Here is a 65608-nt window from a genome sequence, read left to right on the forward strand (position 1 = left end):
ATTTCATTTCTAAAGTCATATAAAGAGGAAATATAGCTTTATCAAAAGAATTATAGCAGTTAACTTGGTTAAACGATAATCTAGCGCGAAATCCGTCCAAAGAATTTGCATAAAAGATATTTTCCCATCCAGTGTCAGACAGCACTCCGTTTAGCATGCGAATCATCTCGTTGCGTGCTTCATTTGACAATTTACCGTCAATCATATTGTGTGTAGGTATGAAATAGTTTGGTATATAGTTAATTGTTATCCAGTAACATAAACGTTTAACACAAGCCAGAAAGCAATGAATTAAATTTTCTGGTGTCCATTTTGATCCATCTGTTTCCTCCAGTATCCAGAACAGTAATGTTTTCATATAGTATGAACACAAAAGTTTAGACAAAGTCTTTTTACTATTAACGATTTCTTTCAGATAAATCTTCAATAAGGCATAGCACATAAGCTGCACGTAATTGAAAGAATGAATAAGTACCTTTTCTGACAGAGAAAATGACATTCGCCATTCCAAATCGTTGACTTCATTCGATGAACTCTTGCTACCGACTGGAACTAATAACACACCTTGTTCGGTTATGTTTTCCATTACCTCTTGAGGAGGCCATTCGATTGATTTGTTTCTGAGCAGCCAATCTTTGGCTGCAAACGGCCATGTGTTGCACTGTAAACAGTAAACCCTATCCAAATCTACTTCATTATGACAAACACTTGGACCATGAATACTGAAAGCCCCATTATATAAACGGGATTTAACCGTGAGTAAATCTCTCATTTTTCTACTTGATAGTAGGTACCCATTGTCAGTCTTAGGAAACAGATCTGGGCAACATTTGCCTATGTTTTCCGGAACTTTTAATAGAGCAAATCCTGGTTGAGCATTGTTTGTATCAATGGTTATAACAAAACCTGAACTGTCTATATTCTCATAGACCTTGAATAATTTTTGTAAAGTCATCAAGTCAAAATCACTACCATGAAGGTCTAAACCTTCCGATTTACTCCCACTACTGATTAATTCAAAGCCACGTTGTGTATTCCATGTTTCGTCAAATAATTTAAAAAACAATCGTCTATATCTTACTATTTTCTCCGATCCTACCAGTGCATTGCACATATATTGGTATAATTCTATAGAAGCAGTTTCTAATTCTTCATTTCTAGTTTCCATAGTAGTTTGGTATAACTATGTTTCAAAAATACACCAAGACGCTGTTGGTTACATCCAAATCGTTCAGGTAATTAAAGAGTCCAACTTTTCAGTAGTTAGGTTGATTTTTCAATCATAAGGACTTTGTAAATTAGACGCCCATACACCAATCAGAGTAAACGTTGAAGTGTATGCATGAACTTCGATCACTACTAAACTGAGTTAAGAGAATGAGACAGTGAATACAAATAGATGACAACTCGGAAAAGGAAATACTTATAATCTTCGAAAAATAACTCCTTATGACTCAGATCTGATTAGAAAAATGTCCTTGTTTCAGTATTGCACACAGCTAGTTTTGTAATCATTCATTGACTATTCTTGGAATATGACAATCACTTAAGCACTTGTTTGTCCTGAATGTCAATTTCTAGATTTAGTCAAGATATCAGACAGACTTAATTATCAAAGGTACCAGGATTATAATTGCATACGCCAGTCGAACGTTTCGTCTACATAAGACGCATCAGTGACGCTCAAATCAAAATAGTTATAAAGCCAAACCAGTACAAAGTTGAAGAGCATTGAGGATCCAACATTTCAAATTAGTTGTGCCAAATACGGCTAAGGTAATCTATGTCTCTGTTGTATCCTTTATGTAAAGTAATATGGTAAAGATGAGTCACCGAATTATAAAGCATCATCCACACAGCAGGAAGTTCAGTTATAGGATACTTCTAACTTTTTTTCGTTTTTTTTAGAAGGTTCTGTTTGAAGTTAGCCTTATGTGAAAAAGAAATATGTCGACAAGAAGAGGAGCACAGTTGGTTCCCATTAGAAAACCGATTGGTTGTTGAAAAACACGTCCTTCAAACGTACCAAATATGTTGTCAATTAAGACATCAAGCATCTTGATATACTGAAATGCAGTCGACTTTAGCGTTTGATAGTTCATTGATAACATTCTGGCGTATCACAAACAAACAACTTGTTACGTCTCATTTCATTGGCCGAAAGATTTAAATACAACAACAATGTAATAAGTGTGCACGTGAATTGACACAGGTGACCGACAATGGAATTTACTATGTTACTACGAACGTAAAAACAATGATTTGTATAGTTAACAAACCTTTGGTCAAAATAAATGTTTTATTAACTTCAAATAGTGGGGTCGAAATAATATACTGATAGTTTGTTTTAAGTAATATTCTAAGTTCTTTGCATGCAGCAACTCAATTATCTTGTACTCGGCATGATGAGAAATATAAGGATAAAATAAAATACATGTGCCGCTTTTATACGGATGAATATATGAACCACTTTTAATTTCTTTCATACTGACGATAGGTTATAATCCTAACAATGTCGTAGTCACTTATAATAAGTATCTCATAATACTGATCCATTGCAATCATTAATCAGTGGTTGCACTGACATTCCTCTTTTATTATTTTCATGCTATAAAACATACACACAGTACAAAAATGTAGCTATAAGCGTACCATAAACGGAGGAAATTGTCCCACAAAGATAGAAACAAAATAACTTTAATCGTATCATTGGTGCACCTGAATGAATTCAGTGAAGGCATGTTGTTGTAATAAATTGAAATGTTACATCGGCGAAGATTATTTCTTATGCATGTGTGGAACTAAATAATAAATTAATACTTGTGAGAAATCGTAGTTTATAAGGAACAATTCTCTTGTTTGAATTCGGGGCCTTTTATAGCTGACTATGCGGTATGGGCTTTGCTCATTATTGAAAGCCGTAAGGTGACCTATAGTTGTTAATTTCTGTGTCATTTTGGTCTCTTGTGGATAGTTGTCTCATTGGCAATCATACCACATCTTCTTTTTTTAAATATAAATGTACTGTTTTCGATTTTAAATGGATGAACATTCATCTTTCAATTTTATACTGTAAGAATAGAGCTGCATAACATTGTTGAACTATCCGCTAAAGTACATGTAGTATGTATTCGTATTTAAAATGAAATACAAAACGAAACGTGTATGATAAACTCCATCTACTCATCTTCATTCTCAAATTCACCACATGTCATCTACTCAAGGAAAGGTACAGATAAACACATCTACTGATAAAAATGTACCAGAGCATATCACAAATTCTTATTCTTATGTTCCTGATGTCTTAAGTAACAGTTCTACAGGAGATAGTAAAAACAGTTTTGCTGTCAGAAAAGGAAATGAAATGAAAGCAAACCTGAATGTTCCTTCACAAAGTGGTCATCCTAGAGATTCACCAAAACCATATGTTTACCCTGAAAATCCTGATCCCAATACCATATTAAATTCCTCAAACTCAAATAGTAAAAACTGTTTTGCTGTTGAACAAAGGAGTGAAACAATGATACCAGAAAATTGTTCTGTCACAGTAGGATTGCCACCAAACAAGAATGTTCAACACATATACAATCCTTTTTTTGACAAAGGTCAAACATTCCTCCTGGACCCAGATATAGCAGCCCCTGTGACAAGAATGATATAACCTTAGGAAAATCAAGTCCGCTCCGAATTGTCTCTTTCAACATTAAAGGCTTTAATTCCAATAAAAACTACTTTGATGAAATTCTTGATAAACATGATATTGTACTGATACAAGAACATTGGCTTTTTAATTATGAAAAAGAATTATTGAAACAGCATCATTCAGATTTTATAACTTTCTCGAGACAAATTGATGATAATGAACCCTTATCTCCAATCAGTAGACCAAGAGGCCATGGAGGTATTGCAATTTTGTATAGAAAGTCCATGTCAACTATGTTTTCACAACTTCCTGATGGAGATAACAGAATCCAGGCTATCGAAATTTCAACCACAAAAGACCCAATATGTCTTATAAATGTATATCTCCCCTCAAGAGGTACCGACAAAGGTCATGATGCTTATAGAGCAGCTTTGGACATCTTAAAAGAATTACTACTGAAATATCAAAGAACTCATTCAATTATTATCGCCGACGATTTTAATGCTTCATTCCATAGACAATACAAGGACACCCAAGACGAACTATTTAAAAACTTTTGTAAGGAAAATCAAATAGAGCTACCATCTAACTACCCTATAGACCATACATACCATCAAGGTGATTCAAAATCACAGATAGACTACATTCTAACAAAATCTAGAGAGAATGATGACGAGTCAACTGAGTATATGCAGGTAAAAATCTTAAGAGAAGGCCACAACACATCAGACCATTATCCCGTCTCCGCTGAATTTTCTGTTAGATTACAGACCGCTCAAAAACAACTGAATGGAGATATTGTGACTAAGATTAATTGGGAAAAGGTTGACAAAACAAGATATGAACAAAATTTGAAGGAGGAACTAAAAGATAGAAAGTATCTGAACATGAGAACACCTTACGGTATTGAACAAGCTACAAACCAGCTAATTTCTGGTCTTACTAACGCTTTAAATTTGAGCTATCCCCGTAGGAAATCCAAATTTAGTAGAAAAAAGAAGATCAGCTGGTCTCCACAACTTGCTAAAGCTGTGGGTCTGTCAAAAAAGGCATTTTATTTGTGGAAAAAGGTTGGTTCACCTCCTTCGAAAAATAATATTTACAACTTGAAGAGACTAGAGACGAAACGTTCCGTCAGATCAATACAAAGGCAACACACTGCTGACAAAAGAATTAAACTACATGAAGAAATTATGATGGCTTCAGATAGGGACAAGGATCTGTTTTTTCGACTTATTAAAACTGAACGGTCTTCTTCTTCTCAGTTCACGCACACCCTTAGAACTGAAGAAAAAGAAGCATCAACTCCATACGAGATAAATAACGTCTTCAAAGATCACTTTGAAAAATTAGCCAAAACCAATTCAAATCCTAACTTCAACTTTGGTCATGATAATCTTGTCAAGCTAGACATGGAAACCATTGTCAACATTTGTGAAAACCAAGAAATAACAATTCAACCTGTTACCTCAACAGAAATCACCAGGCGTATTTCATTATTAAAAAGAAAAAGGCTGGGGATGTAGAAGGTTTAACTGCAGAACATCTAATTTATGGTGGAACAGAGTTGACTGAATTCCTACTTACCTTAATTAACAATATATTCTATACAAAGCATGTTCCTGAAGTCATCAAAAAAGGTCTGCTGACCCCTGTCCACAAAAAAAAGACAAAGACCCTACTATTCCATCCAACTATAGAGGCATCACAGTATTTCCATCATTTGTAAGATTTTGGAGCTTTGTATTAGAGCTAGAATCGAGGGTACACTAAATAAACATCAAAACAAGCTTCAGAAAGGTTTCACTAAAGGTGCATCCTCTATTAATATTGGTCTTCTCATCTCTGAAGCAATTAACGAAGCCAAAGATAAAAACGAGTGTCTCATTCTAATAACTCTGGATGCAGAAAAAGCATTTGACGTGGTAGACCATATACACCTATTTTGGAAATTATATCATCAAGGAATTAATGGAGCTTCATGGTTACTAATTAAGGAACTATATAACAAAACAACTACACAAGTTAAATCACAAGGATATATCTCGGAAACATTTGTAAATGAGCAGGGAGTCAAACAAGGTGGAATTCTCTCTGCCAATTTTTACAAGGCCTATAATAAGAATATCCTTGATACTCTTGAATCCACAAACATAGGAATTAAAATTGGAACCAATTATGTGGGTTGCCCAACGTGCGCAGATGACATAATGCTATGTGCTGGCTCAGAACATGATGCCTCAACCCAACTCCGCATCATTGAAAACTGTACCAAAAACGATCGGGTAAAGATAAACAGCAAAAAGACTGAAATTCTAATGATAAACAAGAAGAATAAAGATATAAATCTTCAACTTTTTAATGAAAAAATAGACGAAAAGCAAAACATTAAACATTTAGGAATTGAAAGACAAGAGAAAAATAATCCAAATGTAGAGAATAGAATTTCTGTAGCAAGAGCTACAATGTATTCCCTATTAGGAGCTGGATTACATGGAATAAATGGTATAAATCCACGTATAAAATATGGCGGACTTATGTTATACCAAGAATGCTCTATGGAATTGAAATTCTCAACATTACTAAAACTGATATCCAAAAATTAGAAGCTTTTCAGAAAAAAACTTTTAAACAAATTCTATCCTTACCACAAAGAACCGCAGATGCTGCTATCTATATCTTACTCGGAGCCGAATCTATTGAGCAACTCGTACATAAAGCTGTCATTTCCCTATTTCTAAGAATATCAAAAGATCCCAACTCAATTGAGTGTAAAATTGGAATTAGACAGCTAGCTACAAAAGATGATAAATCAAATAGTTGGTACATAAATGTGGACAAAACTCTCAAATCTTATGATCTTCCATCCGCACATGAGATTATACTAAATCCAGAGAAAAATTGGAAACGATTGACTCATGATGTTATAGACAAAACCTGGAAAAACAGATGGACCGAATCTGCTAGAAGCAAATCAACACTCAAATATATGGAAGTAAACAACTGGAACTTTAAAAAACCAAACTTCTGTTGGAGCAGTGTCAGAGATAATAAAAGAGATGTTAGCAAAGGGATAATAAAATCCAGGATACTTACAGGAACTTACAAAACCCAAAGTATTACCAACCGATTTGACGGAACAAAATCTGCAGAATGCAAATTGTGCATGGTAGGACCTGAGGATTATAAACATTTCCTAATCAACTGTGAAAGTCTGAATTGTGTAAGAAAAATTCATCAAGATAGACTAAAATCCCTACTAGAGGATAATCATATCCACTATTGCAGTGTAATTGATTCTGATGAGGATCTTCTAGAATTTTTGGTTGACTGTTCTAGGAACGACCTTATAACTATGCCTCAGCAGAGAGACTTAGAACGAATCTGCAAAGACTGGATCTATGCATTGCATGCTAAAAGAACCCAACTTTTAGAAAACAAATGAACAATCAGTTGAGTTCTGAGCTTAAACTACAAGTGGCTGTCAGTCGTGGGAATGTAACGTATAACAAGTATTATACTACTTTGTCTATATACTTAATTAATACTAGGTGATGTAGCTAAGTAATTCATAGTTAAACCATAACTAGAGCATATGAATTAATTACCCCTGTAAATAATCTTATAGACCCAGATTCTATTGACAAACTCTACTGGTTTACTTAAAACTAATTTTTACAAGTTTCTTGTTTTATTCGTATCCCTTACCATTTTATCTATTAATTACATATATTTAAACTTATTAAGAAACCATACTAGTCCATAAATTTAACCAATTACTAGTACAGATTAGTAGTTCCTTTCACTTTCCTTTGCTAAGAGAATTTAAACAACTGATAAGATATTACTTTTATCCATTTTATAATTTTAAATGTATAGTGTACATACAAGTTCCTGTTTTAACTAATTTTTAGTTTTATCCTATTCTAACTCTGTTAATATTATTTTAAATTTTAACCAGTAGATAGAATTTTAAATAACGCAATTTTAAAAATAAACAAAATTTTTAAATGCGGTGACCCTGCAGATAGGGTGGACTTCCAGAAGAAGAAGAAGAAGAAGATAAACTGATAAACAAAATATCAAGAAATTAAGGATGACTAAATGCATGCACAAAAAGAAACTCACCTTTCTATCGATACATTTGAATGATTTAATGAATAAACACTTTTTTAAAAACTGTTTGTGTCTTTTTACATAGATATAGGAGGATGTGGTGTGAGTGCCAATGAGACAACTCCCCATCCAAATAGCAATTGATAAAAGTAAACCATGATAGGTCAATGTACGGCCTTCAACACGGAGCCACTGAACAACAAGCTATAAAAGTCCCCAAAATTACTAGTGTAAAACCATCTAAACGGGAAAACCAACGGTCTATAAATATTTACAATATATAATTTACGTTCGTTTTTCAACCGAGAATAGCAAAACATAATGAAGTATATCGTTGGAGTTTATAAACTACATTTAATCATCCCCTGTGCCATGATTGGCCATCTCCGTTTTTTCTTAACAAAGCATGGTGTTATGAATTTACTTACAATTTCGGGATTTTTTTTCTTCAAGTAAACGGAATCAGAAAAAAAATCGCTATCCTATGTCGAATACATAAAACTTGGAAAAGAATATGAAGTGTTTGTAGAATAGTACGGTTTCATTTTTCAAGTACAGCGTTAATTCATCGAGTCCATTGAGTAAAAGAAAATGTAGGATAAGCAAGGGTGGGGGGGGGGGGGAATAAATGAAAAAAATATGTGAATTGAGTTTTTTTTATCCTACATTGAACTTTTGATGTCGTCCCTTGATCTAGAGGAGACATTTAAATTGAATATTTAGATGTGAAAACTGTTAAGATTTTAAAGTTTAAACTTTACTTCCAATTGCAGAAAACTATAAAACCAATGAATTTCACATGCACATTTATAAAAGCTAGAATTGTGATTGGAATCATGTATGAGAATATGTCGATGGAAGCTTTAAACGACCTTGACCAGATACGTGAATATTAATCAGTCCATTCAACGTTATAGTATGTGTGTTCTATTTTCGAAGGTGTGAGGTCGAAGGTTTGAATTGACCAATGGAAACGATCGTTCCTTAGAGAGTTCATCTAATAAAGTTTGTTTGACTGATTACGTCGCACTACATTTCGCTAAGCTAAGCCGCATATGAGTGTAGTGTTAGTTTCAGAAAAAAATATCATTTGAATCAGAGTGATTTTTACAAAGTACGAACAATCCTTTCGAAGATGATCCTCGTATTTCAAATAAAGGCAACAGTAGTATACCGCTGTTCGAAACTCATAAGTCGACTGAGAAAAGACAAACAAATCCGGGTTACAAACCAAAACTGAGGGAAACACATCAAATATAAGAGAACACAACACTAAAATGCAACACACAAACCTTGAAAGCCATGATGTATGAAAACCGAAGCATTTGAAGAGCAATGTAACCGAACCGCGCTTCATACAAAATGAACTTCGGTCAACGCTTTTACCACAGGCACTTGTCTCAGAATTTTTTTTCCCTATATACCTTAATATAACATATAGAATTTAGTTAAGTACCTTGTGTTATATTAAGGTATATAGGAAATTTTTTTCTGAGACAAGTGCCTGTGGCTTTTACACCCCAATGAAGTTACAAAAAGAAGCATTCAATTCTTACATAAGCACGTGTACTGGGATTATATTTATTTTTCTAGGTCTTTCAATTCATAGATTAAACATATGTTCAAAAAATATTTTGTTCGTTGATAAGGAACCAGTTATGGGTTGAGTCAATCATCGAAATTTTTCTTCCTTGCATCTCCCTTGTTTCACTTTTCATTGTTGACATTCTTTCCTCTTGAATCGATTTTCGTCATTTTCAAGTTTATCAATCCAACGTTATGGTACTTCATAAATTAGAATGGAAAATTGCATCGTTGGCACTCTCATTTGTGTAATTCATGCTAAATTTTTATTAAACTTATATCATAGGTTATTATCAGCAGTGTCTTGTTTGACTTTGAAAATAAGTGCCAATCAATTATTTTTTAAAAGATTTATGCCCCTTGGAAACAATAATTTTATTGAAAATTGCATTGTTAGCACTCTCATATGCTGAAACTCTTGCCAGAATTTTATGAAACTTGTATCATAGGTTTATATCAGCAATGCTTTTGACACTTTCAAAAATAAGTTCTGATCAACAATCTTTAACGAGCAATGCCCCATTGAAATATTAGTTATAATGGAAATCACATTGCATTTGCTCTGAAGCCTACATATTAATAAACTGATTTTAGAAACTGCCCTTGTACCTTGGATAGATGAAATATGCGCAACGCGGGGGACATTTGAACTCTGTTCTTTTATTTAAAGTAAATTGAACTTTGAATGGGCTTTTATCGAATAGTTAAGACATGTTATGTTCGATTTTCATTGTTTTCAATTTGACCATACCTTAGGTATTGTACCTGATTGTTACAAAATTCTAAATTTTGTGGTTTCCGGATCAGAGAAGTCAGGAACCTGTTAATAGGTGGTTGTCGTTTGTTGGTGTGGTTCATAAGGGACGACATCAAAAGTTCAATGTAGGATCATAAACACAATTCACATAGTTTTTTCACTTGACCCCCACTCCTAACTTAATTTGAGAAATATCAATTGACCAATATGGATATATGTAAAATCGATTTGGATAAACAAAAATTGCAGCAATTTTTTAAGTTTTTTTTTATCCTACATTAGTCTTTTGATGTTGTCCCTAAGTGTTTGTCGTTTCTCGATATTATATAGATTAAATCCTAGGTGTTGTAGGCCATACTTTGACCCTGAACTGTTTACTGTTTATACATTATGACTTGGATGGAGAATTGTCTCAATAACACTCGTACCACATCTTTTTATTTATAACCACTTTTTGAAATTGATTGAAATTTGAACGAAATGCTTTGGACCACTAAACAAAATCATGATAGCCGAGCTACTGTTGGCGGTTATATTCGTGATGAATAGATCTCATTTCTTATACAGTTTGTAGTTATGTTGTACAGTAGTTACACGATAACTAAATGGTACGGATTATGCACATTGTCCACGGGTGTCAATCGGTTTATCGAGAGAAATGATCGTGAAAGAATATCTAACGGCGGTCAAGTATTGAGAGACGATCGTGAAAGTTCTGGTAACGGATCGTGAAAGACATTTAATCGAGAGGACATATGAAAGATCAGTAAACATTCTAATTTAATTAATTACACAGACAAATTTACGACAAAATAAAACTGTCTGTCAAAATGGTTTAACATTATGATCAGTATGTGAGAATATCCAATTTCAAAAGTACATAGTTTTTACAAAACAACAAAAGGCAGATTGCTTCTCGACATTTCAATGACATAAAAAATGTAAACAAACACGATTTTTTCACAAATTCGACTAGATAAACTACTTTTATCCGAGTAAGGGCATTCTATTTGAATTAATCAAATGGTTCTTATAGTTGTTTTGTATAAATGTAATCTGATACTTGGTAAATAAAGAACTATTTACACAAAATTGATTTTTCGGATCGTGAAAGATGACGTACCGCATTTTTGAAGATCGTGAAAAGGATCGTGAAAGATCTGATGCTACGAAGACGTTCAAATTATTCTTCAATTATATGATAATTAATATTTGTTATTGGTATTGAGAAAAGCTAGATAGGTCAACATCCTCAATAGGTTTAAGCATTTCAAAGTATTAATATTTTCAGAAAATGAAAAGAAAAAGAAATAACAATACGTCAATAATAAAAGACAATGGGTGACAAAACGCCGAAAAAACAATCCAGTGTTGTTGTTATGATTGTAAGGTGTACATTTTCGACTTCTGCAAGGTTTCAACTAACATCGAACTCATTATCATGCATCATTCGGCAATGTTTGTTTTATGTTGTTTGTCCTTTTGGATATATACCTGAATGCTATAGCGCCAAGGTATTTCGTGTATGGTATACATGTCTATCTGCATGTTTCATATATGACAATGGTGATGTCAATTGTATTTGATATATTGAATGATAGTAAGACGTCTATGTCCGACTGTCGGTCAGGGTTCATATACTTTTGACCTTATGTTCCGAATTAATTGGCCAAGCATAACTTTTTCATTTGTCAGTTTCTAAGGCACTGTAAGGATCGGAACACATTTATTTGGTGTACGGGATATTTGTAGAGATCTGTATGGCATGGTTCATGTGACCTTGACCTCTTTTTATGAACCAATGACAATCTTAAGCGCATTTGACACTTCTAGTAAAACCCTTGATATTATAGACGTTAAACAAATATACTATCATAAGTAAAGCAGACATTACAGCATTTGCGATCTGGTATTCTACAGTCTGTTTTATATAGATTAGTTAAAGCAATCCACATCTGCGTTGTATATAAAGAACTTAAGAAAGTACTGTTGCACAAAATGTTGGTTATCGTTCAATTTCAAATTACACATGAAAGATGCCGTTTTTGCTGTAATTTTTTGTTTGATGGATAATATTTTGGTTTAAACGTTGCATATCCTTATTATTGGCTAAATAGTGTCGGTCTGCCTGAATTGCACTAGACCGATTCACAGAGTTGAATCTTTCACACTTATTTAGACACGTTTTTAGTTGTTGTTTATTTTCAACTTTCGAGGTAAAGTGTTGAATAGAAAAAAAAATAATAGCTTTAATGTTCATCCTTATCAAAATAGTTACAGGCTTCAACCAGTTGCAGGTTTATCAAATGGTAAAAGAAATACTGATTTCTGATTACTAGTATTAAGTCTGGTCACGCATTTTCTTTCACGATCAAAATAATACGTTGCCTGATCTTTCACGATAAAGTTTGATGGAAATTCAACAAATTCAAGGTTTTCATAAACAAATTAATGCTTTTAAGGGAAGAACATACTTTAATTTTACTGTACTATCAGATACACCAAAGAACAAATTTCAAATATATCATGATATTCTGAAATATGACCATTATAGATACAAAACGCGTGTTATTTGTAATTAATTTCATGGACACGCATTGCGCCTTTTGTGTTTTTTCAAAAAGTACTTCATATTTTCTTTATCTTCTTTCACAGTTATGTTGAGGAAGTTAAACCATTTTGACAGACATATTTTTTTGTTCGGATTTTTTCCGAGTTTTGAAAATTAAGCGATTTTTTCAAAGATTCTGAACTAGAATGTACATTAAATGTCTTTCACGATCCGTTACCAGAACTTTCACGATCGTCTCTCAATACTTGACCGCCGTCAGATATTCTTTCACGATCAGTTCTCTCGATAAACCGAATGACACCCGTGTTGTCGCAGGTCGTACGGTAACTAGAATTTCTGAAATCAACGTTTTTTTCAGATTCTGTGGGATAGTTTTCTCCTTTGCAATCATATCACATCTCCTTATTTTATTTTATATTATCTACGAATTGTTTCTAAAAAGTGATTGCATTGCCCTCTAACAGACTAACAGCAGAAGAATCTAGTATAACGTCTTATGATAAGTCAGCACTTCGGTGTTGACATGAATATCAATTATATGGTCATTTTTATAAATTTCCAGTTACAAAACTTTGATTTTTTGGAAAAACTAAGGATTTTCTTATCCTAGGGATAGATTACCTTAGCCGTATTTGACACAACTTTTTGGAATTTTGGGTCCTCAATGCTCTTCGACTTTGTACTTGTATGGCTTTATAGCTATTTTGATCTGAGCGTCACTGATGAGTCTTGTGTAGACGAAACGTGCGTCTGGCGTACTGAATTATAATCCTGGTACCTTTGATAACTATTATGATGATATATTCAATACTTGAATCCAAAGTCAACGAAGCATCCATCATGCCGAGGAGAATCGACTCACATGATGACGTGGCAGCAATTTCCTGTATTTTAAGATTATAAAGCATATAATATATATCGATCTTAAAACTATTTTCAATTTGATTTTGATTACTTTATTAATTTCAATCGTTGCAACACATTTTATGAGGATGTGTTGTTTCCATCTAACTTGATTTGTTTGGTGAAAAGTAAAGAGGGACGTGTATGATGTTCCGTCATCCATAACTGTACGTTATCATACGTTATTGCTATACTAGTATGTTAACCCTAGATTTTCAGTTTTCGTCCAAGCTAATGGTGCTTACCTGTTGCATCTTTTACGGATGACACATCTTCCAGAAATAGTTAATACTCTTGTGATTGTTTCATTATTTTGAGGAGAATTTTGCCCGTCATGTAAAGTCCCACTTCATCTTTGAACACAGCCAATGCTTTAAGAAGATAATAGTAAGCACAGAAGCATGAATCTGGGCTTCGATAAACAGTTTGATAAACAGTATGTTGAAGCGTTCGTAACTGAATTTCTGCCTGTGAATTATTGCCAAGTTCGTGATGAGTCAAAAAGGATAAGTAAAGTAACATGATAGATGAGTAGCACGAAAGAAATACGCAAATCTCACTACTAGTAAAAGCTAAATTTTTATGATCCAAAAATGATTTGTTTGTATCATGAACAGATGAATGAATGGTACATCTTTCATTACTTGTTGTCGTAATCGTTTCAGAAACGAACAATTCACAGACAGTCGTTTTCTATTAATTGTGTGTACAAAATTTGCTTTCTCATATATTGACAAACGAAATATGTCAATAGATAATACAGCCGTTTCAAGGTCTAAGAGTGGAAACATTTTTGAGTATTCTCGGTTGTTATAGTTATATGCTGCAAGCAATAACCACCCTGATGCAGTAACAATTTTGACATTATAATTTTATGTTGTTTGTACGTACACTTATTGTAACTTCGTCGACGTTGTGGATCACCATTGCAGAACTTAACAGAAGACAACGAAAACTCATTGAAACACAACAATTACAAGGCGCATATACGTTTTACATTTTTAGAAACACTGTACGATACTATTCTGTGAATAATATGAATCAACATACGTTCAGAGTATGGCAAGTGTAAAGAAGTATAAAGAGGAAAAATAGCTTTATCGAAGACATGATAACCATTCGCCTCGTTAAACGATACTTTATCGCAAAATCCGTTCAAGGTTACAATGTACCAAATAAAATTACATGGGCGCAGCCATTTTATGAAGGGAACCGACATAGAGATAAAAATAGATGGCTCTCTGTGATTGGTTGTTATATCTTTTATATATTTTTCTTCTGGAAAGCATTATGAATGAAGTTTCATGCAAGCACAAATTTGTCCTTAAATGTATAGTATGAAGGGCCGGAAATATTTTTTTCATGTTGCTCAAAATTAGGGAAATTTTTCTGCGAAATCGTCAGGTATCGTGAAAAACCCCAAAATTCACCAAGAAAAGCCATGGGACCATATATATTAGAGTGCGGTAAAATCGCAAATAGATATCGAGCTTCAATTAGACAACAGCAGTTTTTCCATAATTAGTTTATTAAAAGCGCCTTTTAAGGAGATAATTGCTAAAAATAGCATTGCCGGCAATGGGGCCACCATTTAGTACTTTATATCCTCAAAGAATTCGCATAAAAAAAATAATAACCCATCCTCTATCGGACAGCACTCTGTTAAGCATGCGAATCATCTCGTTGCGTGCTTTGTTTGACAATTTACCGTCAATCATATTGTGTGAAGGTATGAAATAATTTGGAATATTGTTAATTGATATCCAGTAACATAAACGTTTAACACAAACCAGAAAGCAATGAATTAAATTGTCTGGTGTCCATTTTGATCCATCTGTTTCCTCCAGTATCCAGAACAGTAATGTTTTCATATAGTATGAACACAAAAGTTTAGACAAAGTCTTTTTACTATTACTAAAAATCTTCAACAAGGCATAACAAATATGCGCAACGCGGGGGACATAATAACAAATGAGCTGCACATGATTGAAAGAATGAATAAGTACCTTTTCAGACAGAGAAAATGACATTCGCCATTCCAATTCGTTAACTTCATTCGAAGAACTTTTGCTACCAACTGGAACTAATAAAACACCTAGTTCGGTTATATTTTCCATTAGTTCAGTTCTTGAGAAGGCCATCCAGATGATCTGTTTCTCAGCAGCCAATGTTTGGCTACAATCGGCCATGTGACGCACTGCAAACAGTAAACCAAATCTATATCTCTACCATTAACGTTCATACTTGGACCATGAATACGGAGACTTTGACAAAGCTGAAGAAATCCTCCCATTTGCAACTTGATAAAAAGCACCCATTTTCGGTCTTAGTAAATAATTCGGGAAAATTTGACAAAACTTTTTGAAAGTTTAAGCAGAGCAAATCCTGGTTGACTGAGCAATGTTTGTTTCAAGGGCTAACGCACAATCTATATCATATATATATTGTCAGTTCCCTCAAAGACCTTAAACCTTTTAGATAAAAGCATTACGTCAAAATCACTTCCGGGAAGGTCTAACCCTTCCGATTTACTTCCACTACTTATGGTTTCTTTTAGGCCTTTATTAAACATATCATCAAATAACTTATAAAACTATTGTTTATATCTAACAATTTTCTCCGATCCGACCAGTACATTACACATATATTGGTATAATTCTGTTGAGACCGTTTCTAATTCTACATTTCTAGTTTCCATAGTAGTTTAATATATCTATGTTCCAAGTGTTCACCAAGACTCTGACTACATCAAACACAGGTGTTCAACAGTGTCGGATCGTTTTATCATCAGAAGAAATTTGTATCAAAGGTGCGCCGCCATTAATCGGCTTGAACGTTGATGTTGATGACCGATCTCCTTAAAATATAACTTATTTGAATGAGTCAGACATGTAACATAAATACTTGACAAATAATAAAAGGAAATACTTATACTTGTTATACTTTTCAATATCCGATGAGAAAATTTATTTATTTCGAATAAATCACTGTCAATTTTATAATCATTCATAATGCATTTAAAATCTGCCAGTCATCCTATAAACCCGTGTCTGAGACTTTGCAATAGTTCTAACTGGTATTTGAAAAATATTCAGTCAATATCTTGTCATCGGTAACAAAGCACCATGTTAAAAATTATTTTTGTAATCAGATATCCACAGAACTACAATGCAATTGAGATAATAGTTATCAAAGGTACCAGGATTATAATTTAGTACGCCAGGCGCGCGTTTCGTCTACATAAGACTCATCAAAATATTTATTAAGCCAAACAAGTAAAAAGTTGAAGAGCATTGAGGATCCAAAATTCCAAAAAGTTGTGCCAAATACGGCTAAGGTAATCTATGCCTGGGATAAGAAAATCCTTAGTTTTTCGAAAAATTCAAAGTATTCTTAACAGTAAATTTGTAAAAATGACCACATTATTGATATTCATGTCAACACCGAAGTGTTGACTACTGGGCTGGTGATACCTTCGGGAACGAAACAGTAACGATAACAGTGTCCTAAACTGCTCTAAAATTATGTCAATGTCATTTAATTTAACATTGTATCTAATTACATCGCACTGCAAAATCATGAAAGAAATGGAGAAAATACATATTTTTTTATTCAACGAAACTGATGAGATTTGTGGACAAAACGCGTGTCTTCCGTACAAAATCTATAATAAATTTATTTACAAGATAGTGGTGATAATGTCAGAATACACTCTTCATGGCATATCGTGTTTGTGTTTTGCTAATTACGAGGAACGTCTTGGCCTTCAAGACTGATTGTATTTACTGCGCAACTTGATTTAATAATACGATGGAAAGCTCTGCGAAGTTAACCTTAACCTTTTGCATATTTTCTTCTTTGATTATATCGTATCCGAATGTGTAGCACTTAAATGTAAGTAAAAACATAATTTCGTAAAATAATAATATTGATTGTCTTTAAGCATGCAGAGAAAAACTTCGATAATATACAATAAGAGCAATATAATAAGTAAATAATTGCATCGTATTTTACAACAATTAGTTCAACTAAGAGTTCGTTGTCCTCAGAGCAATTCTTTGTTTTAGTATTAGAATATACTGTAGTTTTTTCTTTGATAAAAAAAGTTACATTACATGTGTGTTTCATTGGAATCCGTATTGTTATTGGCTAACAACAATCGCGCTTCATTCAAAATTTAACCTGCACATCAAAATGATAAGGAGCTTGAAATATTTGTTAAGGATTTATAATTAAAAAAAATATACGTCCTTGTATTTAAAAGGAATCAAGTTGAATCAGGGCATGAATGATCCATCTCGATCATGTCGCAGGAACACTTTTACCACTATAAACACTATTATTTTTTTTATTTCAAGTACACTATAATAAAGCAGTAAACAAATTGTTTTAATAAATGAAAGTATAGCAGATCGAATAAAAAAAAATGGTTAGTACAAATTTTATATTTAAATAACTTTTCTATCGTGTTGTTTTCAAGCAAAGATCCTGCAATAAACACTCTATAGCACACAAACTTAAAATATTCTTTGAAAACAGAACCAGAGCATAACTTTAAGTTTGGACTTACATTTATATTTGGCCATATTGGTAATGTTGGCTGTGATACGTCAAGCGATATCTCATAAACTATCTATATAACAATAGAAATGCTTATTTAAAGAAATCTTTAAAAAAAAAAAACATACATTTTAATGCACTTTGTGTACAGAAATCTCGAGACAGAAATATATATTTTTTTTAAATTTTGATACAAAATATTACACAGATCAATTCCAACAAGTGCAACCATGCATAATGATTCATCTGGAGAATATGGTCTATTCGCCGGAGGAAACGAAGGTAAATTAATATAAAAAGGTTTGACAATAACATTATGCCTGTCTATGATATCACCGGTTACTTACTGTATAAACAAACAAAGAAACACACATATATTGGAATCCTTCTCCCGTAGGTGTGCAACAAGGTACACAAACGGAGTAAACTTATCACATACCTCCGGTCTACGAACACATTTATATGAAATAATTGACGTTACCCGGCGATTTCTTTGAGCTCGTCATGTGTTCATGGAATTTCATTCCTGGAGTACGTCGAAATGGTGTATTTTGGAAGAAAAAAAACCCTAAAGTTTAATGACTGTGCCATCTACAATATAGTAGAGAGCAAGGTCATAGCTTTTATAAAACCACATCAACAGTCCAACAACACACGGTTCCTACGAAAATACATACGAACAAATGAAACAACAAATAAATTAGAAAGCAGGGTGAAAATTTGCTCGCTACTATGTGTACCTCTACGTGTAGAGTTAAAATAATTAACAATTGAGCTGCTACAATTTAAACTATTCTCAAATCTAGTAATGATTTTGAAAAATTAATACTTCAAAAAAGTATATTTTCAATGTTCTAACTTTAATTTATCAAGGGTTAAATATATATACAACAATTATAGTGCCTAACAAGATTTTGTGAGGTAGACGAAATTGACCTTAAAAAGATCGTATTGACTTTTTTGCTCTAAAATTAGGTAGATCGGACATATTTTGACTTTATTTAATGACTTTCTTAGTTTGGGACTAATTGTAATTAGCATGTTCCAATGAGACTGAAAAATGTTGTTTTTTTGTAAGATGAATAATTATTTTACCTGGCGTAGCCGTGTGTAAAGTGTATTTCGGCATTTCACTCCGAAAAATGACTTGTTGATTGGAATAAAACGTCTTATTTGTAAACTTTTTCTGTTTTTCTCCGCAATTGACTATTAAGAAATAATCTATTTACTGTGTATTTTCAAAATTTTGTGAAAATAGGAGAATTGGCATTTCTTACCTTTCATACCTATACTTTCATTGATAAAACATAACATGGACTCATCCAGTGTCCAGTTTGAAGGTCATTTTAGTTACTGTATGCACGTTCTGATTTAATCAATAGTCATGTATGAAAAGTATAAACAGTTTGAAGGTAAACTAATAAGAACTTAACCCAATCAAATTGCGTAATATTTAATAACAATGACCGGTCCACATTATAATAAGTAATAGGGGTAAACTGGGTAGGGAGAAAATGTAAGATATTCAAAATTTATTTATTTGCGATAACGAATAAAAATTTGTCAACCAAACGTTTTGCTATAATTTTATTAACATTTCATTCTGTATTGGTACAGTTTTTTTTATCTTTCATTTATATATTTAAGGCCGTACAAAGTTTGGGCTTCAAAAGTCCACATAATTATTGACTATTTACAGAAAATTTATCCTTTTAAAACATAAAATGTTTCCAAAACAATACGTTTCTACAAAGTAAAATCATTTCTCAAAACACTGCAAAAAATTTCATTTCGATTGGTACAGGAGCATTGTCATAAAGTGTGTTGAAATAAACAGTGGTATAGCAAACATCGAATTCCCTCACAAAATCTTGTCAGGCACTATAATGTGTATATGTGGTCTATGGCAAGCCGTTTTACTATTTATTCGAATTTCAAGATATCTCCTATAATATATAAGATAGCTTCAATAATATATAAGATATATCCTTTAATATATAAGACATCGTATATAATTTCATTTTTATAAGATATCTTTAATGCTATATGAGATATCTTTAATGTTGTATAAGATATCTTTAATGTTATATAAGATATCTAATAAAATTTATATGATATCTTATATACTTTATAAGAAATCTTCTAAAGTTTATAAGATATCTTATAAAGTATATGAAATATCTTATAAACATTTTTTATATAAGATATCTTATATAATTTATAAGATATCTTATATAGTTTATAAGATATCTCATATTGTTTATAAGATATATTATATAGTTTATGAGATATCTTATAAAGACAATTATATAAGATATCTGATAAATTATTTGAGATATCTTATAAACTATATAAGATATCGTATAAACTATATCAGATATCTTATAAAGTTTATGAGATATCTTGAAGTAAGAATAAATAGCAAAACTGCTTGCCATAGTGGTCTCTCACTCTTAAGTTGGTACCATTTATACGATTTGTATCAAATTTTCAGTACCATTAAAGACGTCAGACGTGAAAGTGACAATAAATGGTTTCATTGCAAATGTAGAATGCCATTTGGTTTATATCAACAATACAAAACACCTTCTTCATACCATGTTTCGTTTCCCTGTGGATGATATGTCGGCTGTTTATAGACTTGAAGCTAATATTAATGGGAAACACATTGTAGCAGAGTGTCAAGAAATAGGACAGGTATTTTTCAGGTTCTTTGACTGTGAACGCTGTCAATCTCTTATTTTTAGACAACAGAAATTCTTTACCAGAACTTCCTTGTAACGTTCTACATCCTTATTTACAGTGCATTTTTCAGTGGTTTATATATATAACATAAACTTTAATTCTATCGATGATTTATAATAGGCAGTGTATATAAAGTGCGAATCCAGCTAGTTCATTTTCACTATCATATGCGAGTATGTCTATTGTCTATTGTAGAATAAAGGATCATGGGAAAAAAGCAACATAATATAGCATATCGATTATTGAAAGCAATCCATTTTAACTATAGATGCGATGAATTATCCTCGAGGCCCAAAACATAACAAATAGATAATAAGGTTTTGGCAGTATTTGGCCACAGCTTTATCTTGAATAAAATATAACATATATGATATATAATATGTATTTAAATTGGCAATCTTGCTCTGAAATATATTTATCAATGTCTGTATTTAATATATATGTAAATTATAATGTGGCTACCGCAAATTATGGCAAACCACTAATATAAATATATTTAAGTAATATGTCTGGTACGAGAAGTTGACTGATGAGCCCTGGTAATCAGAGGCTATCATTACTGTTCACTGAATATATGAATGTTAAATCCAGCGCAGCGAAATGTGCCAAATTGTCCGATAAGATCAGGGTAACAACTTGATCTGATTGGACAACCGCCACTGAAAAGAGGGGGTGTAGCTGCGCGAAGCTGTGCCAAATACAATTTAATATATTAACTTTCAAGTTACTTCCTAGTAACTTACTTGAAACGTCAGATATAAAATGTTAACATAACAGTTGTATCTATTTACAGTCGGGGAAGGTTAAATTAATGCCAAGATTCCTGATGATCATTTCTAATCCTCCCTGGAGGGTATTCAAAAAAATGTTATTTCCCAAAGACGTCAAATGCACTCCATCTTTCATTAAGAATAATTCATTAGCCTTTATATCAGGGTAACGGAGGTAACAACCATCTGTTTTGGTTTAAAATGATGCTATAGAGGTATTAACCCTCATTCTACATTTTTCCATGGCATTAATATTGTCAGAGTAACGCCAACTTGATCTCGGAATAATTTGAGACCAGACAAAAACTGTGTCCAACATCAGTTGACGCATCCAACTGAACTGTTTCCTTATTAGTTCACAAAGAGTTTTTGAACTTTTTTCCCCTATATCATTGCCTCCAATATGTAAAACTAATATAGTTGGCGGATCTTCATATTTTAACATGGTTCTTATTTGTTGTTTCATGTCCAGCACTTTACCTCCACATTTTCCCTGCCACCAAATATTTACTCCCATCCTCTGCAGCCCCAAGTTTACCCCTCCCGGTCTTCCTCTGGCTTCCCCAAAGGCATGCTTAATAATCGAGGATCCAACGATCCAAACTGTAGCATGTCCTGCAATTCTTAGAAAGCAATTATTACTTGCTTATATTGATGCAGGACATACCATTTATTTACATAATACAATATTATTTAAATGCCAGCTCAAGACTGCATACAAAATAAGCAAATATAGAAACATATTTACACAAATAAATGTACATATATGATGTTCAGGCATTTAAATCCTAATGTAACGCAAAAAGGCCTGTGACTTCCAACGTCCCATTTCTTTAATTTGTTCATCAGAAATACCTTCTAAGCACATGTAGTTGCCATGCCAATTCTAAAGGAATGGGACTTAAATCCATTGTTTTCTATACCAATTACTGACAGAGACCTTTTTAATAATGCTGAAAACTGGTATCTTGTAAGGGGGGATCCATCAAAATGACAAAATAAAGGTCCCAGATAAGGTGGGCTAACTTTAATAAAATTAGCCATTATTTGTACTGGACATACATTTTTGTTTTTCTGCTTAGAAATAACGATTGTTGTTCCAGAACCAAACTGATCAGTTTTAGATGACGTCAATAAAACCTCTAATCTTGCATCACAAAGCTTTATATTTTCAAATTTTACAGTATGCATCTGCTTATTTTTACAATCAACTGTTATTTCACCTACTCTCATAAAACCATGAAAGGCTAGCGAAAATGAAGCCATAAACAGTTTTGTCTCATACCCGTTTTTGCAAATCACCGCCAGTGACCTCAATAATTTTCCAATATATCTCTCGTTATGGGTAATCTAGTGTCCTTTTGATTTGGGCCCCCCAACCTTTTTATTCCTTCAATCAATTTTCTGACAACAAATTTCTGTGTATTGTCTTCTAAATTGTTGATTTTATTAAAGTAACTTAAGCCTGAAATATAGCCAGATACTGTTGAGTGGGACAATTTCTTTCTAAACATATAAACAATGAATGATGTCAAGTCATCAAGCGGAATAGGCCAGACATCAGAAAAACCATGATTTTCTCTGAATTTAACAAATATGTCCATGCTATGCAAATATGCTTTCTGTGTACTGGGTGCTAATGAATTTATAAGTAAATGATTCATTTCAGTTCTGAAATCATCGACAGGAATTCTTGTGGGATTGCTGCTGGAGAACTGTCTGCATTCGGGACCAAGTCCATAAAACGTTGTTCCTGAAATCGAGAAAGAGCATCTGCGATTGCATTATGCTCACCCTCAATATGTTGTGCCCTAAATTGTATGTTATTGTTCATAGTGAGAAAAACTAGTTGTCTTATCAATATCATAACTCTCTTTGATTTTGATGTTCTTTTGTTCACAATGCTTACTAATGCCTGATTATCTATTCTCAACAGAATCTTTTTATTTCTAAATGAACGACCCCATATCATGAACGACAGCACGATGGGAATAAGCTCCAAACATGTTATATCCAATAAAATGCTAGTATCAGCCCAACTACTTGGCCACTGGTATTGTACCCAGTGACCTTGAAAATAAGCTCCACAACCTAATAAAACATTACCTGCACTATCAGTGAATAATTCCAGACTTTCATTAGTCGACCAAAATCTATCAGGAAAATAACACTGACCATTGAATTGATCTAGAAAATTTAGCCAAACTCTAGCATCTGCTTTGACCTCTGAATTCAATCTGACAGTATAATAAGGCTTTCCATTCTTAACTGAAGCTATCAAATCGTAAAAACGACGAATAAAAGCACGGGCTGATATAATAGCCCTTGAACAAAATGCCATTAAACCAGTAATTGATTCAAGTTCCTTCAGTGCCATTTTCTTTTTCGACAAGACCTGATCAAGCATAAATTTAAGTTTATCCAGTTTTTCAGGGGGGATTCTAACCAACATAAGTACTGTGTCAATTTCAAGGCCTAAAAATGTGATACATGTGGTAGGACCTACTGTTTTATTCTCTGCTAGTGGAACACCTAGCTGCCTACATACTTCATTAAAAGTGTCCATCAAAATGGTACAATTATCCGTTGAACTTTCACCAGCAAAGAAAAAGTCATCCAAATAGTGGTCTAAAGTCTCAATGCCAGCTTTCAATGCAACTGTTTTATGCAAAAAAGTGGCAAATTTTTCAAAGAGGGCACATGATATAGAACAGCCTTCAGGCAGACATTTATTAATATAATATTTCCCATCAAAGAAAATTCCCAGAAGGTCAAAATCAGCTGGGTGAACCAATAAAATTCTAAAGGCCTGACTAATGTCCATTTTTGCGCAAAGCACGTTATTTCCTAATTCAGAGATCATCCCAACCACTTTATCAAAAGAAGAATACTTTACTTTACAAATTTCTGGATCAATGAAATCATTCACACTCCAGTTTAGAGGATATGACAAGTGAGTTATAAGACGCCATCCACCGTCATTTTTTGAAACTACCCCAATAGGAGATATTCTTAAAGTTGAAATTGGTATTTTTGAAAAGGGGCCCAACATTCTACCAAGATGCACTTCTTTTTGTAATTTTAAATTCGTTTCAGTTTTGTGAACTTCTGCCGAAATGAGATTGCTTGCAAAACTCGAGATCCTTGGACCAGTATAGTTTAATCTAAACCCCTCTATAAATCCCAATAATAACATTGCTGCATCAGTTTTGTTTTCATAATTTGACAGTAATTCTCTTAAAGATTTAATTTTGACTGGGGTTTTGCCTTTGTCCCATAAATGCTCCAGGAGAACGGAATCTTGTGTTATTTTGCATTTGCCTAGGTGCAAAGGGTTGAAAATTAGATGCTGTTTTTTGTGGTGCTTGAGGCCGGGCTGATCTGAATCTCTGAACAATCCCAGGTGACTGAGGATTATTAGAGTTAGTCACTTTGCTATTAGTGCAATATATAACCGGATGTACCCCACTGCATTTTAAACAAGCATGTTTGTATGTGCAATATTGTTGGGTGCACGTCCCATTATAATTATATGCATAGCATTTAAGAAAATTGTTTGTTGGTTTTTGTGCAATATTGAACTCTGGCCCATTAATTGGACCTGCTGGTTGCATATACAATAACCATAGCTCAGTGTCTATGACAGACCAGGATCCAGCAGGCTCCTGTGATCTACGTAGTCTAAACTGTTCATCATACAATTTCCATCCTAAACCTGCATAGCGTTTAGCCCCTAACCTGACAGTTTGCATATACTTCAACAGTTCTTGGAACTGAGATGTATGTATAGTACAATAAATACTGATATATATTAAAAAGGCATCCGTCCATATACCTATTGTGTTAATTCTTGTATCCTGTTGCTTAGGTTGTAATATAATCTGTCCCTGATTAAATGTAAGTGTTTGATTCACTCCTGTTATGTTTTGTGAATTATTTAACAAACTGCCCATATCTACATATTCCCCATTTATTACTTTTTGTTTGACATTTTGCGATACGTTTCGCGCTATGTCATCTGACGCCTTAACCGTTTCAATGGGTAAGGCATAACCTGTGTTAATTAGGGGTTGGTGTAATGTTGTATTACCTGGAGCAGGGTAAATTGTTTCTGCTGGCAGTGTTGCTGGGATCATTATTGGACTGTGTGGTAGTACATTAGTTGTCACTGTGTTTGAGCCGAGCTGTACAGGTGGTGTTCCACTTGTTCTAGGTAATCTATCTGCAATATTAGCAGTCGCCTCTTCCTGTTGCTGTTTCGACTTCTTTGCAGCAGCCGCTGCGCCTCCATTATTTGCCCTGCTTGTCGGCACCCTTTTTCTGCCGGACCTCCTATACATGATCTGAAACTTAAAGTGTATGTGTTATCTTCATTCAAATACATGTGCTTTACCTTATATATATATATAAAATATTAAAAGTGAATATCCAAAAACATACGTATTTCACAAATCTCTCTCCGATTATATGCCTATAGTTTGCTCTTTCGTGTTATTCTCAGGATATATAAACTAAGAATCAATTACTACTTACTAAAATGATTGTTTTGCCATTTGTGCAAATCCGAAACATACGAGTTTATCAAAGCCGGTTCCGGTTTTTATGCCCACCGTTAACCGGAAGTTTGTCATTACAAGTTTGTCAATAAATAGAGTCGAAACACTCAACTTTTTGCTCATTTTTGTCCTGTATTTAGATGAACTAAGTTATCGACTGCATCAATTTATATGCTGACAATAAGCTATTTCAAAATTTCATTGTGAAAATATTTGGTTGATTTGAAAACCCCTTATATCACTAAAGTACGGCAATAACAGTTATAAATTCCTTCACATTTTCAAATTGCATAAAAATATAATGTCTAACACAATCTTGGTTTGATTTATTTTTGGCTGTGACCGTTTACTTAAATTCGACATTCATTTGCACATTAAATTTTTGTATGTTTTTAAATGTCGTTTTTAACTAAAATTTCAAGACATCGGGATTAAATCGATATCAATCCGTCTTTATCGTATATCAAAATAAACTTATAGCCCTTTATCAAACCTATTTCAGGTGTTATTTCAACTTTTTTAAGAAGATTATTTTCTCGTCCAATTTTCGTCTGCTGCAATCTTGCCGACGTATTTCGAAAAGACCAAAGCGAGGTTGCGATCAAACTAATAAACACAAATGTTAAATACCCAACAGTGAACCACCACCTGCCCAAATTAAAATCTTCGAGTTTGTACCCAATGGATAACGGGCTTTAAAATTGTAGATTTTAAATCCTTTTATCACTATTAGTGCAATCATTTCTGATGTAGAATTTTCGCAGATGCGAGGAATTTTTATTGTAGATTTATGTGATAAATGGACTTGCAACAAATGAAAAAACTTAGTTGATGACTTTAGTATTTATGATATGTTCAAATTGAAATAAAAACTCCTCATTCATTATTCATCAAATATATAGCTATTCAAACTTGTAACAAAAACGCTTCTCAAAATGTCACATTGAGACGAGTAAATTTGAGGACGTTATCTTCCACGCAATACATACACATGCGAACAGAGAACTAATTTATGCATTTTTGTCATACTTTAAATGAAAAGTCAACAAACGAAATTGTACTAAAATCAAGATGAATGTAATTAATGTATACTTGATGCAACTGACTTAATAATTTCAAATTAAAATATTTTAGAAAAGTAGTGCGTTTTTTTTTATCCCGTCCCGTTTCGATTTGAGCCATAGATAGATATAAGAAGATGTCATATGTGACAATGAGACAACTCTCCATCCGAGTCACAATTTATAAAAGTAGAACCATTATAAGTTGCATTTCTGTAAATATTGACAATGCAATTTCCCATAGGAAATCCTTTTACGGCTAAAACTGTACCACTTTTACTATGAAGTTTTGAAAAAAATCTTATCTAAGAATTGAAAGTTCATATGCACTTCAATTTTTTTCAAAGGTCAAAATATAGGGCGCTGCGACATATTTTCAACGTTTATATGCCCTGAACTTTTCAGAGTTTAAACTATTTAACACTAATTTTCTTAACTACCCCTACCTCGAATGAAGGGTTACCACATATTTCAATGTTAACAGTATGCACATGTATATGTACTGGTAACATTCCCAAGTTATGTCTGTATGAGATGGAACACAGAGAGCATAACTGGGAACCAGTATGTAAACAAAATTAATTGTCTATGAATATACTTAATCTCCCCAAAAGAGGCGTGGTTTGAGAAACAGGTGTATTTACAAAGTGCAACATATAGGCCAAAGTACGGTCTTCAACATGGAGTCTTGGCTCATATCCAAACAGCAAGTTATAAAGGGCCCCAGTGTAAACCCTTTCAAACGGGAAAACCAACGATTTAATCTATAGCAAGATGTACATAATTAGTGATGAAGTGTCATGGAAATGGATAAATAAAACCAGCGACCAAGATCCCTACGATTTTTAAGTAAATAAATAGAATACATTTGAAATAATTGTTATTTCTATTGAATTTTTTAGAGTGTTGAATCAAAATTTCCTCCGCAAGTTAAATTTTATAAAATCCTTCTCTTACTTTATCTATTGTTTGAGCAAGTCGGCTAAATTAAGGCTTTAATATATCAAAATCCAAATTCATATAGTGAAAATGCACCGTATATACAATACTAATGAATCGCTCTACAGTGAAAATGAAAGTATAGTATCATTATTCGACAGTAAACATGACTCGCACAAAGAAAGCATCATAGTGGAATTTAGTTCAATATGAAGTAATCAAATGACAAAACCTATTCTACGTTATACAACTTTAATAATTTTATTGAAATGAATATTTGCTGCAACAACAGCTTACCTGCTAGTTTTAAATTACCAGCACGATCTGTTCGTGAAATGTCCTTAATATTCACCTATTTCGGTATATATTTCACAGCTGGATGGCTTTAGGCGCGATCAAACCCTTTCGCATCTCTTTCTAATATTATTTATTTCTAAATATATACATTTTAACTAATTTTCTTCATTTTCTTCAAAAATCCCCAAAAAATCGTCTGTTTATTTATCATTCTACATCAGAAATTTATGGCTTATACAGTGAAAATGATATTTTAGGATCCGCACTTTACATATACTGGGTGAAGGCATGATGTTAAAAATGATACAAAATAAGACATCTAAACGTTAACATATATTATAATCTGTTATCCTACCGGAACATCCGAGAACACCCCAGTTTTAAGTGGATTTTGTGTTGTCTGTTATCCTACCGGAACATCCGAGAACACCCCCGGTTTTAAGTGGATTGTGTGTTGCACTCTTGATTGGCGTCGTCAGTTTATTCTCTCTCTCTCTCTCTCTCTCTCTCTTATAAAAGCGTTATATACGTTCAGAGTTTGATATAGGTGAACATAATTTTGTTATATATTTTTAAATCACAGGCTAATAAGACATATAATGAAGCAATTCAAAGTGGATACACGACGATGTTTTTATCAGAACACAACAGTGCTGGAGACATACTTAGATGTCAACTTGGAAACTTGCCAGCGGGCGACACGGCAGTATTGTCAATGTCATATGTTGTAGAATTGTCTGTAGAACCTGATGATATCTGCCGATTTGTTTTGCCAGCAGTTCTAAAACCAAGATATTGTTCAGGTACTTTAAACACACAAAATTTTACATGTGTTAACTAATTTCCTTGTAACTGTTCATTGTAATTGTTTCCGCTTTAGCCATTGAAGGATTACGTAGGATAATTTTTCCAATATTTTTACTACCGATAGAACCCAATCACTTGATTATTTTTCGATTGGCCCCTACGGTCATTTTGTGTCTAAATCCTGTATCACCCCTGCATTCGACTAGATAAACAAATATAGAGTGCTGGAATCGATTTAAGTCAGTTGAACAGCTAACCTTTAGGTAGCACTGTCTTAAATTTACGTTACTTGAGTCTTAACTAAGAATGTTGGGTTCTACAACTGATATTTTGGTTTTAAATAACTCCTCGTACATTGGCTACTTACAGGGTAATTGGTTAAGTTTGTTTTATAATTTCGGTTGTAATGTTTGGCTGATTGACAAAAACATACGGTATTTTTTATCGAATGGAGAGATTTATCTTTATTCCTGACCGCAACACAAGAGCTTGGGCCCAGTTTCTTATAATTTTTTGTGTGTTATCATTTTTTTTGGGGGGGGGGGGGGGGTGAATATTCTTGAATAGTGTAACTCTATCCTTAGAGGAACATCATATATAAACTACTGTTATTGTAATATCTTATGGAAATGAGCATGCACACAATAAATAAGTGAAAATAAACTGAAATGTAAAAGAATTTTTACTACTAAGGCAGGAATATGACAGTTGTTATCCATTCGTTTGATGTGTTTGAGCTTTTGATTTTGCCATTTGCTTAGAGACTTTCCGTTTAGAATTTTCTCGGAGCTCGGTATTTTTGTTATTTTACTTTTTACTAAATGATAAATAATAAACACACACACAGATATATAGAAAAAAGAGGACCATGCCCCCAACCCTCGTGGACCATAAAGCTTGTTAAACATAAATATAAAAATATGTGGTATGATTGCTAATGAGACAACTCTCCACAAGAGACCAAAATGACACAGAAAAGGCTTAGCTCATCAGATGAATACAAATAGAAATGATCTAACAAAATACACAGAGTAGACGTGGACGGGTACTTGTACATCCCAACAACAAAAAGACACTAAGTACAGATCTGAGAGTACTCGCATTTACCAATAGCTAGTTCAAAGCCGATAACAACTAATAAAAAAATTATGCATCTAAGACTAAATTATCAATCAGTACACATCCATGACCTTGTGCAATGCCAAGATACAGGTATCGACAGATTGTAGAATCATGAATGTGCATATGTATATAACAATAATATTTATAAAAAAGAAGATGTGGTATGATTGCCAATGAGACAACTGTCCACAAGAGACCAAAATGACACAGACATTAGTTTGCTTTTAATTTACTGATAACAAAATCAATGTTAATACCAATAAAAACAATATTCGAAGATCTAATTACAGTGTTGAATTGAAATCTTTTAGAATAAGTTTATTTAAAGGATCGATAAGTTTACCTGGATCGTTTCTGAATTTCCGGGCTCGGTAAACAACATCTTCGTAAAAATGAAGATGTGCTATCCCGTTTGAAAATTTTCTACAGGTACAAACAAACTTCAAAACCAAATCTTTATATCAATGGAAGAATTTAGTAAAGGTTGTAAATAATTTGGTTACGAAATCCCTCACTTAATAATTCATCAGTAATACATAGATTGCGTTCATTAAAATCCAAAACATCACAACAGACACGGGCATCTCGAACGAGTTGTGATAAATAAACATTGTAAGATGGTGCCAAAGGAACATCATCATCCAAAAAAGGAAAATCAACAGTAGGGAACGGAAAATCGTCCCTTTTGTCGTAAATTTTATTGTAGAGTTTCCCGTGTAAAACTGAAATGTCTTAATCTAGGAAAGGACAGTTATTACCGTGTATATTTGATTTATTTAAAGTAAGTTCCTTTGGTTAAATTTCTGCAGTATATTTAGAAAATTCTTAATTATTTAAAAAAAAAATATCATCAGGATAACGGCAAAGTGTTGTTGAATTTATCAATTAAATGCAATTTAGATGGGTCTTTACTGAGTTTGGTCATAAACTGTGATTCATAACAGTACCAGAACAAGTCTGTTATTAAAGGGGCGCAATTGGTGCCCATAGAAATACCTACAACCTGTCGATAAACTTTGTTGCCGAAACGTACATAAATATTATCAAGGAGAATATTAACAGCTTCCATCATCTAATCACACCTCCAGTAAGTATATCTAGCATATTTACCTTTCTCATTAGAGAAAAAGGCTTTAAATGAGTTGCAGCAAATATATTTGCATTCAGAATTACCTAACGACTATTAATGGGTCAACATAATTTCTCTCGTTTGCGCCATCTTGCATGGACTCAGACCAAAGCAAACACAAAATGTATTTTCAGAAAATCGTTTGAAATCAAGAAAGCAGGTTTAAACATGTTAAAATTGGGCATATGAACATATATCACTACATGGTTTAAAAATTAAAAAAGCTTGCTAGATAAAAATATTGAACTAGCACGATTAAAATGTAACAAAATGGCATCAGATTGTACGACATACTTAGTTAACAAATCTTTCTTTTGTGTTTTTCTTCCTGTCGTATTTTTTGTTGTTGAAAATTTGAGTTGAAAAAACTAAAAAAGAATCGACAATCCTAAAAGGATTTACTTTTTTAACATTTGACACAAAAATTCGATGACTGAACTGGACCAAGTGTGTACTATTTGTCATTTATTGTTTCAGACGAATTTGATGTAAAAGCAGAATTAGATCCTACGTTTGATCAAATTGAAATAGACGTCCCTTGCCAGCTTACCTTCAGCGCTAGGATTAATGGGCATCATAAAATAAAAACAATTACCAGTTATGACACCAAGTTTAATATAAACATAGAAGATGATAATATGTCAGCTTTGGTAAGTTATACTATACAAATCATAATTATTATTTTAACTGAGCTCTAGCCACTTCTTTGAACCTTTAACCCACATCTTCGCTAGCCAAGGGTTACGATCCAGTTCCCTCCCCTCCAGGGGACAGGACCGCAACCCTTGCCTAGCGAAGATTATATCCCGCAATTTAAGTCTTTTCGTTTTTTTCTCTATTGAAATTGAGGTCCGTATGGTGATTACACGTGTATTTTTATGTACTGGTATAGTGAAATGCTCAGGATACTAAGCTTATATACCAAAGCTCAGTTTTTTTTAATCGATATGGCTTGAATTTTTTACTTACAGTCTTACAGTAAAGGATATGTTCGCTTCAATAAAAATGATTTTAAAAAATCTAAAATGACGCTGGTTTCAGTAGAAATGTATCGCATAGCTAACCAAATATTGAAAAAGGAATGAAAACATGAGTATTAAACATTCTCCGTGTGGAAGGCCGCACTTTGACCTGATAATGGTTTTCTTTTTACATATTGTGCTTTGGATGGAGAGTTGTCTCATTGGCATTCATACCATATTTTCTTATTTCTATAAATTGTAAACATTTCATAAGTTTGTATGGGTCTTACTGAACATAGGATAATGGTCGAACAAATAAGAAAAAGAGAAAAATGAGCAAAAAAAAAAAAGAATAGTTGGCTTTAAAATATCTAGAATGGAGAATAATGAGCAAATAATAAAATATATAGAAAAAATTGCATACGAAATTCAAGAACGCAGGAATGAAGACCACCTCAGTCAAAAACCTCATTCATGAGATTCATGAGACCATTTATACTACATATCATCTCTTCAGGTTGAGCTTGCAGGAAAGTTTGACTTTGGCCATGATTTAACTTGTGATATACATTATGAAGACATCCATCAGCCTGTCGTTGCTTTAGAAGGTGGAGATCAAAAGAAAGGTATAGATTATAAGCAGCCGATCATTTCATTTAAGGCAAAAATCCTAGCATTCGTATTCAAACAAATTAATTTTTTTTTAAACTTTTGTATCAGTATTTGTAAAATTCTTTTGTAATACGTGACAATTATTCTCTTCAAAAAACATTAGAATTATTTGGACTACTTAAAAGCACAGTATTGACTTAGCAAATCGAAAGTCAAGGTCATTAAGAATCATGAACTTGTTCTGAAGGGCAAACTATTTAGTCTGACTTAATATCGACCCATCATGAAACTATAGAGAAAGTTAATATTAGTCTTTATCATATACTTAGACTAAATAACATATGATTTTTACCGTATGATAATAGCATTAAATTAAAGTATTTTCCATATTTTTCGAATTGGTGCTTAGCGGGCTGATATGAAAAGTTTATCACATGCTTCGATTGTTATCACATGCCTTTCCGTAACGTTATCACATGGCATTCCGGTGATAATCGGCAAATTCCGGAAAATACACCTCAATGCTACGTTTTCAGTAAAAAATATTACAAAGTAGTGTACAAAACAATTATTTGAATACTGGAAAGTATATTGTGTAAAATAATTAAATGAAATTTAAAAAAAACAAATATACAAAAATTATAAAATAAATGCATTTTTTAAGTTTTTCTGAAACATAATTTAGAAAGACTAGTTACTTTTTTTCCAAACAATGTTCATTATGTATATTGTTGAATTATTTTTTTGTCGATTCGTCCATATTAAAATGTGTTTTTTTTCTCTCTGTTGAGGCATATGATAGAAAGATTTCATATTGAATGTATCAAATTTTTGGTCCGACGTCCGTGAACTTTTTACTCTTTCAACTTCTTTTCGGGAACCACGTAGAAGGATCAATATATGCATCTGTTATTTTTCTCTACTGTTGAAGCATATGATAAAAAGATCATAACATGTAATTATTTGTATTTATCACTGCATGATCATTTGCAAAAATTTTATTGGTCAATACAAACAGAACTATTACCTGATCTGTCTATCATGAATATAAATTCTGATTTGAGGTTCTTTTGTTTTTCATCTGGTATATCTGGATAGAAACTCAATACTAAAATGTCTTCTCGAAGCAAACCATCTGAGGGTGATAAAAATCAAATTAGATAATCTATTCGTCAATTCATCACACTGTCTGTATACATAGTAGCTATGGCAGAATATGATTTTGGATAAAAGACGTGGGGTATATATGTCAATGAGACAGCAACCAAACACGAAATTCACCCTTTTATAGCTTAGGGTTTAAGTTGTATGCATGGCTTTTTCAATATCGCATCCGTATCAACCCGAGACACCAATATAATCCCAAGAGCTCTGCTCGAGGGATTATATTGGTTGAGGGTTGATACGGTGTGTGATATTGAAAAACCCATATCATATACACTTTATTATATATTTATACATTTACCTCAAGTAGATGTTTTTTATGTGACATGACGTCATACAGATAAGGAGTTTTGAAATGACGTCATAATGATTAGGGATTTGATAAAGCTTTGCAACAGTGACTGCAATCGATGACGTGACGTCATACAGATTAAAGGTGTGATAAAGCTTTTGCAACCGTGCTGATATCGATATCATCACGGGTGGCTGATACAGCACGCTTGCCATTGATTGTATAAATAGATATATCTAAGCCTGGCTCTTCGATGCAATAACTTTATTTCTCTAAAAATGTTATCAAAAAGATATAATTCTCTCAAACTCGTTAAAGCAAAGTAAATTTAATCGGACTCTTTTTTTTAATTATTTAATCATGACATTTTGCCTTTAAAACTCTTTGAACTGCAAATGAATTTCGAAAAAAATAGCAGTCATACCTACAGAGAAACAATCATCAATCATTGGGGGGGAGTTTGCACGTAAAAGCGGCGAAAAATGCACTGTATTAATCATGTTTGCTTTAAGTGCTCTCGAATGTTTCTTGGTAATTTTAACTGTTTTCAGCTCTCGGTTGGGTTGTTGGCTCTTTGACACAATTCCCGTTTCCATTCTCAATTTTATTTGGCATCAAATACATCACTCATTGAAATTCATTCTTGAGCACTAAAATCGGTTTCGTATGTTTATGTTACAAAGGGTTATCAATTTGTATTTTTCTCTTCCTAGACGAAAAATAAAAATAAAATACACATACATTTTTTTTGTCCTAAAAGTAGCCAACGACCAGTAACAAACATGCACAAGCACTTTATGTCGATTTTTAATTAGGTTTGGCTTAAGGATGTACTTAGGCAAAATTTAATAAATCTAGAATTTGAAATTGATATTACAATTCAGAAGAGCATTAGTTAAGTAACAAAATAAGCTAAAAATATTGATAGGTAATGAATCTCCTTTTTGAGATATTTGATTTAAAAAAAATGGTGGACAAAGGCTGACTCGGACTTTTACCTTACATTTAGCATTGACATTATTTTGGGTCTCAAATCGTAGGAGAAGATATCTAGAATCTACTTTAATTTTGATTAATGACCTTTTATGAGCTATTGGAGTCTTAAATGAAAAGAAAAGTGGGTGTTATTGGACAACATATGTTACCCAATAGCGTAGGGAAAAAACCAAAGGGTTCCGAACATTTGACAAAAATTTCTAAACCTGACCTAAGCACATCCTTAAGCAGTCAAATTCATGGAAAAGCAATGTTAAGTATCGTTTTGTCGCTAGAAACTCGATTTTTTTTTTGTGTATGTTTCTTATATATATATATATATATATATATATATATATATATATATATATAGCAATAGCATTAATCATTATTTTTGACTCGTAAAATTTATTTAAATAAAAACAAGAAATGGACCATATTGTTATCTTCTAATCGAATGTGAATAAAAACATAAAAACAAAATACCTTTTTAAAGTGATAAGCAGTTAAAACCATACATAAAACACCTATTAATAAACACATTACTACAAAGAAAATGCAGCTAATTCCTCCCCCCCCCCCAAAAAAAAAATTGAAAGAAAAGATAAAATCTTGGTCATCTCTTTACTTTACGTAAAAGAAGGCTGAAATTAAATCGAAATTTTAAAATTAGCAACCCGAATAAAAGAAAACACTAATGGTGAAAAGGATAGATGTACGCAGACTCAGAGCTACTCGTGATGTCCGTTGTGTTATCATGCTATCATCTAGTTAGTATACAACAATCATACCATATCTCCTTATTTTATAACTATAATTTGATTTTTATTTTATTTTAAATAAGGCAGTATGTCAGGCAACAGAATAGCAAAGGCTGAAGAAACATTGCTATTTCTCCTGAAGAGTTTGCCACTAGGTTGCAGGTTCAATGTTGTCTCCTTTGGTGACGAGTACAGCTTTCTTTTCTCAAAGTAAGAGTTGTGACTTATTTCAGACTTTTAAACACAATGAGAAGAGTTCAAATACTTTAAACAGCCAAAAAACGATCTTAGGACTACAATATCAGGAAGGCATTACTGATGGAAAATAAAGATAAATATAGATAAAAAAAAACCTTACTATGTACATTCTTACTATATGTTCACAAAAGTTATTCTTACTGAAAATTATTGTCACTAAAAATCACTAAAAGCTATATTTCCCGGTATGACCGAAGATTTTTGAAATGGAGTTAAAATAACTCCACAGAAAACCATTATGTTAATATTGTAGCATATCTTGAAAGTTGCGAGGAAAACGCGAAGTTTAACCAGGAACTAAAGTTCACGATCAACACTCCCTGTGTCTATCGATTATACATTATGGGCTCTCTATAAATTTATAAAAAGTGTATAGATAACTTAGTTTAGTATATATGCATGCATTTGTTCAATAATTTCCATAATCCTATAACTCTATGAAACGTTGTTCAATAATTTACATAACATTATAGTTTTAAGAAACTTGTTTCATATGACTTTAAATAACAGAATCATAAAATATTATTATTTATAAAATTAAATCCTATAGAGAACTTTTTTCTTTCATGTAAAAAACATATTAATTTCGTGTCGGAAACTCTTTTCTGAAATTACGTTCGTAATGAACGCTCTTACAGTTTTGGTCCCACAGTGATTTTCTACGAAAATTTGCATACAAGCTCTTTTTTCACCTTGTCAATTCAAATATGTAATAAAAAATTTACCTTCATGAACTACTTTAAGAGATAAATGGGGTCGAAATTTTAGACATTTACTCAAAATTTCGTCTTTTTATTTACATTTCTATCCTGTGGATAGACACACCTAACTTTTTTTGTTTCAAAAGAAAAACACAAGCGAATTTTTGTAAAAACGTTTTGAAAACCTTCTTTACATAATTATGGTATAAATTTGTATAAGAATTCTTTGAAAATAATCATTTTTTATCAAAGTTTCAGGATTTTAGAAAAAAAAACGGCATTTTTTTGCCATATTTATCCTATTTAAAAAAATCGTCGATGACTTTTTCATTAAAATTTGTACAAATAATCTGCATATGTAATCAAACCTAATGTCATTTTAAAATAGAGGGATCCACGAACTCGTTTTCAAGTTAAAGCAGTCTGAATGATAAAATCAATCGAAAAATGCATCTTTTTCGCGATATGTCTCAGTTTGACGTCGCGAAAAATAACATTTTACATTAGAAACGTCATTACCTCCTCTGTACCGATTATCAGGTTGTCTGCAAATTGATATTGTAAAATATCAGCTGCGAGTCACAATATGAAGCTTTTTATCGAGTGAGCGCAGCGAACGAGATCAAAATGCCTTCATATTGTGTCGAGCAGCATATTTTACAATATCAATATGTAGATAACCTATATACACGAATTCAGTCCTTCGTGTATATGCTTTATGCATTCATAATTCTTTCATCGGAGAATACTTGCTAAGTGTTAAGAGCTTCCTTTTGATAAATAGATATCATTATTATAATAGTAACCGGCCGCTTAAACAAAATAGATGTTTTGTCACAAGCTATCTTAAAAATATGAATTTAACTGTTTGTATGACTGAAATTTCTTCTATTTTTTTTTTTGCTAAGCTGTTGCTGATAATTTAGTTTATCAAATTTTTTTTTTATGTCAAATACATAAAATTAAAATGAACTAGCTTTTGTAACGGCAGAAGGATTTCAATAATGATATACCGGTACATATTCGCACTAAAGTGGCCAAACATTATCATCCTATTAATTTACGAAAAATTGGAAGGTATGAAGGACTTTATACTTAAAATACCATTTCTGGCCTAAGATTTTACCTTTATCACAATCCTCCTGCCACTTTATGCCATTAAGGATGTTTAATTGGCCCGGTTATCAAGGGGAATCCAAAACCCACAAGTCAAAGAAAACCAGACAGCACCTTGGCCAATGAAGAAAAAAGACAAACAAATTCTTAGAACACCTTGAGATTTGATTCATACTAACCAAAATACAAATAGAATAACAACAATGCCTCATGATTATTTGTTAGGAGTAAATCATACAGTGCAGAAACATTAGCTAAAGCCATTAAGAAACAGTGGAAGAAGGGTGCCGATATGGGAGGCACTGAATTACTTGAAGCCCTTAAAGCTATATATGGCGGTGAAAGAATACCAAATGAATACTCAAGACAGGTATCTGCGAACGTAAAATTATATATATATATATATATATATATATATGTAGGGAAGAACCAAAAATTTGCGAAAGCAAATTTACAGATCTAACATTGTTGGGTTGATGTTTAGACGAGTTGTATATATATATATATATATATATATATACAACTCGTCTAAACATTTAGACGAGTTGTATATATATATATATATATATATATATATATATATATATATATATATATATACATCAACCCAACAATGTTAGATCTGTAAATTTGCTTTCGCAAATTTTTGGTTCTTCCCTCGCCGGGATTCGAACCCATGCTACTGTGATATCGTGACACCAAATCGCCTGCACTGCAGCCGTCCCGCTAGACCACACGACCACCTGGGCTCTCAAAAAAGAGCTTTCGGTGGGCATGTGTTACCTTTCCACGTCAGTTTTAATCTAGCGGCGTACTACAGTACATGATATATAAGGCATGAAGATGTTATTGTTACAGATCAGCTAAATTATCTATATATATATATATATACTATATATATATATATATATATACAATTGTATGTTCAAATGAAAGTAAATCCTCAATGACACAGGTGTTCTCTAATTTTGTATTCCACCTGGGCAAGTTGAACTTTATATAGTAAAATAGAAAAATAAAGGATTTCACAGAGTTTAAGCAAACATAAGGTTTCATGCAAAGACTTTAAGTGGAAAAGTATCCTGAAGAATATTTTGACGACATTCATAAAATCATTGCGAACTTTTCAAATACTCACAATTTGTAACACCAGAATTCCATTACGAGTACTCTAGTAATGGACTTCTGGTAACACCAATAATATCTAAAGAAAAACAAATAATTAAAAATTCTGGTTGGGTAGACGCGAAATTCCAATAAAAGAATAGGATATAGTTACTCAAAAATGAACATTGATACATTTTGGTAACAAAGAAAATAGCTGTTTATTTATATCTTTAAGTCAACTATATATTTAGATATTTTGTTATCAAATTTAAGGTTGCAATTTATTTAAAAAAATATAAGATCGTGATTGCAAATTGTCACTATAGATCGCAGACATATTTCCTTGTGTTTCCCCTTCTTTGACTGACTTTGACACTTCGCAAATTTAACCAATTCGTTCTAGACTCGACCACTGGGCAATGTGACCAATCTTAACCCTTCCGGATGACGTGATTTCGATGGAACTCGTCACATGACTGCCCTATTGTGTTGGCTGTTGAATATGTATGATTTTATTTTGGTGTGAAAAAAAATATTTAGGAAAAGTATATACAAAACAGTTACTAAATGTTCTTCAAAAACCTAATACCGGTATTGAGCAAGACATTGAAATAGATAAGCAACTGCCCACGAAACCTAAAATTGAAGCTTAAACTTCGTAAGAAATGTTCTCTCTGATAATTTTGTGCAGTAATTCCACACTTAATATGTGTTCCAATGACAATGCAAGTCTTTTGTAGATATTTTTACTGACAGATGGCCTAGTTGGACATCAAAATGAAATTTTGTCTATAGTTGAAAACAATAAACACAATACACGGTAAGTGTTCTTTTTTCTTTCTGTTTGTATTCTGATAAAAATAAATTGACAAATACTGAATTTAGCTCATGAGATGTATAAATAAAACAAGGGAGACGCAACTAAGGGAGCAATAAAAAATCATAAATGAATGAAAAACAGTCAAAATTTGTCCAAAAGAATAACGAAGACAACATACCTACACAGTAAACTAAAGATTCAGCAGGTCAACATGAACCCTACTAAATCATGTAAATCGTAGATGAACTAAAGTTCATCGGAAAGTTAAGTTGTACATCTTTAACTCATGGAAAGTAAAACTTCACGATGCACTCAAAAAGCTCGAAAACTAAAGGCACATACAATACTGATTATATAAATACTGAAATATTGACATAGGCGCATCAAAAAGGAAAGAAAACATTCGCAGGGCACTCTCAATAAATATACTGATACCGTAAGATAAAAATATATAATTCAAATTGTAAGGTGGAACGATAATCCATTTTATAGCAATTAAGCTCATTCATCTCGCTTTTAATATTGTTTAATAAGTGGTATTCTAGCTGACGACTTGAATATTGTTCTTTTGTCGTTTTATTTGCTACGATCTCTGAAATTTGTTGTTTTAAATATTCTATTTTTTATTTACACTTCATATTCTGATAAACACATTGCACAAACAAATGATAAAAAAATGTTTGTTTACAACTGTTAATTCACACTAAGAGATGCACGGATTGTCATAATTAAAGGCGTTAAGAAACCTTGGGTGACCCCACAGTTTAAATGTCTATCGTAGGTACGTCGTGAACAGTGGTCGTTACAGACAAACGTTCACGTAAATTATCCCAGTCAATGGATGATTTTAATGTGTCAATCAATGGCCACAGCTACACTGTTTTGAATTTCATTCTATTTGCTACGGTTTCTGAAATTTGTTGTTTTAAATATTCTATTTTTTATTTACACTTCATATTCTGATAAACACATTGCACAAACAAATGATAAAAAAAATGTTTGTTTACAACTGTTAATTCACACTAAGAGATGCACGGATTGTCAACCAATCAGTAACACTAAGAGATGCACGGATTGTCAACCAATCAGTAACACTAAGAGACGCACGGATTGTCAACCAATCAGTAACACTAAGAGATGCACGGATTGTCAACCAATCAGAAGACAGAACTTTATTTGATATTTCACCGAATCTAAATGAAATTGTAAATTATACAAGAAAAATGAAACGAGTCTTTAAATGAGAAAAAGAGAAATTATGGATTGTTGACCGATAATATTGCAGTACCACCTATTAGACTCTATGTATTATTGAGAAATTTGATATTTATTTGTTTCCAAAGCTAAACAAGATTGACCAAATAGAACAATACTTGAACAAATTTCATGTAGAGTCATAGTCATTACGTGTAGATTTCAACAATCCAAAACAGAAAAAAAAACTACGTTTGTTTGTTTTCCCTAAATTTCGACCAGAATATACGGTACAAGTTTAGCAACATTGTACTAAGTCGATAAACTGGCAATTATTTCATTTCAGAGTTTTCACCTTTGGCATTGGCGACGGAGTCTCTACAAGTTTAATTCGAAATGTTGCGAAAGTTAGCAATGGAAGAGCTGTATTTATAAAGGATCATGACAACATGGGAGCCAAGGTTAATTATTCTTTAAGTTGTACTGTACTCATTTTTTTATTCTTTGTTTGATATAACTTGCTTCGAAAAAGAAATGAAAATGGCAACGTGGAATGTTTTAAAGACACAACAACCCGACCAAAGATCAGAAAACAGCCTAATGTCACCAATGGGTCTTCAACCCGGAGGCGGCTTTAGCATGCATACCAAGACTTCTCGGAGATCATTAGTATTTCTTAGATTTCAAGATAAAATGCCTTTTTTTAAGCCTTGATGTGTTTCGGACATGAAATAACTTTGGGAAATTTGAGGTGTAAATAAAACTCATAATCAAATGTTCTTGTATGGTTAAATGATTTCATTAAATTGAATTTGTATTTTAGGTGATTCCTATTTTAAAAGAATCGTTGAAAGAAACTATAAAAGACCTTACTTTAAACTGGATGATATCCGAGGGTGTCACAATGACAAATATTCCAGCCACAAATCCAGTCGTTTTCAGTGGAGAAAAAGTAGTCGTATTTTCAATACCTCAGTTTGACAATACGAGATCATTGGTGGGTATAATCCAATAGCCATTCTACTTGTTGAAAGAGAACAGTCTTATGATGAAATTGAAAGTTGTAGAATTCACCATATGTCATATATAAACATATATATCATTTAGAGGATATGAATATTGGTAAAAAAGTATTAACAAAAATAACTAATTCCAAAGTAAATTGAAAAGGAGGAAGTATATAGAAACTGACAAAATTAAACGACTATATCAAACAACGGAAAGAAAGAAAAACAACTGTTATATGCTTGCTGTTGCCTCTAGTTCATAGTTCATGTAATACAAACTTGTTTATACCATAACTGTACTTAAAGACACTGAATAGTGATTATATTCAACATATGTGTATCATGTCATTTGTCTGATAGATTTACATTTTATCACATCGCACATTCATTACGGACGCAATCACGAGTTGGTAGATCGTAATGGAATATCTGTTACACAGTCGACGACCGATCTGTTTCAGTTGCCATAACCACAATTCGTCCTCTTTCTCGAATGTTACATACCGAATTAGACTGATCACAGGGTTTGTAATTACATGAACAACACGGTGGGTGTCACATGTTTAGCAGTATCTGCTTACCCTTCTGGAGCATTGAAATTTTTCGTAGGGTTCGTGTTGTTCAGCCGTTGTTTTTCTATGTTGTATTTTGTATACTGTTGTTTGTCTTTTGGTCGGCTTTCATTTTTTTTCGCGATGACATTTTCAGTTCTTTTTGACTTATAATCATCCCATTGGTATCTTTCGCCTGCTTTATTCTTTGTTTGATTTAGAATGTAAGTGGATCAGTTGAAATGAAGTGGACGTCAGGTGATACACCAATCATCAACACGATTTTCTTTGAAACTAAAGGTTCTACACATCAAGATTTACCATTACATCGTATGGCTGCTAAAAGGCTAATTAAAGATCTGGAAATTGCAGAAGGTAAGCTGTTTTTACAATATTAATTTTGTAAAACTAGTCTTAAACATCATGCGATGTAGCAAGTATTTTTTCTCAATTTAATTATCCTTTTCTATGAAACAAGTACCTGATGCATTATTAACATGACGACATCACGTTTTACTTTTCGGATAAAGTAGCCATCTAATACAGCTTTATCATTAACATTACACAAAATCAGAAGAAACTATGTATGCATAATTAAAATTTTAAACATCAATAAGTGACTTCGACTAGGAAAAAGTACAATTTTCAGATCTTCAACGTATGTGGTATGTTTTCTACTTTCAAATATATTCGCTTGATCATAACTGAAGAAACAATAATTGTCAAAATGTACAATTGGTTTTCATTTAACATCTTATACAAGTAATGTTTGCTCTTGATTATTTTAACATACGACTTCGCCTATTATGTGGTTAGTTTTTGCCATTTATACATGTTTTATTTTGATTGTAGTATCCGCAGTCATTATACGTTAATTATAACAAACAATTAACGCAGACGTTATCCAAACAGTTAGTCACAAATGACGCCTATCAAACAAAATTGTTCCAAGATAAACTTTCTCCTTGAATTAATTTCTTTTTACAATCATGTACAACCTGCTCAGCTATATTTGAAATCTTAACATTCCAAAGTCATACATTTGCAATTGTCTCATATAATTAAGCCGATAATACCAAGTTATTGATCAAGTTCACCTGTCGGCAATAAACAGACAACTTCGCGCCAAGGAGATAAAAAAAAACACCAAAAAAACCGGGGCTCAATAAGATACTGAATACAAATCTAGAGATAAGTAAATCAAATCCACCATTATACCGTGATGAACCACCATTTTTCATCATATGGAAAGTCAGGAATATGATAATTGTTTTCCATTCGTTTGATGTGTTCGAGCTTTTGATTTTGACATTTTTAGCTCACCTGGCCCAAAGGACCAAGTGAGCTTTTCCCATCACTTGGCGTCCGTCGTCCGTCGTCTGTCGTCGTCCGGCGTCGTTAACTTTTACAAAAATCTTCTCCTCTGAAACTACTGGGCCAAATTACACCAAACTTGGCCAAAATCATCATTGGGGTATCTAGTTTAAAAAATGTGTCCGGTGACCCGGCCAACCATCCAAGATGGCCGCCATGGCTAAAAATAGAACATAGGGGTAAAATGCAGTTTTTGGCTTATAACTCAAAAACCAAAGCATTTGGAGCAAATCTGACAGGGGTAAACTTGTGTAACAGGTCAAGATCTATCTGCCCTGAAATTTTCAGATAAATCGGATAACCTGTTGTTGGGTTGCTGCCCCTGAATTAGTAATTTTAAGGAAATTTTGCTGTTTTTGGTTATTATCTTGAATATTATTATAGATAGAGATAAACTGTAAACAGCAATAATGTTCAGCAAAGTAATATTTACAAATAAGTCAACATGACCGAAATGGTCAGTTGACCCCTTTAGGAGTTATTGCCCTTTATAGTCAATTTTTAACCATTTTTCGTAAATATTAGTAATCTTTTACAAAAATCTTCTCCTCTGAAACTACTTGGCCAAATCAATCCAAACTTGGCCACAACCATCTTTGGGGTATGTAGTTTGAAAAATGTGTCCAGTGACCCAGCCATCCAATCAAGATGGCCGCCATGGCTTAAAATAGAACCTTGGGTAAAATGCAGTTTTTGGCTTATAACTCAAAAACCAAAGCATTTAGAGTAAATCTGACATGAGGTAAATTTGTTTATCAGGTCAAGATCTATCTGCCCTAAAATTTTCGGATGAATTGGACAACCCGGTTTTGGGTTGCTGCCCCAGAATAAGTAATTTTAATGAAATTTTGCTGTTTTTGGTTATTATCTTGAATATTATTATAGATAGAGATAAACTGTAAACAGCAATAATGTTCAGCAAAAAAAGATTTACAAATAAGTCAACATGACCGAAATGGTCAGTTGACCCCTTTAGGAGTTATTGCCCTTAATAGTCAATTTTTAACCATTTTTCGTAAATCTTAGTAATCTTTTACATCTTCTCCTCTGAAACTACTTGGCCAAATTACACTAAACTTGGCCAAAATCATCATTGGGGTATCTTTGTTAAAAAATGTGTAACATGACCCGGCCAACCATCCAAGATGGCCGCCATGGCTAAAAATAGAACATAGGGTTAAAATGCAGTTTTGGGCTTATAACTCAAAAACCAAAGCATTTAGAGCAAATCTGACAAGGGGTAAAATTGTGTAACAGGTCAAGATCTATCTGCCCTGAAAATTTTCAGATAAATCGGATAACCTGTTGTTGGGTTGCTGCCCCTGAATTAGTAATTTTAAGGAAATTTTGCTGTTTTTGGTTATTATCTTGAATATTGTTATAGATAGAGATAACTTGTAAACAGCAATAATGTTCAGCTAAGTAAGATCTAGAAATAAGTCAACATGACCAAAATCGTCAGTTGACCCCTTAAGGAGTTGTTGCCCATTTTATTCAATTTTTAACAATTTTCACTAATTTGGTAAATTTTTGTAAATTTTTACAAAATATTTTTCACTGTATCTAAAGGTCCAAGTTTATTATAGATAGAGAAAATTCTAAGTACCAAGAATGTTCAGTAAAGTAAGATCTACAAACACATCACTATCAGCAAAACACAATTTTGTCATGAATCCATCTGTGTCCTTTGTTTAATATGCACATAGACCAAGGTGAGCGACACAGGCTCTTTAGAGCCTCTAGTATAAAGAACTTTCCGTTTGAATTTCCCTTCGAGTTCGGTATTTTTGTTATTTTAATTTTTACACGGTGCTGTAAATAAAGGCAACCGTAGTATATCGCTGTTCAATAGTCAAACATCGATTAAGCGAAATCAGATCCGGGTTACAAACTAAAACCGAGGGAACACATCAATTTAAGAAGAAAACAACGGAACAACAAAAATAATGAACTGCAACAAAAACAAACTCCAACATACATAGAACCATCCTGGTATTATGACTTGCCTAACCTGCCGCTTATATGACAATGTTGAAAATACCATTAAATTAGCAACATTACGTGACAAGAATACAGTACAAATAAACGCAAGAACACTCAGGACAGAGAAATACACAAATTAATAATATAATAGATCATAACAGCATGGAAACCAAAGAATTACCAACTGACACCTTCCATGAATTTACAACAGTACATGTTATGGACGAAAGAGAAGGTCGGACAGTGGCTAAATAAACTACTATTACTTTCAGTAACTGCGAATACTCTAAAATCGGACGTTCATGTTAATTTGACCTGTTGATACATTTAAAATGTTTTTTGTTATTTAATGTTTCTCTATTTTTAATATATACCAGCTTTGATAAGTATTAAGTATGACTATAAATTTCCCTATTGTTTCTCGTACTATGAACAACAAAATTATTGTGAAAAAATATTTCCGTTCTCCATTTGTACTGTATACCTTACAACAAAATTATTTTCTTTTACCTGTGTACTATATTCTATTTGGTTGCAAGGTTATTTGTTCAAGGTTATGGTTTACCTTCTGTAATTATCTAACATTTCACAGCTGTATACTACTGTTGCCTTTATTTATCCACCCCTTATTATATTGATTTTGTATTAACATTGAGTCATATATCAAATTTATTTGTTCAGTGTATGTTCACTTGTGTTTATATGTCTTTTGATTGAGTTAAGCCATTTCAATTCATATTTTATAGTGTGTCTTTCTATGTTGTGATGTTACACTATTTTTTCGGGTAAGGATGAAGGTTGGTACCTTTTTAAACGTTTAAAACCGCTGCATTTGTTTGCATCTGTCCTAAGTCAGGAACCTGATGTTCAGTAGTTGTCGTTTGTTGATGTGGTTCATAAGTGTTTCTCGTTTTTATATAGATTAGACCGTTTGTTTTCCCGTTTGAATGGTTTTACACTAGTCATTTTTGGTGCCCTTTATAGCTTACAGTTCGGTGTTCCAAGGGTCCGTGTTGAAGACCGTACTTTGACCTAAAATAGTTTTTCTTGCAAAGAGATGGGTTCAACCATAACACTATTAAAATCATTTGGTTCAGTAGCTCACATGTAATCATCAACTATTTACCAAAGAAATAATGATAGCATACATAGTCTGCAATAATATCCGAACAAATACTCAATATGCTGATATAATGTTGCAACATAAAATGAAAAGTTTACAGTAGGAAAATAGTTTTGATTTCTTGTATAAGTACAAATGTATTTCAGTGAATGGTTCATCGAATAAGGACAATATGATTATGATCAGTCAGGCTTCAAATGTCGTATCCAAGTATACAGCCTTTGTTGGTTTAGATAAGGACACAAATACCCTTCTTTATGAAGTTCATAATAAGGTAAAGAACGATATAGTTTTTAAGTAACTATGTATGATCTGAAAGTTAGCCGTTATATTTTATAATTTTGTTAAGGTGTTTTTTTCTTCTTAATATGGTTATAAAAAAGAAGATGTGGTATGAATGCCAATGAGACAACTATCCACAAAAGACCAAAATGACACAGACATTAACAACTATAGGTCACCGTACGGCCTTCAACAATGAGCAAAGCTCATACCGCATAGTCAGCTATAAAAGGCCCCGATAAGACAATGTAAAACAATTCAAACGAGAAAACTACCAGCCTTATTTATGTAAAAAAATGAACGAAAAACAAATGTGTAACACATAAACAAACGACAACCACTGAATTACAGGCTCCTGACTTGGGACAGGCACATACATCAATAATGTGGCGGGGTTAAACGGGGTTAGAATGTATTGGTCTTTAATACTTTTTCCAATGAAAGGCCATCTCTGCTAGTTTTGTAATGTGCTGTCTTCTTCTTTTCTTCTATTTTGAATATGAGTAAATTTTGTCTTTCAAATATACTCCTCAAATCTTCACACGTAGAATATTTCATAGTTATTTTATTTTTTTGACAGCCCCTTCTATTATGATAAGTTTCATGATTATTTCAGTGTTTTCCAATCAGAAAAAAAACCCAACACATTTATTAATAATATATCATGTATAAGCTCACCACGCTTCTTAATGAATAGATTTGCCGTCGAAGGTAATTCATGTGAATTTTGTTTTACTATAAAACAATTTATTGAGAAAAAATGTTTCTATATTTATTATATACAAAAACAGTGTTGTGATAAAAAAAAGTTGTATTATAAAACAGTCATTATAAATGCCTTAATGGATGAAAAGAAATGAGAATTGTATTTGGGTTAGTAGGCTAATATAAAGAGGAAATTCTTCTTAAAACAAGTGAAGTAAAACTGGAGGAAAAAATGCAAAGAACGATTTTTTTTTATTATAAGATTGACCACTCTTTTATATATAAAGCATAGAGGTCACAGATATATATTGACCGTCGATTGTATTTTCTTTCACTTTATGCTTTACTTTAAAACATTTTATTAAGAAAAAAGATATCTATTATTTATCACATGACAAGAAATAAGAATTGTATTTGGGTAATTATGTTAAAACAAAAGCTTTTCGGCTTTGCTCTATCGTAAAACTGAAGAAAAACAAAAATGTACAAACAAATTGAATAAAAACCTTAGGGAATCACACGAACTTAAAACTACGTCATACAATGGAACACATGCAATGCCAATTCAGATTCGGTGAAAATGTCACAATTGGGAATGTGACGCAATCGGTGAATTCATAGATCAGACAATTGTACTAAATGAATGCTTAAGACAACAAAATATTTAGCTCATGAGGTTAGATACAAACACATTAATGATAAATGTTTCCCTCGGTTTTGGTTTATGACCCGGATTTGTTTTTGTCTATCGATTTATGAGTTTTGAACATCGGTATACTACTGTTGCCTTTATTTCGTACAGAAACACGTTTTTTTGCAAAAAAACAGGTAACGATATATAATCATCAATAATTCATCATTTTTAACAGACATCTTCAACATATAACAGTAGATATGGCACACGATTGAAACTGAAGAAATCCGTAAGTGGTAATTTTAAACAGAATGGTTGATATTTACAAATAACATTTAACCTGTTCTTATTAAAGTTCGTTAAAATATTTTTGAAAAAAAAACGATCCGTTAAAATTGGTAATAATGGAAATATTCATGAAATGGTCAGTTCTATTCCGAATTTGTCAATTAAGACGGAAAGAGACTAAGAAATGTCGGAATGTTTGTACTAAGGCACGTGTGAAATCAATTGTTTCCTGGGATAATGTTATGCTGAGCAGAAATAAAACCATGCACGACATTTAAGAGAAAAGGTCAACAATTTTTATGATCTCTTCACATGCCTTAAGAAACTTTGCAGAAATGATCAAAACCATTGCTTTTTTAACGGTTTACACTACTATTCTCCGTGCTTATTTTTGTTTGTTTGTCGTGACAAATCTTACATTTGGAAAAAAAAAACATCGATTCCCACAAACAAATACACCGAAAATGATATCCTTAGAATGCTGGCATGTTTGGTCGATAACATATTTGTTGCGTTTAGTGACAGCAGACAGCCGGTATTCCTATGGGCACTAGCTGTGCACATTACACTCTTACATGTTCACATTGTACAGACATTGTTTACATGGGAATGCCTCTTCGTTATAAGGAAGAACGACTGAAATCGACATTACATAAGTTTTACGGTCACCACCATGAATTGATTGACTGCTGGTTTGTTGGCGTCCCAAGTCAATCGTGGTCTTAGATCTTTATATACCAGTCCTATTCCCGATTGTGACCTTTTGACTGAGTGTGGATTTTGATGACGGGTGACACTTACCATGTCGACACAATCTGTCTTGCTCCTTTTTGGAGTTGAGGCAATTCATGATTTTTGGTTGTAATAAGTAAAATAACAAAAATACCGAACTCCGAGGAAAATTCTAAACGGAATGTCCTTAAGCAAATGCAAAATCAAAAGCTCAAACACATCAAACGAATGGATAACAAATATCATATTCCAGACTTATTACAGGCATTTTCTTATGTAGAAAATGGTGGATTAAACCTGGTTTTATAGCTAGCTAACCTTGATTTGTCTCTTCTTAATCGATTAAAGAGATTTGAACATCGGTTAACAACTTTCTCCTCAATTTACATCGACAACTTAAATAATACTTCATAAAAGCAGATGTAAATTGGTTTGTTTAGTAAATGAATTATTGTGGAAGATATACTAGTGTATAATCATTGTATGTCTGTCTCTGATTCAGAAGAAGCAAAATATATTTAAAGCAGAAATCGAAGAGGAAGAGCGAACGGTAAAAGGATATACTTCTTCTCCAAAATTTAAACATCATTGTGTAAGTACATTACATTTAATTTTTCCTGTGTTAATAATGCAACAATTTATAAGAAAACACAGTGTTTTCTATAGTAGGTTTTCAATAAATGTGAAATACGTTTTAATGTTATCTGTAGTTTGTTGATTGAAAGTGCAAAGCATGTTTGAATAACATGAATGGTACCATTTCTACTGCACCAGATGTGCATTTCGACAATATTTGAATTTTTTATATTTGAAATTATTTTTTTCAGGAAAAAAGGCAACGTAGAACTCCATTTAATTTTTCAAGGTTATGTTCTTGTAACTGCCTGAATTTTCAGTAAGTGAATTAATTTCTTAAAACACAAAATTAATTCATGTTTTTAAGCAGTGCTGTTTTAATATGTATTAACTTCCATAGTTTATTCTTTCCGTTTTGTACATTTGTTAATAGATGTTGAAATATTAGAACTGAAACATTATAACACGAACTAGTAGTTAACTCTGAACAGGAAATCATTGCATTGCTCTATATTGTTAAAAAGACGCAATGACTTTGAAACAGGATAAGTCTTAATCAAAATTAAAACTACAGGACAATTCAATTTCAAACAAACTTAAAAACGTCCATTGATTTTTCTCTCTCTCTAAAAGAGATGAAAGTTTCTTAGTTTAAAAGAAACAGAAATGCAAAACAACTCAAAAGTTTATAAGAAGTGAACAATTTTTGTTCATTTTTTGCATATTTTATTAATAATGAACATAAAGGTAAAACATGCTACACAAAGGAACAAGTGATCAGTATGCTGAAGTTTCTCATTGGCACATTTGTTAAATTTTGAGATAGACTTTTTCAGCAAGTTGTCGGCATTCCTATGGTAACGAACTGTGCGCCTCCCCTTACCGACCTCTTCTTATTTTCATATGAGTCGGAGTTCCTTCAAACACATGTCAAATACAAGAAAATCAAAAAGCTCGATTATTTGATATCTCATTCAGATATGATTATGTTCTTTCCATTAATAATCCAAACTTTTCTGATTGGGTTCCATTAATATATCCTCCAGAGCTAGAAATAAAAGAAACAACAGATACGGCTTCCTTCGCCTCATTTTTAGACATGTACCTTGAATTTGACATAAGCGGTCATATCAATACCAGAAGTAATGACAAGCGAGACGATTTTAATTTTGAAATTATAAATGTTCCCAACCTTATAGCAGCAATATACCAATTGGATATACATTTCCCAACTCATTCGGTATTAAAGAGCTTGCAACTGCTACACAGACTTTATAAAACGTCACCAGTGTCTGAGCAGAAAGTTGATGAGCCAAGATTATGTCGAAGGACCTCTCGTCCTGTTTCCCAAAAAGTTAATTGGAAGATAGCAAGACCTTGTTGATAAATATTCCATATCAACTTCATAAATAATACATGATGGTCTTCATCTATAGATTCTTGGTACTGACGTTGTTTATCATCTTAATTACGTGTTAAAGCTCCCTTTGTTTGTCCTTGTATATTTTTAACCTTTACTGTCTAGTCTATTTATTTTTAAATTTTATACTTATGACGTGGCTCGGTACTTATACATTCCGTCATTGTGCTATTGGCATTTTTTGAATTCTTGTCTTTCATTTTTGCTTATGTACTTGTATGTCTATATGTCATTGTGTGTTTCTTTGTTGAAACACTTATTTGTTTTTATAGTGATTAAGATTATATTACAATGCTGAAGGCTGTACCCCAATTTTTGACGTTTTTACCTATTATGTCTGTTTGTTTTGCTCACACATTGTTCTCAACATAATGGAATTCATTGCGACTTCACACATCGTTGTCAATATAAAATAATTTTACGCGATTGTCATACAAGTGAGAGGTTTAGCTAGCTATAAAACAAGGTTTAATCCACCATTTTCTACATAAGAAAATGCCTGTACCAAGTCAGGAATTTGACACACTGTTTTATAGCTAATAATAGGAAAATACACACACACTGGATTAATGCTTCTCAATAATAGGAAAATACACACACACTGGATTATTGCTTCTCAATAATAGGAAAATACACACACTCGTAATGGGGAAGATACGAGTATGGATGTTAATATTTGATTCTATGTTCGTTGATATATTTCTGGCAACCAATCACTTTATGGCATTTACAACTCACTTAAAAACTCAAAAAAGAAGGGGGGATCTATACCATTTTTATTTTGCTACTGTATTTTTCTTTTGTGCTGATATTTCAAATCAATTATATAAGCAAGATCAACGCATTGTCCACTGAATGAACATAGTGCACAGATATCTATATGCCTCCTTTTTATCAAAAACAATAACATTTTTAAAATAAGGCTAAGCTTAGATATGAATTTTTGTATACATTTTAAAATGTATATTCTATCTCTGTTGTCTCAGCGCATCATTATTTTATGAGCATTTTTCGCCACGTTTGTTGCTTTTCGATATTCCTGCAATTATCAAGTTAGTATGCGTAGGACGATAATACAAAACGGGAGCTGATTCCAAGCGGACTATCAAAAGTTGTTTTTTTTAAGACAAACGGACAACACCATGGCCAAAAGAAAAAGAATTAAAATGCCCACAAAAGTCCATAGTACAAAGATTCAGAAAAATTTAAACAACACTTTATTGATTTCCTGTATCCTAAGCTGCTCTTTTCTGGAACACGACCACCAACAAAAACTCGCGTCGAACTCGAGTATTCTGTAAGGGTAAGGAATCCTGGTTCCACCAGTAGGGCCCACCTTGTTTTTCACGAAAAAAACCAACATTCAATGATAATTCAATAAAGAGGAAGCTAAAAGTGACAAAAAATAATAATATTAAAAACAACACAGAAATGAATTGAAAAAGGTCATTTGTATAGTAAAACATATCTTTTTAAAACAAAACATGAGAAAGACACGCGAATCAAATTATGAATGATAATTTTAATTGCTTTGGATCCTTTCGTGATATTAACTACATGATAATCAACTGTTATTTAGACAGAATTATATTTATTACATTATAAAGGCGGCCTTCTTTAACAACAGAGGATACCCTGGTGCAAATTGTGTCTCTACAGAATTTTGATGGTTCATGGTCTCCTACAGCAGACCTTTCGAAAATTCTGCAAACTAAAGAAAACCATCTGAAAGTCAAGTACAAGGTAACTTTTCCATTAAAAATACAAAAACGTACTGTATTGATTTGCGGGGTTTGGGTTGCTTTTCTGTATTAATCAACCATTGGAAAAGTCTGAGAAGCCCAAGAAATAATAAGAAAAAGGATAATGGCGTACAAAAGATGATTGAAATAGCACAAGTAAAACCAAATAATTAATACTTGATTTTTGTGACCCGTTGTGGATTCTCGCATGATTACCATTATACGTGTTGTGGTCCTAAATCATATTTATTGATAAGTTAACAACTACTGATTTGTTTTCTTTAGTTATTATTTTTTATCATATCCAGTTTAAATCAATTTTCTAAAGGAGTAAGTTCAAGAAGGGTTAAAATTGGCCCCTGGATTTTGATGGGTTTTTATTATCAGAAAAAAATACTATTGATACAAAATAACTTCTTTTTGGCATATGTCATTAAAAACGACGAATTTGTGTTGTAACGTCAGTTTTGTTAAAAATTTCCACAATTCTTAACATTTTTTACCATAATTACCTTTGACCGACACCCGTGATCCAGAAAGTGTTTGTGTCTAGAGATTCAATATTATCATTGGCAACTTTTGGTTACAAAAAAATTTGTAGGTAGCGGCGAAGAGTTTCGTCGAGCTTTGGTGATCGAAAATTGCACAAAATCATCGTAATTTTTCAATAAATCCAAAATGTGCTGATTTTGAAACTTAAAATGAACTCTTATGGAGAGATTTGTTTAACATAGTAGTAAGGTTTTTGAAATAGATTCATTTAAGAACTATTTCATGCCCCTTCTAAAATTTTTTATGATAAAGTTGAAATTCAAGGCCTTATTTTGCCTAAAATGAACCTTCGTCCGCTAGTAACAATGAGTTTATCGTTAATCAGTTTGAAAACCAAGACCATAGCCATACAAACTGATAGATGAAACAACTTTGAAATGGAAAGAGAAATCTAAACTAATGTTAAGAAATATATCTTAGTACCATTATGGTGTATAACCCCAGTTTATATGGCTTGCTGGTATTCCATATCTTGACTTAGTTAATGGGAGGTCGCTCGCCTGATCTAAAATCAAGCTATTGAATCAAAAGCACTTAATAGTAAAATTGTAGTTAAGTTTTCGAAAATTAACGGAGAATGTCATTCTGATTTGGTTGACTGTATTGGAATTTGCGTACCAGATGACCTTGGGTATGTTTCACTTGTCGTAGCTTATGTTTAGGATATCAACATTAATATTTGAGACTTATCATCGGAAATGTACTCGCCGTGATTAATACAACATGACCCAGTAGTATAGAACAGGAAGTGCAAACTCTTCTAAATCTTTCGATTTTAACCCTTTTTGTGGGGTTCGTGTTTCCAATTTTTAATTTTCTGTAAACTGTTGTTCGTCTGTTCTTTTTCTTTTTTCAGCAGCAGCAGCAGCAGCAATCTCCTTACATAAACTATAGAGTAGTCTTACGTAGCAACTTATTTATTATTTCAGCGTGATATTTGGTGTACAGCCCTGGTTATTACTTATGTAGAGAAAACATATTATGCCCGACAGCAAGAATGGGAACTTATTATTAACAAGGCTAAAACATGGATACAGTCACAAGACACAGAAGGCAAATCTGAGAACGAACTTTTACAAGAGGCTAGAGATTCTGATGTGATAAAGTCTCTACAGAATCATACTTTGTGATAGTTATCCGAAAATTTTAATTCAGTCGAAGATCCATGATCCTAAATAAGGAATGTGCGACACTGAAGCTGCTGTCTGTTCGGCAATAGTTGTATTAAATGTTATGAATTGTTGTTATATTAAAGTTACAGCATTTAACTCATGCGTTTGCCTAAAAAAAAACCAACACAGTTAATATAATGTTGACAGGGTTGTCGCGATATGTCTTTTTTGTACTGAGGCGGGGTAATGCAAACACTTAGAATATGACTAAAATAAGATCGTTGATACGCGTTAATCACAGTAAAAAAGACATACAAAGGTCCATCGATAGAAGATGTTCAGCCATCGATATGTTTCTATATATATATAGCCATGAACAAAACAAGATAGTAGCCAATGGATGAATAAATTCAGAATCGCATACACAATTTCACTAAAATGAAATGAAATATTAGTAGTTTATTACAAAATAAATTTGAATTAATAAACAAAAAATGCAGGACGCTGAATGACTTGAACAAAATCAACTTAATAATAAGTATATTATGCGGGGTTCACACATTGCCGATTATTGCTCCCGTTTGAGATCAGACAGCGATACGACACGGAAAGTGAAAATGTCGGATTACTGTCCTCAATTATCTGGAATGTCCTATCATTATCTGAACGCAGTCGTTTAGGTTCGTAACAGTTTCCTACAGGTCGGGAAGGGTCCGAATAGTTCGGCGAAGCACCACGACAGTTAGGTGCGTCCCGTAACATTCGGGGAAACTCAGCCGATTTAGTCTAGTCGGATTACAATCGTGCCTATGTCGTGACTGATTCTGCTGTATCGGATCAAAATCCTAACAATGTTCTGTGTATTCTGGACGGTGTCCTGTGGAACGGGAATGATCTTGAGAACTTTTTCATTGCTGTTTTTCTGCCGATTGAGTCCAGATTGCATCCAGATCTTGTCGATTGCGAACCGTTTTTGCCGAAACCGTTCCGGAACAGTCCAGTTATTAACACGAAATTCGTAGATGATAACCACGTCAGAGTCCCGACAATTACAGAATACAATACGACTGAGACCAGACAAAGCCGTTTGCAATGCGATAAAGCGGATCGTGATAGGATTACGTTCCGACAGTACCTGGTCATCCAGGGTATGCCGACAGTTTTCGAACGGATTACTTCCGTCAGCGTCGGTTCACTGTCTGGTCACTGTCTGGTCACTGTCTGTTCTGTGTCGGATTACATTCGGTAGAATCGGGACGCAGTCGTGACAGACTCGGTAGAATTTTACCAAGCGAAAGATACAAATTGGATTAGAAGCGGATTGAGAACAGGATTATCGGGATCAATTCGCTTGGAAACGGTTGAATATCGACGCTTCCTCGACAATATCTGATTGTTGTCGTGATTAAATTATTTGTTTTACAAATTTTAATTAAAGTTTGAATTTCCATCCACGATTCACAGGATCTTGATCAGACTTTTGACAAATTTTAATCGGGAATGGTCCTGTCAAGGACGGCAGTAAAAATCATTGAATGGGTGACCCCAGCTTAAAGCCGAAAAGAAAACAAAAAAGCCAGTTTTCAAATGTATTACTATATAAATAGTATTGCCTTTAATACCGCAGTCCCACTAGGCCACGATCGCACTACGATCTGTGAAAAAAGTGCAAATTTTGACGACCGTAGTGCGATCGTGTAGATCGCAGTGAGGTCATAATACGGTCGTGGTGAGGTCTTCATGATCGTGATGAGCGTGGCCAACTTTGAACATGTTTAAAACAATCGTGGTGCGGTCGTTGCGAAATCAAGTCGTAGTAGAAACGTAGTGAGAGCGCAGTGAGGTCGTGATAAGATCGCGAAGGTCGTTGTACCATCGCAGCGAGAGCGTAGCGAAAGCGTGATTCTATTCGTAGAGACTTCGCTACGATCTCACAGCGACCTTATTACGACCTCACTACGACCAGTACGTTCTCACTGCGACCTAACTACGCTTCCACTACGACTATACCACGTTTACACCACGCTGTTCAAGACCATAGTACGATTCTAGCACGACCATGCCGTCCTCATCACGCTCTTCTCACGACCTGACTACGTGCATAAGTACTACGACCATCATGCTCATTGTCATTTTCACATCAAATATTTAGTCTAAAAGCTCTCCAGGTTTTGTTTGTGTGTATGTAATTTGGACTTCTTGTCCTTTTTCTCCAACGGCTCAACCAATTTGATATGGGCAAGATGATAGGAGCTCATAGTGGACACTGATATATGGGTCGTTTTCAAAAAATGTCGAATTTTCAGTACACCCATGCTAACTTTTTTATTTCTAATGGAAATTTCAGTTGTAATGGTTTAAATGAAAGCTTGTCGGATTTGTGATTCAGAACATTAATAATAAACACACCTTACATCTATTTTGATAAGATTAAACTGCATTTAAGACCCATTTTGGGGGTATTTGTCTGCGTACAGTGTCAGAAAAACACATTTCAAATGATTTTTTTGCGATTTTCTGATCGCCTTGATATCTGCAAAAGGGACTTTTTAAAAACGTTTAATATTACTCTAACGAAAAATCGTAGCTTCTATATCATTGTATGTAACATATTATCTACAAACTAAATTGAATCTGCGTACAGGAGGTTCATGTCTTTCCTGTTACCGCTACTTAAATCAGCCGTGAAATTATTCTCCCTATGAATATTGAATCAGTCAGTGTTGATCTCAAAAGTGCAAAGTAATCTTTACATTTAAAACGCATCGTTTCTTGAACGACAGTGTAGAGAAAAGAAATTTCAAGAAATTTAGTGAAAAAAATATAGCGTACTTTTTTTCATGTCTATGCTGTTACCACCAATTTTGATTAAATACACCAACAGTATACTTGTAAAAAGTGCAATAACGTGTTGGAAACCAAATTCACAATAGGAAAACGTAATCACTTCACCAAAGGGAGTAGTTATTTCACAACAGCAATCAAAAACGAAGAAATTTGTCTATCCTGTTATGTCTATCCTGTTACTATGGTTGCTATGGTTACAGTAACAGGATAGACAATTGTAGACAAAAACGTCGTTAATTTTTTTATCTTAACATATAGGTGCAAAACGAATGAAATATTTCGTTGTTTGAAGTCATCTTAAGGTTATTAAGTATTAATCTTCCCAATTAAGCATTCGCAGGTGCAATACTGATATCGGTAACAGGATAGACAAAATGGTAACAGGATAGACTTTTATATAGTAATATATCAGAAACGTACGTTCCTGTTACCAATGAAATATAGAGAAAAGTAAACTAACTTATGAGGGATTTACTTGATGTTGGGTTTATTTGAAAGGGTGAAAAAATGCCGAACAATATATATTGCTATCTTAGACTTGCATTACTGGTGGTAATTTTTACAACCTTTGAAAACCAATTTTTAGAGGCATTTTTCAGTACAACCTTTTAAATTGGCAAATAGTCTATTATATTACAGAATGAATATATATAGAAGTTTATTCTCTTGAAAACCATCTAATTGTCTACGTAAAACAAGCTTAACATTTTATCTAAACCTTTTCTTAATAACCCAAAATTTCTTTTGAAAATGGTAACAGGATAGACAAAATAATGTACCACCGATCAAAAAATGTTTCAACATATTTTTGTATGACATCATTAAGATTGCATCTTTTAATATGTTGTTCTTAAAGTACTGTTTGTTTTGATTTGCTTATGTAGAGGGTTGTTTGAACAATTAACTTTCAATAATTTTTTCAATTTCAAAATTCGACATTTTTTGAAAATGACCCATATAATGGTAGTTTTATTGCTCTTGTTTGGAAATGACACCACAAAATGAGATTTGTCACTGGATTAGTACTTATGTTAGATAGAAATATACATAGACTTTACCATCCCCTTTTCCTTGCTTTCTTACAAATAAAGCGTACTGTTTGTGTCATATACATGATATTGTGCATAAGTATGTAATCAGAAGTTTTTATAGATTTGATATCCAGTAGTTGAATGGTTTAAGATATTTATTTTCGTTTTGCTGTATGGCACCAACCTGCATGTATTTGCTAAAAAATATTGCAAAAATAGGGCAAAGATATCACATAAGTGATACCATTTTTGAAACTGTTTACAACTTTTTATATAACTATCAAGGACCAAGAGTGCATTTCTATCTAGTAACCAAAGTTTGGTAAACGTTGTGTTTGTTAAACCTTACAGAAGTAGAAACAAATGCATCGTTTAATCAGAGTTTGCTGACCCTGTTTGAACTGTCAAAAACGCATGCACTTTTTGTTGTTATTTGAACTTATCACGCGGGGAAAATAGCCTCCGTAGAAGATGTTATAGAAACAGAGGAAATCGCTCCTCTATACATATTTAATTCAATTGGCAGTTCTTCTTCTTAATCAGATGAATGTATGATGATAATAAAGCCTTTTAAAAACTATAAAAGAGGTATGTTCTTGCTTGTCATAACTTAAAATATTGTCTTAAATTACTCAAATTTAGGTATTACCCTCCTTTCATAGCTGCTGTTATTTAAATGAAAGAACAGAGGCTAATACCTTACTTTGAGTAATTTAAGACATTGTTTCGCGTTATGACAAGCAAGAAAACGTTTAGATAATTGATTTTATGTTAAAGTTAGGAAGAAATGCATCGTTTGAACTAACAAACGACGAACTGTAGACGCATTTGCAGCGAGTGTATACTTTGTCAAATTTGCAAAAGTATGTTAGAAAATTATCAAAACGTGTGCTCGCTGAACAGTTTGTATCGTTAGTGTTAGAAAGAAATGCGCTCCAATAAGAAATATTTGTCTGTCGTGTGATTTTAGTGTGAAATAAAGTCAAAAAGTTCGAATGAAAAAAAATTGACTGTATGGTGACCTATATCTGTTGTTGATAATTTCTATATTAATTAGTGTTCTGTGAAGAGCTGTCTCATTGGTAATTGTACCACATCTTTTTTTATACTACAAACATTTCTGGACAAACGGAAAATATGGACAGACAAAACAGAAAATAGCCCATAAAACAGGTAAAATATAATCTTGACGTTCTTATAAACCAACTTTGAAAGATAACTAAAGTCATCAGCAGTCTAATGATGAATATTATTGCACAATTACTTTAATATTTGAAAAATCCGCCGGTGCCAAAATTGCAGGATTTTCTTCTCTTCTTGAACACCTGAGATCATCCAAGGTTTTGTTGGGTTACGTGTTGCTACGATTTTAGTTTTCTATGTTATGTGGACTGCTGTTTGTCTTCTCGTCGGTTTTCATTTTTTGCTATGGCTATGTCGGTTTGTTTTTCGACATTTGAGTTTGATTGTTGCTTTGGTGTCTATTGCCTCTCTTTTAAAATGTTACCTCTCCTTGCAAAAGTATGGAGGAATTTTTGTACAGTTAAAAATAATATTTTTTTGCGGAATCAGTGTTATGAGAGTTAATCAGATCTGTTCACACTTTTAGAGAATCGTGTAGCAGACATGTGTTCTCGTGTATGGCCGAGTAGAGATCGAAGAGTGGTCGAATGTAGTCCATATTTTGTCATGAAACTTGTGCAGAAATTAAATGAAAATATTTGATTTGTTTAAATCCTGCAATGGACTGGTAAGGTTTATGTACCCTTCTGTAGCCATTTTTGTACGAACTTTTCAAACTTCAATTGTATCAAAACTACAGATATAATGAATAATAGAGATAGGCCATTTTGTACATATTCCAAGGGGAAACTTGATGCAAAGCATTATTTTTTACTGTTCCATTGCATTTAATAGAAAAAGAGGACTTTGTGGCAAATAAATCAAGATTTTTATAGAAAATCCACAGCCTTTATCCTTGTACTCTCATATTTGGCAATTTGATGACTGATAGATATAGGATTATTGCATGCAGTGCTAGCATTGATTTCTTTAAAACAAGTTTATAAATGTAGTTATTGGTTAAGACAAGTATAAATATGGCCAAAATCAAGTACACCTTTTAGGGTGCGCTCGACTTTAGTGACTCAGCACGAGGTGTTTTGGAATTTACAGGTTACTTAGAACTTTTTGTAAAAATTAAACACTAGCACATCATAGAAAATCAAGTGAGTAATTTATGTTTCAAATTTTATAACAAAAATTTCTGTATTAAAGGCTGTGGATTTTCTATAAAATTCTTGATTTATTTGCCACAAAGTCCTCCTTTTCTATCAAATGCAATTAAACAGTAAAACATAATGCTTTACATCAAGTTTCCCCTTGGAACATGTACTAAATGGCCTATCTCTATTATTTATTATATCTTTAGTTTTGATACAATTGAGGTTTGAAAAATTCGTACAAAAATGGCTACAGAAGGGTACATAAACCGTAAATGAATAAACTTTTCGCGGGTTGAAATTTCAGGAGAGAACCAGGGTTCCATAAAAGCCCTTTACACATTTTAATATTGCACCTGAACAACTCAGAAAATTAATCATCTCATGTTCATTTACGATTCTAAATAAAAAAAAATGAATAATTATAGCTTAAACATAGAGAAAATAACCATTTTGAATCTAAAGAATGTTGTTATTGATATGAGTGTTCAATGACAGGTATGGTATGTCATTCTCGATAACTTTTAAACTTCCGGAGGCTTAGCACCCGCTCGTCTACTACCAGCTGGTTTATTGGCCTGGACCCAATAGGGCCTTTAGGACCTGACCGAGGTTCGGACGTACATGTCAAAATGACCTAGCTACGCCACTGACAACCACACACAACAGTGAGGATTTTTATGCGTTCCAATTTTTGCAGTAATTTTTATCATGTGTTTCAATAGTTTCGTCACTGGTCCATATTTTAATTAGCCAGGGAAGGGTTTCAACGATTGTTTTAAGGCTTAAATACTTTGAACGACAAACATATTTTATAATTGACATTCTGACACCAAACACGCAACAATTCGCCGAATGAATGAATGTGGTTGTTAAATTTGATAGATGCATTGTGTGCTTCTTTGTTAAATATTTGTCTGTTTTTGTTCTACAAGTGAGAGGTTTTACGCTATAAAACTAGGTTCAGTCCCCCATTTTCTACATTTGAAAATGCCTGTACCATGTCAGGAAAATGACAATTGTTGGCCATTCGTTTAATGTGTTTTATCATTTGATTTTGCCATTTGATTAGAGACTGTCGGTTTTGAATTTTCCTCGGAGTTCAGTATTTTTGTGATTTTACTTTAACTTTTATTTAAAAAAAAACCACACTTAGACTATCCTAGCTGAGTATGGGCACCTATTAGAAAGAAAAATATAGGTAAGATCAAGAAATTATAAAAAAAAGAAAAAAAAAAGAGCCACACTCTGACTGATGTCAAGTTTCAATAAATTAAATTACCCCTAAAGACTGAAGAATCTTAGGCTACCGATGCTGACATACAGAAGATCGAGTGGGGATATTACAAGGACATTGAAGGTACCGAATGGAAAATACGACCCAGAAACAAGTACGTTCCTCTAATTAATGGCAAACACAAACGATTCAAAACAAGTTTGAGGAATGGTGGCATTGTAGGAAGAATCGCTAAAATATGGAATCTTTTATTTTTTCGAAATATCGCTTTTGAATACGGTCAACATAAAAGTTTAATTGTACAGGATAAATAAATAAATCAGTAGTATACTGTTGTTCAAAGTCACAAATCGATTGAGAGAAACCAAAATACAAGTTCTGCAGAGAGCTTTTATATGCCTATACGTAGCATCAAAGATTTTTCTCACCCATGAGTTTTTTAATTGTTTTCCTCCGTTTTTGTTTGTGATGCAGTTTTGGCTCAAATCTGTTATCTAGGGGTTTGCAGCTCCCTTTAGTAATACATTAAAAATCAGATACCACGTCATCCACTTCTGTTATGCTGTCATTAGAATTCTCACTCGCTATAAGCGATTCGGCTATTATACAAATACCAGGGCCGTAACTAGGGTTTGAATTCAGGGGAGGCAGGGGTTTGAGGCCGCTGATTGAGCCCCCTTTGATAGGCGCAGCCCCCCCCCCCCCCGCCGATTTTTTCTCTCAGTCATTGGCTAAAAATTACCCGTTTCCCTTCGATTTCCTTACTTTAAGAAACATCACTATTACTTGAACCTGGAAGCAATTTTTATGCAAAAACAAGCTGGGATTGCTGTTCGGGGTGAGCCAAGGCTAGCTCCGTCTTGAAGGCTGTACTTATAATTGTTAACATTAAATACATTAATTAATTGTGACCGTGGATTTTTTTCTCTCAATGCTATGGCTAAAATTACCCGTTTTCCTTCGATTTCCTTACTTTAAGAAAGATCAGTTTTGCTGGATCCTTGGAGCAATTTTCATGCAAACAATTATCATCTGTATTTTTTTGTATTTAAAGATATTTTTTTTTTTTAGAAACTGTAAGTTCAAAAAACATATAAAGCAAGACTAAAACGCAAGATATTTTTTTTATCGAGGATCTTTAATTTCAATATTGTTGAAAGCCGAAAAGACATGTATATAACTACAACCAGGGACTTTCTATACTAGTCTAGTATACACTTAGTATAGAAAGTCCCTGCTACAACGAATGGGAGTGTTTACCTACTAAGGCATTGACCATAATGTTCTCGTACTATCGGGAAACTTAAAAAAACGATCCAACAGCGGATTTAGCCGGTAACGAATTTCCGATATCTTAAAAGATTCACAATACAAAAGGAACTTAATTCCTCTGCTTAAATAATTGAGTTTCCAAATAAATGTGAATAGTTAAGTTTTAATTCAAAATTATCGAAAGCAAAGTTTCATATGTGTTCTCATACGAATACTGACCCCCTCAATACTGAATAACAGATGGACGGCCACACTATAAAAAAAAAAATAAAACAAATACTGAAACGGCCTACTTTCGATCAAAAATCCGAAAAATGACAGACATATCACGTATCACTGTTAACTTGTGTTGTTTTTGATATAAATTCAAGTTCTTCGTGTACAGATTGTCAATATTTTATTTTCTTACTTCAAAAACAAAAATTTGGTGTAGAAAATTCAGGGGAGGCAGTTGCCTCCCCTGCCTCATAGGTAGTTACGGCCCTGAATACTATGTGAACTATCATTCAATAAATTGTTGCTCTCAATTATGTTATGACAGCTAAGTGGAAATTTTCCAACTGAAGATTACATATGTCCTGTTTAGGACCCAATATATTGTGAGGATTTTGCTTTCTGAAAAACAAGATTTACCATAATGCCTGTAACAAGTCACGACTATGACAATTTTATCCATTTGTTTAGTGTTTGAGCTTTGATTTTGCCATTTGATTAGGGACTTTCCGTTTTGAATGTCTTCGGAGTACGATATTTAATGATTTTACTTTTTCAACTAAACACATCAGTTCAGTAATGCAAGTATTCAGTAATGTAATAATTAATATATGAACACATGTTAGTTTTTACCGAGTCAGGTTAAATATATATAAGAAATAGTCAGTGCTACATTCAACAACAAGATTTTTTTCCACCTGGGACTATTATACTATAACATATCCCAGTCCAAACCAATTATACTGGTAAATCAGTCAGTTAAAAGACAGACCGTCATATTCATAAATTTTATCAGCACTTCAGAGTCCTGTCTTCAAAATACTGTCCACATATAACATGATGAATATTCTGTTAGTGTGTTAACAAGAACTATCATTGATATGGTCATAAATTAATAAAAAAATCAAATGTTTACAAAACTTTTAACTTTGGCAGTGGCTATTTTGCAAGCACCGGCAAAATAGCAAATTTGCTATTGTACCAGCTCTGATTAAAATATATTAATTCAAGCCGACAAAATAGACTATCTCTACAGAAATGGTTATTTTCCCGGAACTAGCTATGTAGTGCATGTGTTACCGGCGCTGGATAAATAGAAACTAATGTTATTTCGCTGGCTTTAGGTAAGCGTAAGCCAAGTTTAAAACTAGTTTGTTTACACATATATAATTCAAATAACTG

General features: G+C 33.0%; 1 protein-coding gene and 1 long non-coding RNA gene across 2 annotated transcripts; one reads left to right on the forward strand and one right to left on the reverse strand.

Annotated features, from left to right (window-relative positions):
* Positions 1 to 18349: 18349 nt before the first annotated feature.
* LOC143073772 (von Willebrand factor A domain-containing protein 5A-like) lies at positions 18350 to 55760 on the forward strand. The gene is made up of 17 exons (XM_076249527.1): positions 18350 to 18417; positions 20630 to 20832; positions 29087 to 29306; positions 32039 to 32211; positions 33041 to 33149; positions 36411 to 36537; positions 38628 to 38772; positions 40250 to 40329; positions 41870 to 41984; positions 42347 to 42520; positions 43303 to 43456; positions 47708 to 47835; positions 49418 to 49471; positions 50705 to 50794; positions 51030 to 51097; positions 53806 to 53941; positions 55422 to 55760. The coding sequence occupies exons 1-17, from the start codon at positions 18366 to 18368 to the stop codon at positions 55620 to 55622; spliced, it is 2229 nt and encodes a 742-aa protein (XP_076105642.1). The 5' UTR covers positions 18350 to 18365; the 3' UTR covers positions 55623 to 55760.
* LOC143073244 (uncharacterized) lies at positions 21194 to 26925 on the reverse strand. Its single transcript, XR_012977440.1, has 2 exons — positions 25741 to 26925; positions 21194 to 22265 (listed from the first exon to the last, which is right to left on the reverse strand). It is a non-coding gene; the product is annotated as an uncharacterized LOC143073244 (long non-coding RNA).
* Positions 55761 to 65608: the final 9848 nt, after the last annotated feature.

Source organism: Mytilus galloprovincialis, chromosome 4, assembly GCF_965363235.1.
Source record: "Mytilus galloprovincialis chromosome 4, xbMytGall1.hap1.1, whole genome shotgun sequence".
In the NCBI taxonomy this organism is placed as follows: Eukaryota; Metazoa; Mollusca; class Bivalvia; order Mytilida; family Mytilidae; genus Mytilus; species Mytilus galloprovincialis.

Bases quoted from the DNA above. Each gene is read 5' to 3' on its own strand.
- LOC143073772 (XM_076249527.1), top strand. From the start codon at position 18,366: ATGCATAATGATTCATCTGGAGAATATGGTCTATTCGCCGGAGGAAAC. The intron at 20,833-29,086 runs GTATTTTTCAGG...TTTAAATCACAG, and splicing joins AGTGTCAAGAAATAGGACAG to GCTAATAAGACATATAATGA. The intron at 50,795-51,029 runs GTAAGTACATTA...TATTTTTTTCAG, and splicing joins CAAAATTTAAACATCATTGT to GAAAAAAGGCAACGTAGAAC.